Source organism: Castor canadensis, chromosome 6 (genome assembly GCF_047511655.1).
Source record: "Castor canadensis chromosome 6, mCasCan1.hap1v2, whole genome shotgun sequence".
NCBI classification, from domain to species: domain Eukaryota; kingdom Metazoa; phylum Chordata; class Mammalia; order Rodentia; family Castoridae; genus Castor; species Castor canadensis.
Genome location: NC_133391.1, coordinates 36,492,279 through 36,555,360, shown reverse-complemented (window position 1 = coordinate 36,555,360; position 63,082 = coordinate 36,492,279). Strand labels below are relative to the sequence as shown.

The 63,082-nt window shown below is 42.4% G+C and overlaps 1 protein-coding gene and 1 pseudogene across 8 annotated transcripts; one reads left to right on the top strand and one right to left on the bottom strand.

The window, feature by feature from the left end:
- Positions 1-18,060: 18,060 nt before the first annotated feature.
- On the top strand, positions 18,061-36,177 carry Pex5 (peroxisomal biogenesis factor 5). Of its 8 annotated transcripts, none has more exons than XM_074076148.1 (16): positions 18,061-18,138; positions 18,724-18,886; positions 19,196-19,231; positions 19,532-19,664; positions 19,852-19,983; positions 26,976-27,081; positions 27,595-27,685; positions 28,048-28,185; positions 28,440-28,535; positions 29,479-29,598; positions 32,643-32,786; positions 32,944-33,014; positions 33,412-33,624; positions 33,948-34,113; positions 34,429-34,586; positions 34,771-36,177. In XM_074076148.1, exons 2-16 carry the CDS (start codon positions 18,740-18,742, stop codon positions 34,970-34,972), a joined length of 1,953 nt encoding a protein of 650 aa, XP_073932249.1. In that variant the 5' UTR covers positions 18,061-18,138; positions 18,724-18,739; the 3' UTR covers positions 34,973-36,177. The 8 variants fall into 8 exon arrangements, with proteins under 8 accessions (XP_073932249.1, XP_073932254.1, XP_073932252.1 ...); XM_074076153.1 differs by having other exon boundaries at positions 18,103-18,208; positions 28,075-28,185; positions 29,503-29,598; XM_074076151.1 differs by having other exon boundaries at positions 18,103-18,208; positions 28,075-28,185.
- Positions 36,178-57,070: 20,893 nt separating this feature from the next.
- LOC141423868 (selenoprotein F pseudogene) lies at positions 57,071-57,562 on the bottom strand (annotated as a pseudogene).
- Between the last annotated feature and the right edge of the window lie 5,520 nt (positions 57,563-63,082).

Here is a 63,082-nt window from a genome sequence, read left to right as displayed (position 1 = left end):
TCCTTTCACCCTCCCTAACTTTTAATAAACCTCATTACACCCACAAGTCCCGCTGAAGGACAGACCGCAGGAGGTCAAGGAGACACTTCTCCTCCCTAGGAAATGTCTGTTTGCATCTGAAAGGCATCTCTGCCATCAGGCAAGGCAAATAGGCTATAAAACCCACTCCCCACCCTGGCCCACGGGATCACTGGTTTCCCGGTCCCCCTGCATTCTCCAATATGCTGTCTTTCTCTTCTCTTCTCTACAAATAAAATCTTTCCGGCCTCTGCTGTTGGAGTCCTCCTGTGCTTTCATCCTCAGCGGGCTCAAGAACCCTGAGCACCTGAAATTCCTGCGCCTGTCATTCGTGCATCCCTGCCACAGATTCTCCCATGTGGGATGCAAAGAGTTTGGAAATCTAATCATAGACTATACCATTGTCAATAACAACATGAAAATGTAGTAAAAGTAACAATAAGGTTTATTAAAAAGGGATACACTTCCAATATACTGAAAACAGTTTCCCTCTAGGGTGAGAACCAGGATGTCAGGTTTTGGAGTTGGAATATTTATTGGGAAACTCTAAGCCCCAGGGAAGGATTTCTGGATCTGGGCCTTTTTTTTTTTTTCCCCCCAATTTTTATTATATATTCATTGTACAGGGGGAGCGGGGGTTCATTGTAACAATTCTGAATAGACTTATGTTGTACATTGATTGGGTCGTCCTCACCATCTCCCCCCCTTGACTCCCTCCCAAGGCCACTTAAAACAATTGCAAGAGGTTTCATTGTTCTATTTCACACATGTATATGAAGCCCATTAACCATTCCCTCAACTTCATCTCTCCTCCATTCACCCTTCTCCCTCCCACTAGTACCTCCCCCAACATACTGGACCTATTTTACAGCCCTGTCTTTCATTATTAATTCCTAAGTCAATGTTCAAAGGGGTTTCTCAATGTATCCCCGTTCTTTGCCTTGTTAAATTAAAGCGATTACCTGTGTAAACTCCCAGTTTCTGCTTTATCTAATAGAGAATTCCTGTGTGAAATTATCAGTTTCTGCTCTATCAGATGACAAGAGTGTAGCTCTTGGGCCTGGGTCTTTGTCTTGTAAACTTCAAGCCACAGGCCTAGCTGATGTTTACGATGTGGATTACTTTTAAAGAAGGGATTAAGTTTTAGGTGTGTGGCTGACTTTTCAAAACATCCTGTGATATCCTCTGGCCTCTGGCTACTTGATCTTAACAAAGACTGGTTATCTGTGGAGTTGGGAAGTTTAATTACAATGATTTTTTTCTCTTTCTTCCTCTTGCTGCCTATCAGTTCAAGGTCACAGACATCCAGCATCGAGAAGGCTGAAGTCTCTGCTGTCATAGAGCTTACATTCTTTCAGGAAAATCTCAGGGAATTTTTACTAGGTGCCATTTTTAGTCAGATCACTTTCTATTATTACTGGAAAATTTAGCACTGTTGTATACCTTGTTGCTTATGTCTGGCAAAAGAAGAATTCAGGCAAGACTCAAAATTATAGCAAAAGTCATAGTAAAGTTTATTAGAAAAGGAATTTAGTATAACAGGATAAAAGTGGGGAGAAATAGGGAAAAAAGGAGACAAACATGTCCTGCTCCCCATGCAGGAAATGGAGTAAAGACCAAAATGATGGTCTTCATCTCTTAGTCTTACACTTTCTGAGCTAGAGAAATGTACATGGTCATACAATATTGGATCTGGTGGCTAAGATGGATGCTAAAACAGGGAGGTGTCATTCAGACCTCCTCAAATTACAGGGACAAAATGTGTGCCTTAGGGCTTCCATTTGCTAGACATGTCTTTTGTTCTTTTTGTCCCTTCACTCATGCAAGGAGTCTTAGAGCCCGCTAACATTTCAAAGAGAAAAGGGATGGAGATAGCCCTGGAATGGAGATAGCCCCATTCTTGTATTTTAAACATCTAAAAGGAGATGGGAGGAGGTGGCCAGTTGCTCTGGATTTTTAGTTTTTACTTCCTTCTACCAATGTCTGAGTCTGGCCCTTTTAAAATTAAATTAATATGACTTCCCTATCTCCTCATCTATCTATCTTGCCTCACTATGGGATAAAACTTGTAGGTGGAAGAGATAGCAGGTGAATGAGTCTCATCCCTGTTCCTATTGTTAGAAGTATTGTTCCCAAATGGTGAACATGTGGGAGTCACTCAACAAGGCAAAAAGAAAAGGTTTAATTCTGCAGAAGGGTGCAGACACAGACCATAGTCTGATAGGCAGAACACACTGAGCGGGAAGACAGCTCAGTTTTTATCTCTCTCTGCCCCTCACCCTGATGAACAGGTTTGGGTTCACAATCTTCCCAATTGGCTAGCTATTGTTTTGGGTAAGATTTTCCAGAATCAGTGACATTTTTATAGCTCAGTGAGAAAGTGATTTCTCAAGGTCCCTTGAAGATAGGACATGGGGGCTGACATTTTACTCATCAAGCAGTTTGAGATTAGGGAATCTAGTGGTAAACAGCTTTTTGACCTCAAGAACCTTGCAGTGTTGTGGAAATAGTGTCAGACAAGAAACCAAGCGATACTCATAGAAGTAGGAGAACTTTTTTATTTTATGCCTATAGTCCCAGATGAGCTCATACTCAAAATTCTGGGCCCCAAGCAGTAAAATCACAGGATTCTTAAAGGGCAACACAGGGGATCGGGTTACAGGGAACGTGCTGGTTGCTAATAGGTGGGCTCACACTGGGGTTAGGGACCTAACAGGGGGGCCTGTTTTGGAAAGTTTGTTGCAGACAAAGAAAGGTGGGAATGGGCAGCAGAGGTTCTATCGTGGGAAGTCTGTTTGTGGAAGGAGACAAAGAAAGGTGCGAATGGGTGGTTATCTTTGCATGGGGCCTTTTATCTTGGCCCTGGACTCATTTTATGCTTTAACTAGCAATTTCCTATGTCCTATAACCTTCTTCTTGTTCATTCCCTCCTTTCAATGCTTTTCCTACTTGTGGACAAGCATCAACTCTAGGTTCCCGGGATTCTATCAGGTTCCTTCTGTCCTAAGGGTCTATATTGGATCACCAGGAACTTTATTGCCTCCATTTGTGAGCTAATGAAATGAGTTATGGCATTGAGAATGCAAGGGCCAAATATGAGAGCCAATAGGAGCATGAAAAAAGGACCAGCCAGGGCTCAGGGTGTAGCTCAGTTGTAGAGTTGGTTGCCTAGCATGCTGGAAGCCTGGGTTCAATCCCCACCATTGCAAACAAAAGGACCAGCCAAGTGGAGAAGCCATGAGGCCCAATTCCAGATGCTGCTCCATCTGTTCCAGGAAGTTGCTAATTCCTGTTTCCTACGTGTGACCGGTCCTGTAATTACTGAGCCATGTCTCTGACTATTCCTGACTGAGTCACATAAAAGCAACATTCTTCATTTAGGAAAAGGCAGAGCCTCTCCCCTTGTTTGGCAGTGAGTAAGTCCAGCCCTCTCTGATTTTGGAGGACCCACAGATGCTAGGGAGTCCAGTTGGTCCTGCTTGGCCACTAAGGACCTAGCCACTTTTTCTATGTCATTTGTTAGGTCGCAGATAATTGATTATAGTAGGAGGATGATGAGGCAGTTCCTCCTATGCCTTTTCCTATTCCAGCTGTTATCCTTAATCCAATTAGTAAAGGTATGAATTATATAGCTCTCTTTGACCATGTGTGGGCCATCAAAGGTACAGGGAGGGTCTGATTGTTAGGCACTATGTTTATCTGGGGGGTGAGGAATGCTAATGGCAAATGCCCTTCCAGTTAGCTGGCAAGGACTGATAAGCAAGGATCCCACATACAAAGAAGGTTCCTGGGCCGCTGCACTGTGATCTGTCAAATGTACATCTAATGGTGGTGGCTGTACAGTTTTGGATTTGGGCACATTGGCTAGTAGCCAGGTCCCCCACTGGATAGCATCCTCTTGAGTTGTAGATACAATTAGGAGCCCTCTGAGATAGCTGTGTATTGCTTACATTGGGTTTTGTGCTGGTAGAGTTGAGAGTAGCATCATGTGTACTCTGGTTAAGGGGGCCCACCCGGGCCACTACATAGTGAGGGGACCTGAGGACAAGCAGAGCCAACAATCACCTGCCAATGGTGGGTTCATAAGATTAAGGAGGTGGTAAGTTGCATTTAATAGCTTGTACAATTGGGGTTCCAAGTTAAGGTTCTCTGTCCTAGAAGAAAGCCTTAATGGGGGTCGTAGTGGTGGCAGATCAATATCTTTGATAGGCTTATAGCTGTCTCGGTAAGCATCTCTGGATGGCCTCTCTGTATCTGTGGCTTTTCCCTTTGTAGACTGACATGGGGACTGGGTGGTCAGGGAGGATGCCCAGACATAACGAGGTTTATTTCCTCCCCCTGTCATTTTATCATTCCATGCCTTTAAGGGTCCCCATCTTTCTTCCAGCAAACCATCTGCCCAATAGTGCCTTTGTTCTTGCAGGACCCCATCAGGCCTGTCAGTTTTCCCTTATAGTAAATTGTCCCTCCTCTGGTACACTGAGAAATTGATGTCCTGAATGTGGGTGACACGTATTGGTAATAGGTGAAGGCATATTGTAGTTTTCCCTGGAAGGAGAGAGGTTCTATGCAAATTGAGCAGTTATTCCAGTCTCTAGATGGGACAACCTTAAAATGTAACAGAGTCAGAAGGCAAAAACACATCAGAGACCTCATGCCTGAGATTGGGGTCTGGGCTACAGATAGCACTGAACAGCAGTAAGCCTTCCTAATATGAGGAGATAACAGGAGGCCAGCTGTACACTTTGGCCTACATTCCAATCCTGGGGAGCAGTGACAGCCAGTCCTAGTGCAAATAGTATTGCAACAATGCTAATCAGCAGGATGGGGTAAGGGTGGCAGAAAGGGGAATACATTTATGTCCTGGTGGGCAAATCTCAGGCTTCTACTGTGCATTGACCAACCAGATTCTAGGATGTGGCTGGAGCAGGGCTGGAGATCTCTCGGGTGATGGCGTGCTGCTGTGATGTTCTCTGGTACCTCAACTTGAGGGGATTAGTTTGACCACGAACAGCCTGCCAGTTTTTAGGGTCTGCGGGGGCTGCTGCCTTCCTTATCTGGGAGTGATGAATCCAGGGAGTGATAACTCCAACTTCAACAGCCATGGGAGTAGCTAATATTACTAGATGGAAACCTGTCCAACTGGGTTGGAGTGGTTCCTTTTTCCAATCTTTTATCCATACCATATCCCTGGGTTGGTGGGGATGGGCCCAGTTACCCATGGGGATTGGGGTGCTTTCTAAGACTTCCCAGGAGATATGGCATAGGGTTTTTCTTAGGGCCTGGAGATTTCCAATTTGCCTGAGGCCCCCTCTGAGCCTCTTTATTATGGGAGGGGGCCTGCCATAGAGAATCTCAAAGGTTGAGTAGCTGGAGGGTCTAGGGGTACAGTGGGCCCTGAGCAGGGCCAATGGTAGCATGTCTATCCAGGGGGATTGTGTTTCTTGGCAGAGTTTGGCTAAGGTGATTTTGAGGGTCCAATTCATGTGCTCTACTTTTCCTGAATTCTAAGGCCTGTATGATGTGTGGAGCTTCCATTTTATTTTCAAAATTTTAGCCAGGCCCTGGACTATTTCCCCACAAAGGCTGGTCCATTATTTGATCTGATAGAAAAGGGGAGCCCATATCTGGGGATAATTTCTCTTAAAAGGGCCTTTATTACCTCTTGTGCCTTTTCTGTGTGTGGGGGTAAGCCTCAACCCACCCTGAGTAAGTGCAGACAAGGACCAAAAGGTATCATTATCCTAGACAGGGCTTGACCTCTTTGAAGTCCACTCCCAGGTCCTCAAAAGGCATGGTGCCCATTATTTGTATCCCAGGGCTTGGCTTAAGTCCTTGACTTGCATTGTTTTGTGCCCATGTAATGTACTTAGCACTTATTTGGGTGTACAGAGTGGGGGAGCTTGGGAATAAAATAGTATTTGTCCAGAAGTTTTTCCAGGGCCATTTTCCCCAAGTGTGTTAGCTCATGTTGTTTGTTTTACCAGAGGGGCTGCAACAGCACTGGGGACAAAGAGTCTCTGGTCAGGCAACTTCCACCAGCCCCCCACCCCTTTTCTTTTATTCCTTTTCCTCTTTTGCCCACTGTTCTTCTTCCTTGGTGTAATTCAGGGTGGGAGGTAGCTCTGGAGCCAGCAGAAGTTTGGCGGTTTGCTCTCACTCCAGGGGAACTTAGCTCTTTTACTGTCCTCTTTGCTGCTTGGTCAGCCAGGTTTCCTTTACTGACATAGTCTGTGCCCCTTTGGTAGCCTCTGCAGTGGATAAATAGCCACCTGAGAAGGTTCCCAGACTGCTTCCAGCAGTTGGAGGATTTCTTCTTTGTTCTTAATTTCTTTTCCTCCTGCCGTCAGCAGTCCTCTTTCCTTGTATATTGCTCCATGCATGTGCAGGGTGGCAAAGGCATACTTAGAATCAGTGTAGATGTTCACCCACTTTCCCTTTGTATATCACAATGCCTGGACTAGCACCCAAAGTTCAGCTCATTGTGTGGACCATCCTTGTGGTAGGGCTTCAGCCTGTATGATGTTGTTAGCAGTGGTGGTGTGAACCCAGCCTTTCGCTGTCCTCCCTGGACAAAGCTGCTTCCATCTGTGAAGAGTTTGAGCTCTGGATCTGAGAGGGGGATGTCTGCTAGTTCTGACCTTCTAGAGAACACTTCATCCATTACCTCTTTGCAATCATGATCTGGGGCCCTTCCTCTGTTGGCAGGAAGGTTGCAGGGTTTAAAGTTTGTACAATTTCAAGTTTGACTCGAGGATTCTCACATAGTAATTCTTGGTAATGGGCCGTTCTGGAACTGGTCAGCCATTTATGACCCTGCCCATTCATTAGGGCCAAGACTGCATGAGGGACCTTAATATTAATGTCCTGTACCAGGGTGAGCTTGTTGACCTCCCTCATTAGGATTACTATGGCAGCCAAGGCTCAAAGACATGGAGGCTACCCTGAGGCCACTGGGTCCAAGCACTTCAACAGGTATGCCACTGCCCATTGCCATGAACCCACTGTTTGGGTGAGGACCCCCAGAGCTGTGTGATTTTTCTCACAGAGGAAGAGATTAAATGGTCACACTACATCTGGCCGGCCTGATGCAGGGGTGCTGGTTAACAACAGTCTCTTTATGTCCTGGAAGGCCCTTTCTTGGTCTGGCCCCCAGTTTAGAGGGTCCTATCTGGAGCCTGCTGTGGCCTTGTAAAGTGGTTTGGCCAGGCTTGAATATCTGGGTATCCAGATGTGACAGAATTCTGCCACTCCCAATAATTCTTGGACTTCCCTTTTGGTCTTTGGCTGTTGAATGGAGCAGATGGCCTGTTTCCTTTCTGGACCTAAGGCGTATTTTCCTTCTGAAATGATGAACCCAAGGTATATCGGACCTCTTGCTGGCAAACTTGGTCCTTTTTCTAGGAAACTTTGTTGTCTGCCTCAGAGAGTCAGGCTAGCAATGCCTTTGTCCCCTCCCAGCATTTTTCCTGGCCATGGCTTGCCAGGAGCAGATCATCCATGTATTGGAGCAAGGTACAGCTTGGATTTTCTTCCAGGAAAGTTGACAAATCTACTGCTAGGGCTTCCCCAAACAAGGTCAGTGAATTTTTGAATCACTGAGGCAGTCTGGTCCAGGCCATTTGTGTATTTCTTCCAGTATGGGAGTCTTCCCATTCAAAGGTGAACAGAGGCTGGCTAACTGGGGTCAGGAGGAGGCAGAAGAAAGCATCCTTTAGGTCCAGGTAGGTGAACCAGCTTGCTTGTGGTGGTAGAAGGCTCAGGAGAGTGTAGGGGTTAGGAACCACCAGGTGTGGTGTTGGTGACTGCCTGTAGGTCCTGGACAGATCAGTGGTCATTTCCTCCTGCCTTCTTGACAGGTAACAGTGGGGTGTTCCATGGCAATAGGCATTTGATCAATATCCCTACATCCTTCAGCTGCTGTAGGTGGGCCTGACTTTCCAGGCATGCTTCCTGTGGCACTGGATATTTCCTCTGTCTAACAGGGAGAGCCCCAGTTTTGAGATCTACCATTATGAGTGCATGGTTGAGAGCCAGGCCAGGAGGCCTTTTTTCAGCCCAGACATCAGGAAACTCCTCCAGTAGGCAGATGGGCTTCGTCAGGTCCCCCTTTTCCTGGTGGTGGAGTTGCCATTCATCTTCTGTAGGCACAGTCACTGCCATGATGAGGGCATTTGGTTCTCTCACTGTAAGGCTTGTAGGCCCTCCCTGGGTGAAGGTGATTTGGGCTCCGAGCTTTATTAAGCCCCTTCCCAGCAGAGGAATTGGGCATTTTGGTAGGTACAGTAATTCATGAGTTATTCCTAGTTGGCATGTCTGGGGTTGGCAGAACTGCTGGGCAATTTGTGTGTGGTGGCTCTGACTATTGTGGCCCTATGCTGAGTGAGTAGACCACAGGTTTAGTGACCACAGAATGCTCAGCACCTGAGTCCACCATGAATATTGCTGGTTGGCCCCCTGCTTTCATTTTGCCTATGGGCTCTTGGGGGGCTAGTGGTGAGAAGCCTGGTCTTCCCTAGTCTGACTCAATTCCTGTTAGGCCAGTGAGGTCCTGGGCCTCTGGTTTGGGTTGCCATCCCGTCTTCTTTCCTGGAGCAATCTTGTTAGGCTCCAATGCTGGTCCTTCTCAGTGGGGGCATTCATTCTTCCAATAGCTAAACTTCTTGCAATAGGCTCACTGGTCTCATCAAAGTGGGGTTCTTCCAGTGGGTCTCTCCTTCCATGGCAGAGCTGACTGCTTGGTTGGGTCTGGCTTCCCCAGTGCTGCAGCCAACAAGGGCACCTTGGCTTTCATTCTTTTATCGGCTCTTGTTTTGCCTCATGGTCCTGGTTCATAAAGACTTTATTTGCCACTTCTAATAGCTGGGTGACATTCATTCCAGTGAAGCCTTAAAGTTTCTGAAGTGTCTGGTGAATATTGGCATATGACCAGACCACAAATGCTGTATTGACCATCTGCTGGTTTTCTGGTGCTTCTGGATCAAAGGAGGTGCACACCCAGAAGTATTTCATAAAAATCAGTTGGTGATTCCTCTGGCTTCTGGATAACTGCTGCAGTTTTGGATATGTTGGTTGGCTTCTTAGCTCCAGCCGTGAGCCCGTGTAGGAGGGCGGTGCAATACTGAGTGAGGACTCCTCATCCTTCTGCTGTATTGAAGTCCCAGGTAGGCCGAGCATCAGGGGCTGCCTCTCTTGCCTAAGCTTCTGCATCTAGGGTTCCTGCTGGGGCCTGCCCTTGGAGCCAGCAGTAAGCCTCCATCAGGATTCACCGTCTCTCTTCTGAGTTGAAAAATGTCAGGAGGATCTATTGGCAGTCATCCCAAGTAGGTTGATGAGTCTGAAATATGGATTCTAGGAGGTCAATCATGACCTGGGGCTTTTCTGAATAAGGCGGTGTGTGGTTCCTCCAATTTAAGAGGTTACTTGTACTGAAAGACTGGTAATAGAGGATAGAGCATCTGGGCTGGACTGTGCTGTCAGCATCAATCTGTTGGGGCCCTTGCGTCTCGTGGAGCAGCATTTGCAGGGCCCTGGCCTGAGGGGCTGGTGCTTGGGACAAGTGAAGGCAGCAGCTCAGGGGCTGTGGACTTGGACTCCAAGTCAGGGATAGAAGTGGGGCATCGCTGGGGCTGGGAAGCTGCTGACAGGGTTGAGGGGGACTCACTGAAGGTGGAGGACTGTCTGGGAGAGGTGGCACTGGCTGCTCTGATGGTGGTGGCACACTGGGAACATATGGCAGGGGCACAGATAGTTCATCTTCTGGGTCCCCTTGCAGAACAGGCTTGGTCAGCTTCTGGTCTTTGGGCTTCATTACCTGGGGCATAAAAACTCTGCTCTGTCCCTTTTTGTGGGTGCAGAATCAGACCCAAGGGGATATGTTCTGAGCCACCTGAAGCCAGGAGTTGATATAGGGGAACTGATCATGGCTTCTGGGGGTTTCTATTATGACCTGATAAATGGCCCTGACAGTGGGAAAATCTGGGGTACCTTCAGGGGGCCAGTTGGCCCAAAAGTGGGCCACTCCAACTCACACAGTGTGTGCAGCCTCCAGGAGACATTTTGACCCCTTAATCTCCTGAGAATCATTTTTTAAAATGTTTAAGTATGGGTCTTGGGAAACTTCCACCTATGGCAGTTAGAGGGGTTCTCTATACCCACTCTATGTATTTCTCCCCACCCCATGTCTGTGGCAAAGACAAACAAGGGTGGGTGCCCCTTCAAGAGAAGAGCCCAATCAGATGTCTTCCTGGCCATGTCCCACAGTGACTTAGGTGCCTCTTAGCATCAATGGCAGGGTCAGCCTTGTGACTCCAGATTGGGTCGCCCCGATGCCACCCTAAGCAGCATGAGGATCACCACAGAACCACAGGACAGACCCACTTTGACTCCATAGCCTTTCAGCTGTGGAGCCACAAACTTGAGCTGAAGTGAGGACGAATCAGGCTGCTCATTCACACACACATTCACACCAGAAGTTATTACAACTTTCCTTCCTCCTTTTTGGGGAAGTCCCTGACCTACAGAATTCCTCTTGGAGATTCCTGGGAGTTGATCAGACTTCCTTTCTTCCCAGTGGGACGGGACCTGAATTTCCCTGGGGGCTTACTGAATCTGGATGAAATTGCCAGGTGAGTTGGTCCACTTCTCCTTGGAGTCCAGCTGGGGCAAGACTACTCAGAGGGTTGCAACTCCAGGGTGAAGGAGGACCTGGAATAACGTCAGGTGGCATGCCACCTTGTTTGGTCCCTAGCTCCTCCCTACTCCAGTGCAGTCCAGCTACAGGTTGGTGGCTCAAGGGGCCAGAATGCTTGATACCTCACTGGGGCCTCCAGAAATGTTGTGGAAATATTGTCAGATGAGAAACCAACAGACATTTAGAGAAGTAGGAGAACTCAGATTTTTTAATTTTATTCTGGCAGTCCCAGATGAGCTTATACTCAAAATTCTGGGCCTCCAGCAGTGAAATCACAGGATTCTTAAAGGGCAGTGTAGGGAATCCAGTTACAGGGAGCATGCTTGTTGCTAATAAGTGGGATCACGTTGGGGTTAGGGACCTGGGGTTGTTTAGGTAGGATCGGCAGGGGGTCCTGTTTTGAAAAGTTTGTTTACAGAAGGAGACAAAGAAAGGTGGGAATGGGTGGTTGTCTCCGCATGGGGCCTTTTATCTTGGCCCCCCAGATTCATTTTATGACTTAATTAGCAATTTTTCATGTCCTATAACCTGCTTTGAGGTGATCTTCCTGTTCAGCAGGGTTAAGCAATGTTTCACAAAGCATGTAGGCAGCAATTCAGGGGGCTTAGCTGGCATCTATACTGTTGTGGGCTGGTGTAGAGAGTTCTTGTCTTCACAGGCCAAAGAATTGGCTCGTGAGGCAGTGGACTGACTTGTGGGACAACAAGGTTGGCATACAAAATAGGATTTATTAGAGAAGGAAAAGTCTACAGGTAGAGCAGGGCAGTGGAGCCTGGAAACCGGTGGCTCCCTGCTCAGGTGAAGCCTGGGGCTTTTTTATGGATGCTTTAACTCTGGGTTAGGGTAAGGGTTAGGTGGGTTTTTTCCATTGGTTGTGGATTCGTGCGCGTGGGCTGTCTTCGATGAGCTGGTCTGTTTGCCCTTATGGGGAGAAACAACCTTGAGATCATGCTTGTTTATCAGCTCTGTGGTAGATTTACGAGATCATGTAACTCCTTCTCAGGATGCAGGGTTCATAGTGCTCTCCATGGGGGATGGGAAACTCACTCATCTGTCCTTTAGGTCCCCAGACCCAACAATACATTAACTCCTTTGTCAGAAAAGACTTAACTTTAGTTGATCCTCACACTATTGATGGAGTGTCCTGGTATAGTCAGTGATTGAAGATGCTGGACCAGGAGTTAAGAGTAAAGCGGGCACAAAGTTTATTGAAAGGAGAATAAAACACCCCGATGGGTGGGACTTAGTGAAAGAGCTAAGTCTAAGAATAGCTGAAGTCTATGGGGTAATATAGGGCTCTGCCTGACTTAGGCATGCTCTCTACTTTACTCTGAAGTTACATTTGTAATTGAGTGTCTAATTAACTTCATAATGAACTCAATAATCTCATTGCCCCCCCATCCTTACCACACTGGACATTCCAGAATGGTCTTGGTAGTCCATCCTGTCCTGAGGCTTGTTGTATACATTTTATGACTACTGCTTTTTACCTTGGTGAGACCTCCATTTATGTTTATCACCCCCTTTTGCTATCTTGGGAAAGTTTACTGTGTTAACTTTCCTTTAGGGGTCTGTTTTTCTAATCTCTTTAGATGTTTGTCTTTAAAGATGTTTCTCTACCTCCCTTAGCTAGGAGAGAAGACCACTGTACTTTATTATCTGGGTGGGAAGCCTGCTTCTCACATCTCCTTAGATGTTTGCTTTTAAGGATGCTTCCTCTCTTTTATTTAAGACAAAGGTACTTTTGCCATCTGTTCCCTTTACATTCCCAGGGTCACTTCTGCTGTTTATTCCTGGAGCTACTCCTGCTGTTTTGCTGCCATTTGGTTCCCTGACTTTTATGAGCTAGGTCTGAGTTGCCCTGTGGGTCAAGTCATTGACAGGCAGTTTGGATGCTAATCATTTATAGCAATAGCTGGGAAATCAGGAAGCCCAGCATCAACAGACCTTGGGATATACTGAGATCAGGTATAACTCCCCATATTTGGAGGACAGGTTGAAAAGCCATTGATTGCTTGGGAAGTTGATTTCTGGAGTGGCCTGTTCTGCTGGGAGAAAGAGGGAGAACATCTTTCTGTCCTAAACCTAGAGTCACTCTACCAGCCCTTTTTTGTGATGGGTTTAGTCAGTGGAGTTATTCAAAATAGGGTCTCACGAACTATTTGCCTAGGCTGGCTTCGAACCAAAATTCTCATGATCTCTGCCTCCTTAGTAGCTAGGATTACAGGGATGAGCTATAGGTGTCAGGCTACATTATGAGTTTTGCATATACTTTCTCCAAGTCTGTCTTCTCATTGTCTTGAAGTAAAACTTTTTAGAATCAATGGATGTAGTCATGGTCTCACAGGAGGCCACACTGGGAAGTTGGGTAGGGGCAGCCTGTGTTAGAAGGCTCTTTTACGGGCAGGAAACATGTATGTGGTGGTGGTAGTTGAAGGATTACTAAGAATAAACCCAGGGAGGGATTTACAGATAATGTAAAATCAGGGTAAATGCTGAGTACCATTGTAAATAACAAGGAATTAGGAATTAGTATAAAGACTTGGGCTCAAGAGGTGTTTAACACACACACTTGCTGAATTATTGAATTAAAACAGACAATGAGACTGGCTTTTATTTAGGGCATCTGATGCTACCCACAACACAACATTCACAGTCCAACATTATAGATATTAAAGATGAAGACTTTTAGAAATCTGTTTGAACTCTATCCCCAGGTTGTAGATGAGAAAATGAGGTGGGTGTGAGGCTGAAGTTACTGCAACTCATAGATGGTGAATATCACTAACTAGTTGGAGAATTGTGATTCAAATTCAAGTTTCATGCATTTAGCCAAAGTTTGTTCCAAAAAACAATGGTTACAGTTTTGCTTCAATTATCAAGTATATTAAAAAAAACCCCTCAAGCCTATTATATTTATCCATGTTTTTGCTTACTGCATTCTTTCTTCTTTCATTATGTTCCATGTTTGAGAAACTGGGGGAAATTACTCTATAAACTAACTTTATAGGATGTGGTGAGAGTACACACTCTGGAACATACAACCTTTCTACACATGGTAGTTAGGTGTAAAAAGTCACTCAGTTTTCTCTTGGCTTGGAAAAGTGGTGTTCCAGACTTCAGTGTAAGTTATCAGCAAACTTTAACTCTTTTGCATGGAGGTATTTTGTTTTCACCTTCCAGTTCTTCCACCCCAGCTTGGATCTTGAGGTCACTGATGTTCTCCAGCTCATTAATGCCACTGCTCCTATCATCCATTCTCCCAATGATTTGGCCGTACATGGTCTGAAATTTATCTTGCATCTGCTGTAGAAATGTCTCTGTCACTGAGGTGAGGTCCTGCATGGTCTTGGGGTCAATCTTGGCTATCTCACTGGTTCCCAGTGTAGTGGTGACATCACCTACACTTCTATTTGTCCTTGCAGGTGCCCCCAGCCACTGCTTCATAAGGAGACAGGCCACTTACAGGACCTTAGGGTATTGTCTAGGTTACTCTTCAAGGATTTGAAGGCTGCAAAAGCAAAAGCTGAAAGCACTGACTTTTGACTTGGGTCTGTAGATGTCCTAGGTAGTTAAGACAGGATGAAAAAAGCTTGGCCTCTCTGCTTTCATATTGTATGTCTCCTTTGCTGCATTAACCTTTGGGTCAGATTTCTGCTTAACCCTGTATATAGACTTATTAATCATTTAAGCAATGCTTTAATCTGGGACTATAATACAAGGGTGATTTGACCTAAAATTACCTAATCTTTCTTCTCTCCTTCAAGGGTAAAGATGCCAAGGTAAGAATAATTAAGACAACAACCTGTTCCATGTCACTAGAGCAGAACCAGTGAGTCTCCAGTCATCAGTTCTTTCTTTAATTGCCCATTTCATTCTACTCCTCTTTCTCCTCCCTATAAAGCCATTGCACATACCTGAGCCATCTAGATTGTCTTTGTTGGTGAAAGTGTCCCTTCTTCTTCTTTTGCAGTATTGGGATTTGAACTCAGGATCTACACCTTGAGCCACTCCACCAGCCCATTTATGTGATTTTTTTTTTTTTTTTGAGAAAGGTTCTCACAAACTTTTTGCCCAGGCTGGCTTTGAACTGTGATCCTCCTGATCTCTGCCTCCTGACTAGCTAGGATTACAGGCGTGAGCCACCAGTGCCTGGCTTCCCATCTTTTTTGGTTTGCTGGGTTTTCAAATCTTTTTCCTTGCCTCAACAACTTGTCCTCAAGTCATTGGTCTTTTTTGAGTGCTAAGTAACTGGACTTGGTAGCTCACGCCTGTAATCCTAGCTACTTAGGAGGCAGAGATTAGGAGAATCTAGGTTTGAAGCCATTTGAAGCCAGCCTCAGCAAATAATTTGTCAGTCCCTATCTCGAAAACATCCATTACAAAAACAGGTGTGGTGGAGTGGCTCAAGGTGAAGGCCCTGAGTTCAAGCCTCAAGCCTAAGTACTGAAAAAAAAAAATCTGAAAGATCAACCTTCAATTTGGGAAGTAAAAATTTATGACTTCAGGAGTACTAAAAGAATTTGATAAACATTTATAAGTTTGATTTATCAGATTTACTGGTTGAATAAGAGTTTAGAAAGATTTTGCCTCTTAGCGTTGTTTTCCCCCAGAGGTACTTAAAATGCTTTAGAATATGTATATTAAATGTCACAGTTTAAACATATTAAAAAATTTAACTTTTATTTCCCCAAAAAGGGAAAGTACAGCTTAGTGTTCAAGAGCATGGACTCTGGAGCCAGACTAGCTAGGTCAGAAGTCAGCAAACCATGGCCTGCTGCCTGTTTTTTTTTTTTTTTTTTCCAGCAGTCTACAAGCTAAGAATGGTTTTGACATTTTCAAATGTTTAAAAGACCATTTGGGATGTGAAAATTATATAAAATTCCAGTTTCAGTGCCCATGAAAAGTTTTACTGGAACGCAGCCATGCTCATTCCATGGCTACTGTCATGATACAACAGCACGGCAGAAAAAAACAAAACAAAACAAAACAAAACAGCACAGCAGAGTACTACAGAATGCATGGAGCGAAAAGCCAAATGTATTCACTGTTAGCTTAATGATGCTGGCCTCAGTTCAAATCCCAGCTTTTCTAGTCATTAATGTATTCATAAATAAATTAATATATCCACAAATATATTAATAGGTATTAACATATTCATCAGTAAATTATATTCATTAATAGTACCCTAGTCTCTGTGTCTGTGTCAATTTCTTCATCTGTAAAATGGGATTACTAAGAGTTGTTATTAATAGTTATTATAAGGACTACATAAATCAACATTTGAAAAGCACTTAAAGCGATGCCTTGCCCATAGTGAATGTCAGTGTCTAAAAACTGGAGGAAATTAAACTTTTAAACTTGAATTTTAATCAAATATTAACGAATAAGTCAAATTATTTTATTAAAATTTTAGGGATAGAATAAGAATTTAAACCTGGATTAACAAAATCTAGGATTTCAAATCTAGAACTCCAATAAACTAAGTATTAAATATCCAAGTAGCTCTTTTAGTCTTTTTGCAGCACCTCTGGGACTGTGAGCCAGGTTCTTTGGTCTCAATCAAAGCTCCCTAGGGTCTATAACCAACACTTGTCCAAGACTGAGAGGTAGTGTTGCATAATGGGTAGGTATCTGCTGTTGTGCTTGGATTGAACTTTTACCTCCTTGATGTCTTATTTGTAAAATGGTGTTGGTAATACCTATTTCGAAGGGGTATTATGAAGATCATGAAGACTGAAAGTGCTAATAAAGTGTACACTGTAACACCTGGGTTTTAATAAGCATTTCATAAACATGTTATTATTACCATTCTCCCAACAGCTAGACACATCGTAAATTACTGTTGATCAGTTGCTAAACTCCTAGCAGAACAGAAGGTTGTGTTGTGTGGTGTGGTTTGAGTAATACTGGGAAATGCTCTGTGGTTGCCTCAATATTCTGAAATTCTACCACATCAGTTTCTTTCAGTTAAACATTGGTTTCTCCAGGAATCCTCCTTTTTAAAGTACGCACTGTCCAGACAGCATTCCTTCCTCCTCTTTGTGGTTTAGTTTATAGATACTAGGTATTTTCCTTATGATGGCAGGCTGGGAACAGTGGGCGCTCAGGGGCTGGGATTTGTGATTTCCAGAAGTGGGGCAGTGCGATCAGGGCCTCTGAAAGATTGTGAGAAGGTTAAAGAAAAGTAGAAATGCTGCACAATCTTCTGCTCTGCCCTGCCATACCATTGTTCTCCTGAGGTGAAAGCAGCTTCAGCCTTCTCACGGATAAATTACACAGCCAAGTCCCTGTGGTCCCCAGGGATTATCCACCTTTGAAATCTGTCGCACCGTAAGAAAACAAGCCTGCCCCAGGGCGCCACCTGCCGTCTGTCTGCCTCCTCTTCCGCACTCTGGGCTGGGATGGTTCTGCCTTTATGCCAGGATCCTATCCTAGCCCATCGATCAGCAACTTTGAACCCCTTCTGCCCTTCTCACGACACCAGGGCTCCTTTGTCTTGGACCCAGGTGAGATAGCAGAGTGGCTTCCCAGCGACCTTGAGGTTTGACACCCGAGCCAATTCTCTGGCAGATGGTGGAGCTTCAGGCTTAGGCTCATGTTCCATGTTTAAAAGTATTTCTTGCCTCTTGCTTTGCCTGGAGCGGTGGGAATAAGGCCATCATGACCTTGACTGGTGGCAAAAGCAGGCAGGAGGGGAGAGCAGTGACTCACGGTCACTCACCTTCCCTGCACGTTACCAGTTCGAGGTCTCAGGATGCATAGGACCCTATTTTAGTCTCCGGAATTTGTCATCATCCAGCGTTATTTTCCTCATTACGCAGAGGTGGCAGAGGAACTGGGGGCAGGCCTTGGTCTCCATGGAGACCGTGATGCTGCCACACAGTGGCAAATTGGGTGGAGGGCGGGCCTAGGATGCTGGAAAAGGCCACAAATTCCCTCGGAATTCCCTCGTGTTATGCTGTTTCTCTTACCTGGGAAGATCAGTCAGAAGGGGATTTAGTGGAGGAAACACTGACCCAGGTCACAATGCAACCCCAGAGAGAAGCCAAGGACGAACCGAGCCCAAAATTTTGCATCGTCAGCTTTCTCCAAAGCCCGAGATCCTCCTAGCTCCATTCTTCTTTGAGCTTTCTATTGAACAAGTCCTACCGTCCTAAGGCCCCTTTTGAGAGGTACCAGAGACGATTCTCCAAAACGTCCCCTTTAAGGCCTTCTGCCCCTTTAAGGCTCCTGGGTCCTCCCTGCACGCCGTCGCAGTGTTTAGGCTCCGCCCCTTTAGACAGCTTCCGCAGGGCCTGGGCCGCAGCGAGGCGGTCACGGCCCCTTTAAGCCCGAGCCCCGCCCCCTGGGTCCCCGCCCCCTTTTCTCCCCTCCCCCAGCCCGCACCAGGTGCCCCGGCGGGTTTTGCGGCGCGGCGCGCGGCGGTGAGCGCAGGACCCTGACGGGGCGCGAGGACGCGGCCGGGGTCTCCCCGCCCCTGTGGTGGCCTCACGGGTTCGGGGGCGGGGCTGGAATGGCAGGCTGGGCGGCGGTGACGGGGTGGTCCGGAGCGCGGGAGGAGTGGACCCGGAGCGGGCCGAGCGGGGGAGGGGCTCAGGTGGTTTTAGGGAAGCGGTGGTCCCCCCACCACCGTGCTTACCCGACTAAGCGGGGTGCCGGGCACCAGGTGTACGGTCACCCGGCTTTCCCAGTTCCCCTCGTCCAGCCAATGTCCCGTTGATGAAGCGTCTCCTGTATTCCCCTGGGGTCCAGGCCCCTTTGTGGGGACCCTGCTCCTCAGACGTGAAAGCTGCTGGAGAGACCCACTCTGAAAGCCGAGGCTTTGAGGGGGGCGGCTCTCTTCAGATTCCTGGCAGAGGTGGGGGCCACAGCAAAAGAGGAGGCAGCCAGTGGCGGGCAGCCTGGCCCCTGTGGCACAGACATCTGCCACCTGCTGCAGATACCTTCTGAGTTGAGGGTTGGGGAGGGGTCTGTCTTCCGGACCTCAGTTCCAATCTTCTGTCCATCAGAGAACTGGTGGTCACCATGGCAATGCGGGAGCTGGTGGAGGCCGAATGCGGGGGTGCCAACCCGCTCATGAAGCTGGCGGGCCACTTCACCCAGGACAAGGCCCTTCGACAGGAGGGATTGAGGCCCGGCCCCTGGCCCCCAGGAGCCCCAACTTCCGAGGCGGTGAGTGTTCATGAAGTGAAAGCCTAGTGGCCAGCTAGGATGGAGGATCCGTTTGTACGTTTTAGGATGACTACACTTTATTGTGTTGCAAGTAATAGCAGTTACCACTTAACAACATTATTCTAAATACTGTGTGTCTTTGTGTAGATGAAGGCACCCATTTCATAGATGAAGAAACTGAGGCTTAGGGAAGGTTTGTGACTTGCCTAAGGATCATATAAATGGTAGAGCTAGAGTTTGTGCTATGTATGAGTTGTGTATTTGTGGCCTTCATCACTGTACCATATTGCCTGCTCTTTTCTGTCTTAGGTCTCCAAGCCTTTGGGAGTAGCTTCTGAAGATGAGGTAAATATACCAGATGTTTTTGTCTCATTTTTCTCTTGTTCATTATTATTTGTTTTAAACCTTTAAACTTAGTTCAACCATATTTCAGTCTTTGGATGTTCCAGACCAAAGAGATTTGTCTGCTAGTATTTTATTTTTTTTTGTATTCTTTGTGTTTACAAATCTTTGAAAGTTTCTCTTTCTTTATGTGTCTCCAGTTTCTGTGTCTCTTTCATCTGACATCAGTATCCCCATCCAGTGGGCCCTGTCTCTTGCTGGGGCCTTCTGACTCCAAGAGTTTCACCATCTCTCTTGTGACAGTTGGTGGCCGAATTCCTGCAGGACCAGAATGCACCACTTGTATCCCGTGCCCCTCAGACCTTCAAGATGGATGATCTCCTGGCTGAGATGCAGGAAATTGAACAGTCAAACTTCCGCCAGGCTCCCCAAAGAGGTGGGTCCAGGGACTGGTGAGGGGGAGAGCACTATTTCTGTTCAGGCTGGGCAAAGGAGTTCCATATTTGGATGCTGAGATGCAGGGGGACAGTGTTTTCAAGTGCACTCAGAGTTCCTTAGGCATGGTGGAACGGAAAATATTTACTTTTGTTTTTTTAGTCCTCTTTCTCTGTCTCTTTTATAAGCCCCTGGTGTGGCAGACTTAGCCTTGTCTGAGAATTGGGCCCAGGAGTTTCTTGCAGCTGGAGATGCTGTGGATGTAACTCAGGATTATAATGAGACTGACTGGTCCCAAGAATTCATCGCTGAAGTTACAGGTGAGGCTTGTCATGGGAAACTCTACAATGGTTCTTATGGGGCAATTAACGTTCCATACTGTTTTCCTCATTTTTCTTAGGATATAAGGTGATTTTTACTGCTATGATTTTTCTGACTTCTTGCCTCATTTTTGAATGACTGTGGACCTGACTTCTCTTAGGTGATAGTAGGAATTAAATGCATATTTGACATAGGACCGGCTTTGAACTGAATAAGAGATTTTGGATAGAATAAGAGACTTTGGGTAGAATGTTAGGCCCTCCTCTTTGTTATCTGGAACTTTATTGCTGTAGTTCAGTAGAGAGGAGCCAGAGATTGGATGGATGGTGTGTTGCCCAGGAAGAGAGAAATATTTACCAAGTACCTGGGATTCTGGCATTAATTCATCTTGGACAGAATTGGGGCTTTAGAAAGTGTTATTGTGAAGTTCAAAGGCCCTGAAGTTCAGTAGGCCTCTGTGGGTTCCTCATCTGTCGATTCACCAAACTGCAGATTGAAAGTATTTGGAAAAAAATTGTGTCCCTGTTGAACATATGCAGACTTTTTTCTTTTCTTCTTCTTTTTTTTTTTTTTGCAGTACTGAACTCAGGGCTTGCTAAGTAGGTGCTCTACCACTTGAGCCACTCCATCAGCTCCAGACTTTTTTCTTGTCATTATTCCCTAAACAATGTAATACAAGCACTATTTCTGTAGTATTTGCACTGTGTTGGATATTATAAGTAACGAAGAGATGATTTAAACTACGTGGAAGAATGTGGACAGGTTATATACAAATGCTGTGTCGTATAAGGGATTGAGCATCTGCAGATTTTGGTGTCTGCAGGACTCACTTCCTCATGGACACTGAGGGTTGACTGTATGCGGTTTACTTATTGTGCTATAGGCTTTGCATTATGTGCTCTGAAAGCATTACCTATTTAATCCCCTTAAGTACCCTAAATTCTAGTTACTGTTTTTAGTTCTACTTTCTTGATAAGAAAACTGAGGTTTAAGCTGGGTGTGGTGTGGGAGGATGGTGAGTTTGAGATAAACCTAGACCATACAACAAGACGCTGTCTCCAAAACAAAACCAAAAAAACCAAATCAAAACCAAAAGTCACCCCAAAACAACACAAAATAGGTTTAGAGGTAAAGCAATTTGCTCAAGGTGAGACAGCTTTGTGAGTGATAAAGTTGGGATTTGACTCAGGGTTTGAATGATTCCAGATCCTGTAGGCTCAGCTATTATCTATCCTGCCCGGCCTTGCTTGGCTGCAGAATTCAGGGTCTCAGCCTAATTTTCTCTCTTTGGGTGCATACTTTGCTCACTGCATCTTCTCCCCTTAAGCCTGTCTGTTTAGGATTACGGGAGAAGGGCAGTATCTTCAGCCTTCCTCTTCCTGATAGCTCACAAAGAGAAGCATTGTTTGCCTTTTTCCACCTTAAGAAATCAAGAATAACAGGAGATACAAATGGAGAAAGTTACAAAGATTCTAGACTCCAGGAGGTCACAATATTATAATTCCTGAATTTTTCTGAATTGATTAATGGAGCCTGATTGGTTTCTCCTCCCACCATTTTTATTCTCCTGAAGTTAGGGCGTCTACAAAGGGGGAAACCTCCAAACCTAATAACTAAAATGCACCTTTAATAGAAGCTATTGGTCTGTTTTAGCAAGATTCCCCTTTCCAACCACAAGCTGAAGTTAAGGTGGAATAAATAGTGCTTTTGTTTTCATTAATAATGCTGAGCACTTTCTGTCAGTCAGACGTTTTGTTGCTGTGACAAAATACCTGGCATAAACAATTTGAAGGAGAAGGGCCTTGTTTTGGCCCATGGTTTCAGAGGTTTCAGTCCATAGTCCTTGGATGTGTTGATTCTGTCATGAATGTCTGTGCTAGCTGCCTTTCTTTTTCTCCCATTTTTTTCTGTCTGGGCCCCCAGCTTATTGGATGGTGCAGCCCACATTCAGGGTGTGCCTTCCTATCTTGAGTAATCCTCTCTGGAAACACACTCCCAGACACACCCAGAGGTGTGCTTTGCTAACCTCCTAGGCGCTTCCCAATCCAATGAAGTGGGCAATGAAGATTAATGGTCAGATACTTCATATTCTTAAACTGATTTGCCTTTCATATGACAGGTGTTTTTCACATTATTATTATTATTAATCCTTCTTCTTTGGTGTTGGAGATTAAACCCAGGGAATCATGCATGTTAAGCACACGCTCTACCTCTGAGCTATATCCTAAGCCCCTACATTTATAAAATATAAAAAAATCGTGTAATAAATGATGTTCAAACTCATGCATATTTGTCTCTAGGTGCCATGCTTTTTTTGGTGGGGGGGCGGGGTGGTACTGGGGTTTGAACTTAAGGCCTCATGCTTGCTAGGGAGACACTACTACTTGAGCCACTTTTTTTTTTTTTTTGCTCTAGTTAATTAGTTATTTTTGCCCAGGGCTGGTGTACTTATGCGTCCCAAATAGGTTGGATAACAGAGGCATGCTAACTTTCCCTGTCAACATGCCCTTGTTGGTTGAGATGGGATCTCAAAAAACATTTTGCCTGGGCTGGCCTCTAACTTCCTATCCTCCTGATCTCTGCCTCCTGAGTAGCTGGGATTACAGATGCATTTCACCATGCCCAGTGGCTCCATAATTTTAATAACTATTACTCTAAAATTGAGAATCTTCCCTGTGGAATTTCCTGAGTCAAAATCTGAGCTATAGTATGAACCCTCTGCCAGACAGATACTTTCAGGTTTCATACAAACCTGAGAGTTAAGTGCTGTTTCTTAGCTCAGAGAGATTTCTGTTGCAACGTGTGGACATGCAGTCATTTTCAATAACTTAGAAAAAAGTCATTGCTCTGATGAGGGTTGAGATGGATGAGAATTTTGTTACAATTAGATAAATGCTTGCAGCCAGTGAAATCTTAATGTGTAAGTGAAAATCAGCTTTAGAAAAACACGTTGGACCTGTCTAACTTGTTGCATCCTCTGGAAATTTCTTCTATCTTGTACATTCTTTTGGACCTGTGCCTGCTGCACAGAGGCAGGGACATAGGGACTGAGTGAAACTGAGCTATTTGAAATCAGCCTTCATAAGTGTGTTGCTGCAATACTACATTGCTTTGCATGTAGTAAGTGAATGAATGGTAATGATTGAATGAGTTGAGATCTGGGAGAAAAAAACTAAAGGAAGTTGATTTTCTAAGTAATTCATTTTTGTTACCTTTCTCATAGCATTTGTGGCTGATATTATTCTATTACTGATATAGGTTAACCATTGCTTTATGGATAAGTAGATTTTGAGACAAGAGAAAGTTAATTTACCACATAAATTATTTTATGTGGTATATATACACAATGGAGTATTAAACAGCCATAAAGAAGAATGAAATTATGTCATTTGCATGAAAATGGATGGAATTGGAGATAATCAGGTTAAGCTAAATAAGACAGACTTAGACAAGTATTGGGGCCATGCTGGTGGTGCATGCCTGTAATCCTAGCTATGTGGGAGGTAGAGATGAGAGGATTGTGGTTTGTGGCAACCCCAGGCAATAATTAGTGAAACCCTAGTGAGACACTCTTGTAATCTCATCTAGCAAGGGGCAGAGGTAGTATCATGTCTGAGGCTGGCCCCAGGCAAAAAAGTGTGAGACTAAAAAAAATGGCTGCAAGTATGGTGCAAGTGTTAGAGTGCTTATCTAGCGAAGGTAAGACCCTGAGTTCAAACCTCAGTACTATCCCCCCCCCCCAAAAAAAATACCAAACAAAACTAAAAAACAAGTACAGGGAAGTTCCGTGTACCCTTCACCCAATTTCCCGCGTAGTAACATTTTGTATAACATACAGTTATCAAAATAGAGAATTACCTTTGGGACACTCCACAGAGTTTATTAGAGTTTACCAGTTTTGCATGCCCTTGTTAGTGCATGTGTCTGAAAAGTTTCATGCAACTTTACCAGATGTGTAGATTTGTGCAGTACTACCACAAACTAGGTGCAAATTATTCTGTCTTGTCCCAAAACTCAGTTTTTAGTCTATCATATTTCCTGATGGAATCCTCCCCCCACAATCCTAAATCTTTTGGCCAAATAATTTTGCATCTTGTGCTTGCTGGAGATAGAACACATCTCTCAGGTCTTTTGAATTTAGACAGCATCAGTTGGCATGGTACGTAGGTTCATGGGTGTAATTGTGAGAAAGAAACCTGCACTTTCATAAGAAAAGCTATGGATAGCAGTAGCAGAAGATGATTGGCAACAAATCTGCTTTGAGTGGAGGAGGGAGAGGCTATGGAATAAAATGCATAACAGTCTCATTGTGGTGGTTTCTACTTCTTGTATGGTTTTTCTGAAAGCAAATAGTAAAGGTAATAGCTGTGTGTTGCTGTGTGCTTTGGTCTTCACAAGAAACCCCATGAGGTATCTGTTATCTGTTTTATAGATATGGAAATGGAAACTCAAAGGTTCAGTAACTTGTCTGAAGACACACAATGAGTAAGGGGTAGAGTTGGGATTTGAATATGGGTGACTATAGGCTGATTCTAGAACCTACATTCTTTTCCACAGAAACTTTCATTTATAAGGGTAGGAAGTTCTGGGTTTCTGAGTTTGGAGTCGACGTGTTTAGACAGAGTGAATGCACAATGAGACATACGAGGTGAGCATTATGAATTGGACCTGTAGGCTGTGGTTCTAACTCTACGCATGTAGTGATTTAGGAAGGCCCTTCCCATCCATGGCCTTAGTTGACTGAGTTTCAGACATGTCCAAATGGATCTGAATTTCTCAAAAATGATTGTGAAGGCCAAGTGTTATTTGTTTGGTTATTTTATTTGATTCTTTTTGGGAACAGGTTCCTGGTGCTAGAAAATGCTGGTCTTGTGGCTAACAAATATGACCAAATGCCAAATAATGGCAACTTTTTTCTTGTTGTATTGGGGATGGAACCCAAAGCCTCATACAATGCTAGGCAAATGCTCTACCACTGAACTACATCCCAGCCCTAAATTAGAGCAATTTCAGATTGACTTTTCTTATCTCTGGGATTTTTTTTTTTTTTTTAAAACGTGTCTTTGTGTCTGCTGTGAAGTTCAGGTGCTTAAATGTTTTCTGTTGCTGCTTGTCATTGAGAGGACAATGTCCTGTGAACTTGAGGAGCACTTGTGGCCAGAATATGCTTTTGTAAGACACTAGAGAGTAAAGAAGGACTGGAGAATAAGGAGGAGGGACTAGTTTTCAGCAGAATGGGGCTAAGGAACTGGGAGTTGTTATATAGTCTGTTTAGGTATTAGGCTTGTCTTTTTTGGTCTCTGCACTTGAGTCAATAGTCTAGTTAGGGCAAAAGAACTGGATATAGTTTTTGAGAGTCCTTGAAATGAAAAGATAGGGTCCATGTCCAAAACCAATTATCAGCCATATTTTTTATTATGTTGGTTATATATTATTTATTTGTAGTTAGGTGTATGTGTTGTGAGACCCTTGATCCTTTGTTTTTTCGGATTTTGACCTTGTTTTCTCAGATTTTGAGATCACTTTATTGAAATTATTCCAACAAAGTCTCAGATAAAGTGGAATGGGAAGTTTGCTGTGCAAAACTGAGGGGATAGTTATGCCCTTGCAGGCTTAAAAGTGGTGACGGTCTGATCTTCAAACTGGAAACTTTAAGACTGGGTGACGGTGTCAGTATCTGGCTTGCAAAGATGTGGGTGCAGAGTGGAAGATCTGTCTCATAGCTTTTTTTCTTGCTCCAGGATGGAAGGACAAAGTCCTGGAGGTTGATAAATAGCTCAGCACCCTCATTCAGTTTGTTGCCTTGATAATGTTTATTCTGATGTTGCACAGTGCCCTTTGTCTCTAGAGCTTCTAAGATAATTTTAGAATTAGACTGAAAAACATGGTGTCTTGAAGTGAATCAAAAGTCACAAAAGGCCAGGCTGGTGGTATATCCTGTGATGGCAGCACTTGGGAGGCTGAGGCAGGAACATCCAACTTTAAGCCAGTCTGGGCTATACAGCAAGACCCTCTCTCAAAGAAACCTCCCCTCCCCCTCAAAAACAAGTCAGAACAGCCTGTGTGAGGTAGCTGCAAGCATTTGAGACTTCTGGATAGTAGCTCAAGTTTAGCACATGCTCTATACTTGTATCTTTATATATTACATTTCCATTAAAAAAAAAATGGAAGAAAACCCACAAACATCCAGTAGGAAGAGCAGATCCTTGTGGGGATGGCATGATTCTGAATATAAGGAGAATGGGCCAAGGTAAAGGAACTATTCTATTCTTTAGCTCTTACTGGTCCCTGCAGTATCTGTGGAGAAGGCCAGGTTCCTGGTACTTGATATTTCTTACTGGGCTGTGTGTACTTAAAGAAAAAGAATTTGACCAGGCACTGATGGCTCATACCTGTATCTTAGCTACTCCAGAGGCAGAGAGCAGGAGGAATAAGATTGGAAGCCAGCTCTAGGATTTCAGTTTTTGAAATCCTATCTTGAAAATACTCTACACAAAAAGGTCTGGTAGAATGGCTCAAGTGGTAGAGCCCCTGTCTAGCAAGTATGAGGCCCAGAGTTCAAAAACTAGTACTGCAAAAAAAAAAAAGGACTTTTTTTTTTTTTTGAGACGGGGTCTCACTATGTACACCAGTCAGGCCTCAACCTCAAAATCTTCCTGCCTCAGCTCCCACGTGCTGGGATGAGAGGTTGAGATTATAGGTGTATGCCACTATGCCTGCTAAGTTAGGTTCTTAATACTTTTTCTGAACTTCCTTATTTGGTCTCCTGTTCCTACTTTTCCATAAACTTCCATGCCAGGCTCTGAGGTAATGGGTTAGCTATTGAAGAGGATGTTGAAGAATTAGTAGTGTTTTCTTTTGACCGGTTCTCTGAGGAGTCAATAGGGTTTTTTTTGGCTTTGGCTTGGTTAAGAGGATTAGTTGAGTCTGTTTTACTTTCCCTTTTCCCACATTGAAGCCTGGCTGAGTTTCCCAACTCTGCTTCTTGTAGACCCCTTGTCAGTGTCCCCTGCCCGCTGGGCTGAAGAATATCTGGAACAATCTGAGGAGAAGCTGTGGCTGGGAGAGCCAGAGGGAACAGCCACCTCTGATCGCTGGTGAGTCCCAGTGTCCTCTTTGTGGATCACTGTGGAAGGAGCATGTTACTGGACAGTTTCTCCAGCCTCTCCAATCTCCCTCCTCCATCCACATTCTCACCTGCTTGCACTCCCTCTTTTCTACCTTATTCATTAACGTGTCCTCTTGCGTTGTTACACCTGTGAATTTGTATTTCACTTATAGGCAAGAATCCTAACTATTCCACCGGGAGTTCATGACTTTCTTATGTCCTCCTTTGAACCTACTACTGTCTATTCCTTCCTTCTGCACAGCTGTGTTTGGGGAAGGGAGAAGTAGAAGGACATAGCTAGCACTTTCCCACTCCTGCCCAGATACCTTCTTTAACTTAAACTGGATTTTGTAGCTCCTCAACCAGAGTGGAAAAGCATTATCTTGTGGTTCCTCCCTCCCCCACTATAGTATCCATACTTGCGAAGAGATGGGGTTGGGGGACAGCATGGGGAGGGTGGTGGCTGAGTGGGTTATAAAATTAGTTTTCCTTACCTGTTCAGGTACGATGAATATCATCCTGAGGAGGATCTGCAGCACACGGCCAGTGACTTTGTGGCCAAGGTGGATGACCCCAAGTTGGCTAACTCTGAGGTGAGTCACATCCCCCAGTTGCTCTATTCTTGAAAGGCAAGAGTCTTGCTTTCTTTACCCCACTTTACTTTAAGGAAGGAGATGAGATCCTGAGTCTATTCCTTCCCCTTTGGAGAACAGAGACTTAGGATCTTGCTTTTTCCTTCCAATATTCTTTTCCTCATTTCCTTGCCTGCTAACCCATTCTCTTTTCTGGTGTTTTTTCATATCTTTAAAGGCAGAAATCCCTTTGTTTTTGCTCTCTGCTTTTTTCAGGGCCTTTAGCATATCTTGACTGCAGCCAGAAGTGGTCAGGGGGAGGGGTGAGCGCAGGGTCCTCCTGGGCGTGGTTGAGAGTGCACACCTGAAGGTCCTCTCCCAAGGTGCCTATGTGTGTCTCTGTGCCCCAGTTCCTGAAATTCGTGCGGCAGATTGGCGAGGGGCAGGTGTCCCTGGAGTCCGTTGCAGGGTCGGGCCGAGCTCAGGCAGAACAGTGGGCAGCAGAGTTTATACAGCAGCAGGTAGGACATTGTCACCTCCCAGTCCCACTTGAGAGCCAGCTGGTGTCCAGGCCTTGGATTTAGTATTTGGTGGCCCCAGATGGGGAAGGGATTTTATTGCTAGCTTGTCTTGGTATCATGCAGGTCCTGAGGGGTGGGAAGGATTCTCAGAATGTTCTCAGAATGTCCAGGTTGGTGGTATTTAGTGGGATTTAGTCTATGTTAGTAGGAAGAGAGTTGGTAAAAGTGGTACTGACCTTCCTTCTTTGTCACAGGACACATCAGATGCCTGGGTTGATCAGTTCACGAGACCAGTAAACAACACATCTGCCCTGGATATGGAGTTTGAACGAGCCAAGTCAGCTATAGAGGTGAGAGCATATAGTATAGGAGTGGGCAACCCAAAATTAAGGGTTCCCATGGAGAGAGTGGGTATATTAATATCAAAGGTGATGAATATGGTGTTTCATGGTGTGCTTGGATCATCTGTTCAGAATTGTACAGGCATAGGGTGGGTGCTTTTCAAAAATAGATTCCCAGACATCTCTTTAGATCACTGCATCAGAATCTGAGGGTAGGGTCCTGGAACCTGCAGTTTACAAAAGCCCTTCAGATGGTTCCTGAACATACTGAATTTAAGAATTAGCATCCAGGGAATGCATTGCAATGGAACTGAAGGCTGAGGGTGGTCATGAAGCTTCTCCGTTTTCTTTGCTTTTTGTTTTCTGTGTAGAGTGGTTTTTTTTTTTGTGTGCGTATTTATTGTACAAGTGAGGAGCTTCATTGTAGTGTTTCCATACATGCATATAATATACTTTGACCATATTTACCCTCTCAGTTATTCTTTCTTAATTCATCCCCCCACTTTTAACTTTGTTATAATTTTCTTTTATGGGTTTCATTATGACCTTTTCATATGTACTACATATAATGTACTTCAATCATATTCTCACCTCCCTCCTTGCCCCCTCCCGCTGATCTCACCTCTGCACAAATAGTTCCCCATTTATGCTCAAGTCCTTTTTTTTTTTAAATTGGATTTAGCATATGAGAGAAGAATTTGTCTTTCTGAGTCTGGCTTATTTTGCTTAACATGATGATCTCTGGTTCCATCTATTTTCCTGCAAATGATGTAATTTTGTTCTTCTTTATGGCTGAGCAAAACTTCATTGTTACATGTGGTATACATTTTATTTATCTGTTCATCTGGTGATGGGCACCTAGGCTGATTCCCTAACTTGGCTATTGTGACTAGTGCTGCTCCATCTGTTGTAGAAGCATCTCCTTTCTCTATCTGCCTTCCCTTCCTTACAGTCTGATGTCGATTTCTGGGACAAGTTGCAGGCAGAGTTGGAGGAGATGGCAAAACGGGATGCTGAGGCTCACCCCTGGCTTTCTGACTACGATGACCTCACATCTTCCTCTTATGATAAGGTAGGAACCCCTGTTTTCCAGGTTTCAGAATTTCCTTCTTTTATCCTTCTTCCTTTAAAAGTATTGAATTTGGATTATTTTCTGAGCCCCCTTCTGTGAAAAGAAATCTGAATCATACCTTTGCCCCTGCTCTCCTTCAGTAAAATGTACACTTCATTGAGATAAAAAGGTTGATAAGATTACTCTTGTCAAATAGTGATGATATGGGGACATAATTCTCATGAGAAGGTTTGTACATAATGTGTCAAGAGCACAGGTGAATCAGCAGTTTGTGTATGTGTGAGATATTGCTTCCTTCACTGCCTTCTTCTGCTTTTTGTTTTTAATTTGAGATGCTTCCTATGTGCTTTTATGTTAGAATTGTTGTTCTTCCTTCTTCCTATGCTTTGTCACCTTTGTTTTAAATAAACTGTCATTTAGACCAGAAAAAAAAAGCACAGGTGAAGTAGTTCTGCTTTGGAGGTTGGATGCTAACTGCTTTGGTAGGGAGCTGTGGTTGATAGACTATCCCTCTGACTCTACACTTTAATGTGTATTTGCTCACAAGTTCAGTCCCTGTCCCTCCTACGCCCACGGTTCTGGGGATCAAACTCAGGGACTTGTGCTTGCTAAGAAGGGTTCTTTTACTGAGCTGTATCTCTAGTCCTTAATTTACATTCTCATCTTCCTGTAGGAACCAACCACTTACTCCAATTGAGGGTTTCAAAGAATTATTTTAGTAATGGTAAAAGATGATTGAATTTTGCAGATAGCTTGTGCTCTTGACTTAGGTTTCTTCACAGGTCTCACTATAAGGAACAAATCTGCTAGTGGGTTATAGGGTATTTAGGAAATGTGGCAAATAATTGAGCTCCTTAGTTGAAGTATGAGGTGGTGAGAGAAAGAATTGTTCGGTTTTAAAAAACAGAAACTGAGAAATACCTTTTTCTCATTTCAGATGTGGTTGGGGAAAAGTTCTGGTGCTAGAACCAGCGCCTGCCATGCAAAGCAAGATGGTAGAGATAATAGGTCTTGACATAATAAGAGAGCTAGGCAAAGACAGGGAAGAATGAAGTTCAAGATAATTTTCAAAAGGTTAGGGTTTGAGGGCCAATGAAAGCTTAGTAACTAGGAAAAGTTTGATTGTGCTTATTGTTATACTCTGATCCCCTGGTTTTTCTGAGAGTTGTCCTGTGTGATATAATAAAGGAGAGTTTACTTCTTGGGACCTTGCCCTATATTTTGCCAAAATATGAGTTCCTTCTATAAAATTCTGATAAGGAAGAACAGAAAGAAGACATATTTATGGGTAATAGTTTTATTATTCTGTGTTAACAATTTGATAAGTTGCATGGGCCCCATTAACTTATAGTTGCGAATTACATATTTTAAACAAAAATTTTCATGCTTTTGATAACTGTAGATAGTACTAATTTCGTAGGAGCAACATTTCCTCTTGGTTTTTATTACTCCCATATTTGTGACATGCTGGGCAGAATACATCTTTATCATTTTTTCTTTTTTTTTTCCAGTATGGGGTTTGAATTTAGGGCCTTGTGCCTGTTAGGCAGGTGCTCTACCACTTGTGCCATGCATCCAGCCCTCAGAATACATTTTTAAATTAAAAGCTTAAAAATATAATTAAAGAGTTGGGATCCTCGCACTTTGGAGGCTGAGGCAGGAGGATTGCGAGTTTAGGGCTAGCCTGATTCATATCAAGACAAACAAGAAATATAGTTAGGTTTTTAGATTGTGAAGCATGTTTCATGTCATTGATACCTTGAGCTATTGCAACATTAAGATTAGAAGCACTTGCATTACTGTTCCACAAAAAGTTATATTTTATTATTCACTAATACAGAACTATTCAAGTTCTATCTGGCTTTTAGTTAAAATGAATTATATTTTGATAATACTTTACAAATGTATATATGACTCTTCATTGTCAATAAATTCATAGGTCTGTTTGTGTTACTGTTTTTTTATTGATAGCCTGTAGATTTTCAGAGTCAACTTAAACCTATAGCTCAAGCAAATGCTATATACTATTACCAAAAACAGAAGTTTCTATGATGGGATTGGCTCTTGGTAGTTAGCTTGTTTCTGTAGGGTGGTCTTGTGAGGTTTTAGAACAAAGCAGAAAGTGAATCAGACATGATGACTTGGTTTGACCTTTTAGGATACGACAGTGATGCCAAGCTTACTGTGTATGCTGTGTGTTGTTAAGGGTTCCTTCAGAGCACTTTCTTTCCCTCCATGCCAGTATTTAAATTTTGAAAATGTATTTTGGGTCAACAGTGATGAGACCTTAGGAAGATAAATATCAAGGCCTAGATGGTAACGATTTACTTCTCCAGAAAGTGTATTTTATTTGCTTGTCTCAAGTCAGACAGCTTACTAGATTTCCATCTTACTTTCTTACCTCCCTACTTAACATAAAATGCCAATTGATTCAGTTTTGTAAGTAGCATATAACTGTCTACTCAAATGAGAAATCCTCAGCTAGCAGAGAGCAGTGTCTTATAGAAATACACTTTGCCATCCAGATTTGGAGACCCAGCTTTCACCTATGATTTAGATACAGATTAATATTCATAATCATTGAGGGTGAAACTAGGGAATAAATTGACATTTTCAAGTGTTATTCAGTGAGTGCACACAATGACCCTGTGTGCTGGGTAAGAATTGCATTTTGAATGGCAGGACCTCTGACTTTAGACTGTATTTCCTTAAAGGATAGTAAGAACTATCAAAGGTATGGAGATGCAGGCCTATGAAGACTTCCTAAAATAAGTTCACTTCCAGCATGGATCAGAGTTTGTTGACCCACCTAACCTTCCAGTTATTGGAAACAGGAAATGGCAGCTTGAGTCTGATATTGAATGATTCTACTTAGGTGTAGATAGCCTTTAAAATGTGGAGAATTTGCCCTCATTTAATTCAGATATCCGCATGGAAAGTCTTCAACTTCTCCACCTCTCTCTTTGCTGTTGTCCTTCTGTCCCTGCTGCTCTGACTGATAGCTCCCTCTTAGATAGCTTCCCACTTGTTTCCCTTCTTTGTAGGGATACCAGTTTGAGGAGGAGAATCCTCTGCGTGATCATCCTCAGCCTTTTGAAGAAGGCCTGCAGCGACTTCAGGAGGGGGACCTGCCAAATGCTGTGCTGCTTTTTGAGGCGGCTGTGCAGCAGGATCCTAAGCACATGGAAGTAAGTGGCTCATTTTGATTGCTTCCTCTGTTGCAGAGGGAATAGGGCCTGAGTTGTGGTCTGGGCTGGGGTGGCGTGAGATGGTGAGTGGGGGAAGCCAGAGGACAGAGGATGGAAGGTGACCACGGGATGATGGAATCTGTGGCCTTCCCTCTAGGCTTGGCAGTATTTGGGCACGACCCAGGCTGAGAATGAGCAAGAGCTATTGGCCATCAGTGCGCTGCGGAGGTGAGTGTTCTGAGAGGTGAGGGCTGGTGGATCTAGGGCTCTGCACATAGCCTTTAGCCTGACGGGTCCAGAACCAGATCCTCGTCTTTTATAACGGATGTGTCTTCTCATGATGAGACTATGAGGTTTGAAGTGAGTTGAGAACTTGTTCTATTCCTTGATCAGCTTTTGATTTTATTTGTGGGATCCTGGTGGTTCCTTGGCTGCTAAAACTTTCCCCTTCTTGGATCTGAAACTTTGTTCCTAAGTCACATGCAAGGATTCTTCTCTGTCTTACTCTGGGAGGGTGGGAGAAGTGAGGCCATCATGATTGAACTTCAAAGCTTGGCTTGGGTCCTGGTGCTGATGGGTGCTGCATCGTTGCAGATACCAGTTGTGCTCCTCCTTGTCCAAACAGGTGCCTGGAGCTAAAGCCAGATAACCGGACAGCACTGATGGCGCTAGCTGTGAGCTTTACCAATGAGTCCCTGCAGCGACAGGCCTGTGAAACCCTGCGAGACTGGCTGCGCTACTCACCAGCTTATGCCCATCTGGTGGCACCTGGTGAAGAAGGGGCTGGTGGGGCAGGACTGGGCCCCAGCAAGCGAATCCTGGGATCTCTGTTGTCTGAGTGAGTATAAGGAGTTCCTGAGATGAGGAATGTTAACTTAAGTAGTAGGAGCATGACTTTGATTTTGGAAGTTGGATAGTTTGAGACCCAGAGCCTAAGAGTAGAGTGGGAAACACAGTTAACTTGAAGGTCTGTATTCTGCAGTGGAGCGCTGGGATGAAATAGAAAAAAATGTTTCTAAATGGGAATTTGTGTCAGGGGTGGCGGTGGGGAGATGACTGATACGAATCTTGGGGATATGATTTGGCTTTTTTTATTTTGGGGGAAGGAATATAGATACATTCATCTACCTACTTTTTGTGTGCTTTTTCCTCTTTACCTAGCTCTCTGTTTCTTGAAGTGAAAGAGCTTTTCCTGGAAGCTGTACGCCTGGACCCCACATCCATTGACCCTGATGTGCAGTGTGGCCTGGGAGTCCTCTTCAACCTGAGTGGGGAGTATGACAAGGCCGTGGACTGTTTCACTGCTGCCCTCAGTGTTCGTCCCAATGTGAGCCTCAGGGAAGGAATGGAAATGGGACGTGACCCTACCTTGTGGAAGAATTACTTGTGTATGGGATACTTTGTCCCATTGTTAAGGCACTGACTGCCTTAGGAGGGCTTGGGAGTACAAGGTCGTCTCGAAATAGGCAAATTTCATGGGGTGAGAGGGGTTATGTTGTGGTCACACCAGTTGCTGTAGAGGAGAATAGAATGGATTAGTAACACACAATAGCCACAGAGAGTAGTGAAGCTGAGGGAGGAACGAGCAGAGGTTGACCTGGGCCTAGTTCATGTTCGCAGTCCTTTTCCATCTATACCCCAGGACTATTTGCTGTGGAATAAGCTGGGGGCCACCCTGGCCAATGGGAACCAGAGTGAAGAAGCAGTGGCTGCGTACCGTAGGGCCCTTGAGCTGCAGCCTGGCTATATCCGGTCTCGCTATAACCTGGGCATCAGCTGCATCAACCTTGGTGCTCACCGGTGAGTGTCTGTTGTGTTGTGAGTGAATGAACTTTTTTCCTTGCCTTTGGTCCTAGCTCCTAATCCTCTGATCCTGTCATCTGGCAAATCCCCTCCCCACCACCACCTCCTTCCTCGTTCCAGCTGACCTGCCTCTCCTTATTGTTGTGCTTCTCACCAGCTCTCATTCTTCCTCTTCCAACAGGGAGGCTGTGGAACACTTTCTGGAGGCCCTGAACATGCAGAGGAAGAGCCGGGGCCCCCGGGGGGAGGGGGGCGCCATGTCAGAGAACATCTGGAGTACTCTGCGTTTGGCATTGTCTATGTTAGGGCAGAGTGATGCTTATGGGGCTGCTGATGCTCGGGATCTGTCTGCTCTTCTAGCTATGTTTGGCCTGCCCCAGTGACAATGGGATGGGCTGCCCTGTGAGTGTCTGCCTGGAGAGGTCCCTGCTTTGGGGGTGACTCCCTCTCTCCCAACGGGTCTGCCAAGGGGTTGGGCTGATGACCACAAGCGGTATGGCTTCTAAGGCGCTGCCTTGATCTAGGAGTGGATATTCTGTGTTCTAGTCCTACATAATTGTAGGGAATGAGCTGTTGCCTGTGTCCCTTGGTAATTCAAGGGCTGTACATCAACTACAGATCTCTCTGCTCATCATGCCCTTTCTTGGTGCTGCTTTTTAGGTAGACCCAATGGTATGGGGTAACTGTTGTCATCAGCTACCATTTCTGATAGGGTCTACCACATCTGTAATGTCTGTCCTTTCCCCCACTTTTACTGGGAATTGATTAGTCCAGCTTCATTGGACAGTTGTGTGTAGGAGGTTCTCCTGAGCATCTCTAACGAAGGCTCTTTCTCCTATGGATGTGTTAGCAGTTGGCCTGTTTGATTGAAATGTTGATTTGGCTCTGCAGAGCTGAGTTTGGTAGGGGTGCTTGTAGTTCTGTCACTCTTGGACTGCTCTTGGCAGTGAGCTCTGATTCCCTTTGAGTGTAACACTGAGGCAGGAATGTAGTGCCACTGTGGTGGGTTCTGCAAGGGCATCCAGGGAGTTTGGGCATGGGATAGGAGGGAACTCATTTGTGGAATGAACCTGGAGGGGCTAGATCAAAAACTCTGTCCTGGGGCCTTTGCTGGATGGACAGAGGGGTGTGGTGTGTGCAGTAGGCCCTCTTCCTCTCAGATTTGTGAGGGGCAATTGACCTAATTCTTATAGCAAGTTGTTCAGAAATTGCAATTTTGCCAAATTCCTAGCAAAGAGGGGGTTCAGTGTTACCTTAAGCCTTTGCTGTACTTCTTGAAATGTTTCTAGGGGAGAGTGTTGAGAAATCCCTTTCCCCTGTGTTACCAACACATGGTGAAGATTGAAGGAAGCCAAGGGAGCAACTGGATTCTTTTCCACTGTCCTCTGCATGGGGAAACACACTCGCTCCCAGAAATGACTGCTAAGCCTCTTGCCTTGTCTTCAGTAGCTAATGATCACAGAGATTTTTTTTTTTTAAACTACCATGGTCCTAAAGTTCCATCCTGAAATTTATTTTTCTTTGTATGAATATGTGTATATGATTTAAAAATAAAACTGTAAGATATTTGTATGAAGAATAAATGGAACTGATGTGGGTATGAGTTCCTACTGATGGTCATGAAGGAGGGGTAGCGGGAGGTGGGTTGGTGTTTGGAGGATTGGTGTCCAACAGTTTTTCTCTTCTCTGTCTTCCAAATCCTTACTGGGTACATTGCATATCCATCCATCTTTCCAGTATTCTTGAGCATTAGGTACTATGGAGAAGATGGACAATGCCACTGTGTTTACAGTGTCTGGTTTGCAAAAGAAATGAATGTTTCAAGTTTTACATTAGTGTTACCACTATAAAGGAAAACATGGTATGTATTATTATGAGGGAAGAATTTTTAGGGTCTAAATGTTTTCATCTGGCTCTGCCTGGTCTTATCAGGAGTTGTGTTAATAACTATATCAAGATGGGAATCTATTCTGAGGGAAGGAAAAAAATGAAATCTAGCTGGGCTCTGGTAGCTTACATCTCTAATCCTACCCACTCAGGAGGCAGAAATCAGGAGGATCATGTTCCAAAGCCAACCCAGGCAAATGGTTCATGAGACCTTATCTTGAAAGTATCCAACACAAAACAGGGCTGGTGGAGTGACTCAAGTGGCAGAGCAGCTGCCTAACAAGTGTGAGGCCCTGAATTCAAACCCCAGTACCACCAAAAAAAAAAATTATATTTGGAGATAGATGTCCTTGACTATGGTAGAATAAAAAAAGACGTATAAAAGAGAAATGTTTCAGTAAATTATCCAGACAGTGAAATATTTAGCTATCATATTTATAAGGACATGGCTCAAGTGGTAGAGTACCTACCTAGTGAAAGGGGAGGGGGGAGGAAAGGGGGGGTGAGAGAGAGAGCAGAGAGAGAGAGAGAGAGAGACTGTGCTATCAAGGAAGCACTGTTGCAGGCACAGGATAATGTCCCTTGTCTCAAGACTTACATTCTAGTTAGAGAAGGGAATACACAATAAGAAGATTCAGCTGTAGGTGCTGTGAAGAAATCAAAATGGCAGGATGGTAGGTGGAGGCAGCATTGGGGTGGTCAGGAAAGGCCTTTCTCATGAGGTGACCTGTGGGACCAGCCAGCTGTGAGGAGTTCTGGTGGAAGAGCTGCCCAGGTCCTGGGGAGTAAATGCAGAGGCCCGCACCTGAGATTCAAAGTTCTGTGTACTCCAGCAGTAAAAAAGGCTGGTGTGGATACACAGTATAGGGAATGATGGCATTCCAGGACCATAGTCTCTCTGTCTCTCACAGGTAAGCTTCTATAGGGAGTGGGCAGCTCACGGCCTTTGCTCAACTGGTTGAGTGACATTCAGCCGTTGACTTCTGCACTCACCATACTACTCAGAGTGCTTTGCTAAGCTCACCAGTGACTTCACATACTGCCAATGAGCAGGTACATTTCTTTCTTTATAGACTTTTTTTATTAGCATGAATTAGTTATACAGGGGAGTTTCACTGTGACATTTTGATATGTGCTTACAATATACCTGGATTAGATTTAACCCCCCTCCCATCACTCTCCCTTTTCCTCCCTCTCCTTAAAACAATTTCAGGCAGTCTTATTTTCATAGAAGTTTACAAAATACATCAATCATATTCATCCTCCTTCTTCCTCTCCATTTACTCTACCTGCCCCCCGCCACTGGTACCCAGTGCCAAACCTGTGTTACATTCCTGTCCTTCACTTTTTAAAGAGTATATTAATTGTTCAAAGGGGTTTTGCCATGGTGTCTCACACCTGCATATATTGTACTTTAATTAGATTTCTCTGTTTTTCTCTATACCCGTACTCCCTTATTCGACAACATTCTATGCATTTCTTTATGCCATCTTTACACACAGATGCAACGTGTTTTGATATTACTCACTATCATTCTCTTTTCCTCTTCCACCTCCCGCAGTCCCCTTGAACAGTTCCACTGTTACAAACATGTTCTCTATGTATGTAGGATCACGTGTGTATTATGTATATATTTATCTTTTAGGTTTGCTTCTACGTATGAGGGAAAACGAGACGTTTCTCCTACGAACCTAGCTTACTTTGCTCAACATGGTGATGATTTCCAGTTCCATGCATTTACCTGAAAGCAGTATAACTGAATACTTTTTCATAAATGGGTAATGCTCCATTGTGTGTGTATATGTGTGTGTGTATACATTTTCTTAATCCATCATTTGTAGGGCATCTGGGCTGTTTCCGTAGCTTGGCTATTGTATAAATAGTGCTTCAGTAAACATGGGTGTGCAAGTGTCTCTATTGTATCCTGACATACATTCCTTTGGCTATATGCCCAGGAGTGGTATAGCTGGATCCTGTGGCAGTTCTATTTTAGTTTTTTAAGGAGACTCCATGTTGCTTTCCATAGTGGTTGCACTAATTTACATCCCCCTCAATAAGGTATAAGGGTTTCTTTCCCCCACATTCTTGCCAACATTTGTTGTCTGTGTTCTTGATGACTGATGTTGATCTTGTTGTTCTTGATGTTCTATTCTGACTGGAGTGAGGTGAAATCACGTGTTGTTTTGATTTGCATTTTATTTATGGCTGTGGATGTTGAACATCTCTTCATGTATTTATTGGCTATTTATACTTCTTTTGAGAATTTTCTGTTCAGTTCATTTGCCCATTCATTAGGTTGTTAGTTCTTTGGGAATTTAGATTTTTGAACTTCCTATAAATTTTGGCTTTTAATCCATTGTCAGATTGTAGCTGGCAAAGATTTTCTCCCATTCTGTGGGCTGTCTCTTCAGTCTAGTGACTGCTTCCTTTGCTGTGCAGAAGCCTTTTAGTTTGATGCAGTCTCATTTGTCAATCCTTTCTCTTAATCGCTGAGCTATTGAAGTTCTATTCATGAAGTTAGTGCTTATGCTCATAAATTCCAGTGTTTTTCCTATTTTTTTCTGCAGTAGTTTCATGTCTTAGATTAAGATCTTGATCCACTTTGAATTTTTATTAGTGCAGGGTGAGAGACAGGGACCTGGTTTCAGTCTTCTACATATGGATATCCAGTTTTCGTTTTTTTTATCCATGTGGATATCCAGTTTTTTGAGCACCATTTATTGAAGAGGCTGGTCTTTCTTCAACATATATTTTGGACTTCTTTGTCAAAGATCAAATGGCTGTACCTTCATGAATTTGTGTCTGAGTCTTCTGTTCCATTGGTCTTTGTGTTCATTTTGAGGTACTTTAATTTCTGATCTTGACTTAACTGGCGTTTGATCCAGGAGCAGTTGTGCCACATCTGGTTGTGCAGGTTGTGCACTGTGTACTTCTGTGATTGTGGGAGTCCATTAGCATAGGTCTTGTGAGTGATGCTCCGCAATTTTGTGCAGTGAAAAAATAGGTACAGCTATATTCACTGGCCCTGCATCAATGACCACTTCTGTGCTCTTCCTCCTTGCTGGTATTTCTTTTCTCCTAAGGTCTCTTCTCTGAGTATGTATCTGCTCCTTGGATGTTGAGGTTCCTTAGGGCTCAGTTCTTATTCTGGTTTCCAGAATTTCTTGGATGCCTCATCCATATCTGTGGCTATAATTACACCACCCGTGGTGGTAATGGGGTTTGAATTCCAAGCCTCATGCTTGCTAGGCAGGCATTTTACCACTTGAGCCATTCTGCCAGACCTTTTTATGTTGGGTATTTTTGAGATAGGGTCTCATGGACAGTTTGCCAGGGCTGGCTTCAAACCATGATCATCCTGATCTTTGCCTCCCAAGTAGCTAGGATTACAGGTGTGAGCCACCGGCACCTGACTATAGTTACCATATAAATGCTGGTGACAGTACAACCTAGATGTTTCCCCAGGTCTGAGGTAAATGGTACTTACTATGTTCTGTTCCCTTCATATGCATGTCCCCAGGCACCTCAAAAATAAGGAATTTCCTTCCAAAAATCAGCTCCTCATTGGCAGCATTCTTGGACACAGAAGAAAACTGAATGGATCTGGACCCTGCTTTTTCTGCGGTAGACTGTGGCCACCTAATTCTGCAGGATCTACTTGATATAGCTCATGGAGGTCTTCTGATCTGTGCCTTTAAAAAAATTACTGTTTAGATCTAATCATTTTTCTTGAATTACTATGAAAGCTTATTTTTTTCTCACCTCATTCATCCCCCAAGTTATCATTGAGCTAATGTTCCTCTTAGACATGACACGCTGTCTCTTACCTCTGACTTCTTACAGTGGTACATAGCATACAGAATTTTAATCAATGTCTACTGAATGAATTAAGTACATACTGGGGTTGAAGAAATGCCAAAGGAGCCAATGTCTTGATTCTTCCCTAGTCAGAGAAAATGCATCAAAATATATAGTCACTGGATCTTGCTCTCCCAAGGGAATGTGCCCAGAGACAAAAGTACTTTGGGTATTAATCCTTTGTCAAGTGAATGGCCTGCAAAATTTTTTCTTCCATTCTGTATGCTGTCTCATCACTCATAATTGCTTGTTTTGATGTGCGGAAGCTTTTAAATTTGATGCAATCCCATTTGTCAGTCCTTGCTCTTATTTTCAGAGCTATTTGAATCCTATTCAGGAAATAGTTGCCTGTATCTTGAAGTGGTCCCTACTTTTTTCTCTAGTAGTTTCACTTTCAGATCTTATATTAAGGTCTTTGATCCATTTTGAATTGATTTTGTAAAGCTCACAGAAAATTAAACACAGAAAGAGTAAATAACCCAATAAATAAATGGCAAATCAGTTAAACACAATTTTGAAAAGAAATACAAATGGCCAAAAGCACATGAAGAAATGTTCCATATCCTTATCTGTAAAGGAAATGCAAATCAAGACAACATTAAGATTCCTTTTCACCTTAGTCAGAATGGCTTCACAAAGAAACAGCAGATGCTGCCGAGGATGCTGGGTAGTGGTGGTAGGGGAAGGAACCCATATAGAGGTTCCTCAAAAAACTAAAAATAGAGCTACTATATGATCCTGCTATACCATTCTGGGCATTTACCCAAAGGAATCAAAGTCAGCATACAATAGAGTGTGTGCTGCATATCCATGTTTATTTACAGCACTATTCACCATAGCTAAGTTATAGCTGCTAGGTGCCCATCAACCAATGAATGGATCAAGAAAGTGTGGTATATATACACAACAGAGTACTATTAAGCCATAAAGAAGAATGAAATTATGTTGTTTGTAGGAAAATGGATAGAACCGGAGATCATCATATTAAGCAAAATAAGCCATACTCAGACAAATATTTCATGTTTTCTCATGTACAGAATCTAGATACATAAATACAAACAAGAAAAAAGTCATGAATATAGATGGAGGACTATTTGGGTCGAGGGACAAGATGGGAGTGAGTAAGATCAAAGCATATGCATGTGTGGAAATGTCATAATGAAGCCCATTATTTTGTATAACAGAAAAACAAAAATTGAGCACTTTGGGCAGGCTGTACCACAGGAGAGCACAGTTAAGGGCACATTGTCCTTCAGAACGAAGCTTTGGAATGAGCCAGAACACCTGCCCAACCACTCCTACAGTGGAAAGGAGAATACTGCTCCAGAGAGGGACTTCTGCAGAGGGTGAGACATGTCCTCATGTCTCAGAGGCTCTTCAGTGCCCTGGGCTCACGTGTCAGTGTGGAATTGAGTTGCTCTGTGCAAGGGAGCTGGGTTTGAGGAGAAAGACCCTGCAGTCTGACCACAGAGCTCATGTGTAGGTAGTGAAGGCACCCTGATGGTGAGTGCCAGAAGACAGCTGTGTGATGAGAGTGACAGTAGGGACACCTTGGGCGTGACTGCCTTGACCACCAATGGCACTACAGAGGCCACCAATATCCAGATGGTGCTGGACGTTTCTTGGTCCTGCTTCATTTTCACAAGGCTGAGCAGAACTCAGCCATGGCCTATGGCCAACTGATAAGGAGAATCAGAGAGAACTTCAGCAAACAACAACACAAATGCACACATGCCTGCACATTTGTGTGCTTGTGCCAAAGGGAATTCTATAAAACACACACACACGAAGCAAAGGACTTCCTGGAATGAGGAAACAGCATTCCTAATTAATGTAAGATGTAAACAAAAAAGAATAATGACAGCTGAGAACCAGTTAATGTCCTGAAAAGCCAACCAAAAATATAGACTAAAAGAAATAAAAACTATGAGGGAAGAACCAAGGGATTAGGAGTACGTATCTGGAAAACCCAATGCATAAAATAATAGAAGTAGCTGGGTGTGGTTGGTGCACACCTGCATTCCTGGCACTTGGGATGCTGAGGCAGGAGGACCTCGAGTTCAAGGCCAATCTGGGCTACAGGTGAGACCCTGCCTCAAAACCAACCAATCAACAAACACAATATAAATTGTAAAATAGGAACAAACCAGGTAGTAAAAGGAGTACAGTCCTTTTCTATGTGGTTATTTCTTTCAACCTCTAGTCTGTCTGGACTAAAACAATTAGTTATTATTAATATCATTCCCTTTCAGTTTCTCAGACTAAAAGCCTTAATTCTCAATTTTCTCTTACTCCCACATCCTATCTAAATAAATTATAGCAGAATCTTTTGTAGTCATCGTTTAGAATGATGTAACATTTGATATGTACCAAGAATACATCTAATCTGACGTAAAGCACAGTAATGAGATTGATTCAAGAGCGTTATCAAATAACATTGAAGCTCTGGGCTGCCCTTGTTTTATCTCTGCCATTTCCTTAGAAGTAACCACTATCCTGCTTTTTACAAACTTCTTATCACAAATGACTGCTCCCCCAAAGCAATAATGTGCTTATTTTTGAGTTTTCTAAAATATCATTCTGTTGTTTTTGGATTTTGCTTGTATTCATTTAACATATTTAAAAGATGCATCCATATTTGAGTGTACAGCTGTGGTTCAAAAATACACCACAAGTTATCTGTTCATTCTTCGGTTGATTAACATTGAGGTTGATTCTACTTTTGGGTGTAATGAGCAAGTCATTGCTGCGAATATTCTTGTGACTGTTTCCTATCGCACATGGGCAAGAAATTTTTGGCATCTCTACGATTCTCTCTCATGAAACTTGTATAAATTTTTCTGTATACTTAGATCTTTGTTATTTTTATTTTTTGGTGGCACTGGGGTTTGAACTCAGAGTCTTGTGCTGGCTAGGCAGGCACACTTACAGCTTGAGTCACTCTGGCAGCCCTTTTTTGTGATGTTTTTTTTTGAGATAGGGTCTCTTGAACTATTTGCCTAGGCTGGTTTCAAATCACAATCCTCCTGATCTCTGCCTCCTGAGTAGCTAGGATGGCATGCATGAGCCACCAGCACCTGGCTTTGTTATTGTTTTAATGTGAAGTTTTATAATTGCTAAATGTATTTTTAGGCACTTACAGGCTATTATAAATGTGTTTATTAGATTATGATGTTAAAATTATTTATTTTTGGTTTATGAAAATGAAATTGATTTTTTGATTATGAAATTATATCCAATTGCCAAATTGTTTTACAGATTCAGGTTTAATTAATCTAAGAGATTCTTTGGGATTTTTTACAGTCATAGACAGTTATATCACATAAAAACAATAGCCGTTGGTCACCCTGTCTTGGGACCCCTCAGCTTACTTTTTGCTCCTTTTTTATCTCAGTGAACTCTGCCACACACCCACACACCCACACACCTCCCTAATCCTTATACCTATTGTATTCTTTTCTTTTCATATTGTACTATCTAGAATCCAGCACAAGATGGAGTAAAAGAGTTTTTGGTCTTTCTTGTACATGTAGTACTTCTAATTCTTCATTTTTTTTTGGTAAAAACTATATTGGCTTACATAAGTTATTGTCTTCTTTATTTGATGAGTTTTTCTTTAAAAATGTGAGTGTTACATTTAAAACATGAATAGGTGTAGAATTTATTTTCTTTAGAAGTTTTCAGATAGAGAATATTTTTCTTTTTTCTCTTTTTTTGGTGGATCTGGGGTTTGAACTCAGGGCCTTACACTTGCTAGGCATGCACTCTACCACTTAAGCCATTCTGCCAGCTTTTTTTCATGCTGACTGTTTTTGAGACACAATGTTGTGAACTATTTGCCCAGGCTGGCTTCAAATCATGATCCTTTTGATTTCTGCCTCCTAAGTAGCTAGGATTACAGGTGTGAGCCACTGGTGCTGGGCTTTTTATTTTCATGGCTATTAGCATACATTCATTGACGGGGGATTCATTGTTCCAGTTCCCAATAGCCTTATATTGTACATTGGTCAGATTTCCCCCCTGCATCCCCTCCACACACCACTTAAAGCAACTGCAAGAGGTTTCATTGTTCTATTTCATGTATATATATGAAGCCCATCAGCCATTCCCTCACCTTCATCTCCTCCATTCCCCTCCATTCTCCAATAAGTACCCCCATGCTGTACCTATTTTCCCGTCTTTCACTTTTAATTCCAAAGTCAGAGTTCAAAGGAGTGTCTCGATATTTCCCAGCTGTGAATATACTGTACTTTGGTCAATTTCCCTTACCTCTTCTCTCCCACCCCCCATTATTCAACAGCCTCTAGTACAAATCATTCTGTTCTCTATCTGCTGACACTCTTTCATTCTCTTTTCCTTTACCTCCTCCCCACAGAGACTATTAACTCATTATTTCAGTATTACATTAGTCCAGAAAGTAATTTAGAAGTAGAGTTTAGAAATTATAGATTTTAGAAATTATGTTGAAATTAACATCAATAAGCAATACAATTGCTGTTGATAAGTTTATCAGAAACATGTGCATCTTTTTTTGTTTTTATTTATTTATTTAAAAAATTTCTTTTATTCATACATGCATAAAATGTTTGGGTAATTTCTCCCCCCTTCCCCCCGACCCTCCCTTATCCCCTGCCCCCTTCCTCTCCCCCACTACCCCCTCGCTACCAGGCAGAAACTATTTTGCCCTTATCTCTAATTTTGTTGAAGAGGGAGTGTAAGCAATAATAGGAAGGACCAAGGGTTTTTGCTAGTTGAGATAAGGATAGCTACACAGGGAGTTGACTTGCATTGCTTTCCTGTGTATGTGTTACATTAAAAAAAATTTATTTTATTCATATTTGTATACAATGTTTGGGTCATTTTTCCCCCCTTACCCCTGCCCCTCCCCTATCCGCTGCCCTCCCCTTACTCCCCCTTACCCCTCGCTACCTGGCAGAAACTATTTTGCCCTTATCTCTAATTTTGTTGAAGAGAGAGTATAAGCAATAATAGGAAGGAACAAGGGTTTTTTCTAGTTGAGATAAGGATAGTTGTACAGGGAGTTGACTCACATTGATTTCCTGTACATGTGTGTTACCTTCTAAGTTAATTCTTCTTGAACTAAACTTTTCTCTAGTTCCTGGTCCCCTTCTCCTGTTGGCCTCAGTTGCTTAAAAGTATCTGCTTTAGTTTCACTGCGTTGTGGGCAACAAATGCTAGCTAGTTTTTTAGGTGTCTTACCTATCCTCATTCCTCCCTCGTGTGCTCTCGGTTTATCATGTGATCAAAGTCCAATCCCCTTGTTGTGTTTGCCCTTGATCTAATGTCTGCATATGAGGGAGAACATACGATTTTTGGTCTTTTGGGCCAGGCTAACCTCACTGAGAATGATGTTCTCCAGTTCCATCCATTTACTTGCGGATGATAACATTTCGTTCTTCTTCATGGCTGCATAAAATTCCATTGTATATAAATACCACATTTTCTTAATCCATTCGTCAGTGGTGGGGCATCTTGGCTGTTTCCATAACTTGGCTATTGTGAATAGTGCTGCAATAAACATGGGTGTGCAGGTGCCTCTGGAGTAACCTGTGTCACAGTCTTTTGGGTATATCCCCAAGAGTGGTATTGCTGGATCATGTGGTAGATCAATGTTTAGATTTTTAAGTAGCCTCCAAATTTTTTTCCAGAGTGGTTGTACTAGTTTGCATCCCCACCATCAGAAGATTTTTAGTTTTATGAAGTCCCATTTATCTATGCTATCTCTTAGTTGCTGTGCTGCTGGGGTTCCATTGAGAAAGTTCTTACCTGTACCTATTAAATCCAGAGTATTTCCTACTCTTTCCTGTAACAACTTTAGAGATTGGGGTCTGATATTAAGGTCCTTGATCCATTTTGAGTTAATACTGGTATAGGGTGATAAACATGGATCTAGTTTCAGATTTTTGCAGACTACTAGCCAGTTTTCCCAGCATTTTTTGTTGAAGAGTCTGTCTTTTCTCCATGGTATATTTTTAGCGCCTTTATCAAAGACAAGTTGGTTATAGTTGTGTGGCTTCATATCTGGGTCCTCTATTCTGTTCCACTGGTCTTCATGTCTGTTTTTGTGCCAGTACCATGCTATTTTTATTGTTATTGCTTTGTAATATAGTTTGAAGTTGGGTATCGTGATACTGCCAGCATTGTTCTTTTGACTGAGTATTGCCTTAGCTATTTGTGACCTATCTCAAAAATAACCAAATGCAAAAAGGGCTGTCAATGTGGCTCAAATGGTAGAGCATCTGCATAAGGCCCTGAGCCTGGGGTTCCTTTGAGATCCTGAAATCATCTTAGATTCTCCACAAAACAAACCCTCACTTTTCAGATAATAGGTGAAAATTATTAAGCCTTGGACACGTCAGGAATTACAAGGGATACTATATTTCAAAGAAAAAAAAGTTGAGTTAGGGCTCAAAATACAACACTTAAAACAGCTTCTCCCAGGATTTCTAGCAAAGTGTGCATTTATTCTACCTGGTGAGACCAAGGGTCACTTATCCTGAGGAAGAGCTACCAGTTAGGGCTATAATGTTTGTTCTATTCTAAGCTCTACTCTAGTTGAAGTTTTCTAATTATATGGGAATTCTTATCCTGTGGAGAGTGGATTATGAGAAGCCTATGAGAACTGGACATAATCAAGGTGAGATGCAGCTTAACTGTTTTTCCTAAGATTATTTGTAGGCCAAGATAGGCACAGCTCTGGTCACAAAAGAGGAAATGCAGAGCAGCTGCTTCTAAGTTGTTTATATTCAGAGAGGCAGGAACACAGGTTTCACCTGTTACAATGTCACACCCCTCCCTGAGAACTACTGCTCCACCCTGTTTACTACTGGGTATAAAAGACTCACTGAAGGAGGATGACAGGTTTTTGCTCTGGGCTTTTGTTTTGGGGATTTTTACCTTTGCTTTGAGACTTTTGCTTTTGGCTTCTGATGGGGAAGGCTTTTTTGGTGTGGGAGGCTTTTGGAAGGGAAAAGAATTGCTGAAGGGAAAAGATTGCTGAAGGGGGAAAAAGAATTGCTAAATGGGAATTGCTAGCAAGCCTGAGGGCCAAGACTTTGAGAAAGCTAAAAAGAAAACATGGGACAGAGCAAGTCTAAGGAAAGAGGTTTTAAGCAAGGTTTTAAAGAAGACTTTAGAAGCAAGGTTTTAAAGAACTGTAAAGGAGTAAGGACTTAAAGAATAAAGATAGAGAAAAGAAGTAATGCGGGTTGTGTATCTCCACCTGAGTGCCCAACACATGTGATCCCACTTTCTGTCTGTCTATCCTGTGTCTTTTCTGAATCTCCAGTCACCCCCAGTTAGGTCCAGTTAGGTTCAGTAATAACCAGGAGTGAGAAGAAGCTTGCTCCAACAAGGGAGGGAGAAAAAACTGGCTCCATTATCTCCTGATACCTGCCAAATGGCTTAATCTACAATGCTATACAGAAAGAAACATCTTGACATATTTAACTTGATAACATTTTCATCCTGTGGAGAATAAGAAGCACTTATTCAAAGAGGAAGAGCTTTAACCACTTTCCTCTAAGTAGTTAAAAAATTTTCTGTTAAAAAATTCAGTTAACTAAAAATATACGATGGAGAAATAGCAGCCTCTTCAACAAAAACTGCTGGGAAAACTGGTTAGCAGTCTGCAAAAAACTGAAACTAGATCCATGTATATCACCCTATACCAAGATTAACTCAAAATGGATCAAGGATCTTAATATCAGACCCCAAACTCTTAAGTTGATACAAGAAAGAGTAGGAAATACTCTGGAGTTAGTAGGTATAGGTAAGAACTTTCTCAATGAAACCCCAGCAGCACAGCAACTAAGAGATAGCATAGATAAATGGGACCTCATAAAACTAAAAAGCTTCTGTTCATCAAAAGAAATGGTCTCTAAACTGAAGAGAACACCCACAGAGTGGGAGAAAATATTTGCCAACTATACATCAGACAAAGGACTGATAACCAGAATATACAGGGAACTTAAAAAACTAAATTCTCCCAAAACTAATGAACCAATAAAGAAATGGGCACGTGAACTAAACAGAACTTTCTCAAAAGAAGAAATACAAATGGCCAGAAAACACATGAAAAAATGCTCACCATCTCTAGCAATAAAGGAAATGCAAATTAAAACCACGCTAAGATTCCACCTCATCCCTGATAGAATAGCCATCATCAGCAACACCACCAACAACAGGTGTTGGCGAGGATGCAGGGAAAAAGGAACCCTCTTACACTGCTGGTGGGAATGTAAACTAGTACAACCACTCTGGAAAAAAATTTGGAGGCTACTTAAAAAGCTAAATTGATCTACCACATGATCCAGCAATACCACTCTTGGGGATATACGCAAAAGACTTACTCCAGAGGCACCTGCACATCCATGTTTATTGTGGCACTATTCACAATAGCCAAGTTATGGAAACAGCCAAGATGCCCCAGCACTGATGAATGGATTAAGAAAATGTGGTATCTATACACAATGGAATTTTATGCAGCCATGAAGAAGAACGAAATGTTATCATTCGCTGGTAAATGGATGGAATTGGAGAACATCATTCTGAGTGAGGTTAGCCTGGCCCAAAAGACCAAAAATCATATGTTCTTCCTCATATGTGGACATTAGATCAAGGGTAAACACAACAAGGGGATTGGACTATGAGCACATGATAAAAGCGAGAGCACACAAGGGAGGAGTGAGGATAGGTAAGACGCCTAAAAAACTAGCTAGCATTTGTTGCCCTTAACGCAGAGAAACTAAAGCAGATACCTTAAAGCAACTGAGGCCAATAGGAAAAGGGGAACAGGTACTAGAGAAAAGGTTAGATCAAAAAGAATTAACCTAGAAGGTAACACCCACGCACAGGAAATCAATGTGAGTCAATTCCCTGTATAGTTATCCTTATCTCAACCAGCAAAAACCCTTGTTCCTTTCTATTATTGCTTATACTCTCTCTACAACAAGATTAGAAATAAGGGCAAAATAGTTTCTGCTGGGTATTGGGGGGGGGAGAGGGAGGGGGTGGAGTGGGTGGTAAGGGAGGGGGTGGGGGCAGTGGGGAGAAATGAACCAATCCTTGTATGCACATATGAATAATAAAAGAAAAATGAAAAAAAAAAAAAAGCAAAGGAAGCAAATAGAGGCCAAAAAAAAATGCATTTTCTTGGACATATATGCTTATAATATATTGTTGTCATGGTAATTCTACTCAGTTAAAACAAAAGACATTGTTTAGATAAAAAAAAAATCCACCCTTAAAACCCCATTGGAGTGGCCCTTTTGTTTTTATCTTGTCTACTACTCTTACCACAGTTAAAGTAGCAGAGATTGCTCCTTGGATCCACCACAGTTGAGTCAAACCAGCTTCTCTCAAATGGGTGTGCATCCCTGATCCAGCTTCACCATGTAGGATCACCCTCCAGAACCTGAGCACCCTCCCTCGGCAGGACTCCACTTCCCAGGAAACAACAGGGGACCAAGAACAGCAGGACGACAGCTGTGCTCTAGTCACTGTCCGGAAGCTGACTAGTCTACGCACAGCAGAAGCTTGAGGAGTTGACTCTCCAATGGGACAACTGGACTATTTTTACACCAGTTGTCTCACTGTGATGCATTGTCACCCCTTGTTTGTATCTGTTGCTGTAATTCTCACCATAATCTTTGCCATAGGTTTGGCAGAAACTGCCCTTGCTGATTGAACTCACAGTGAAAGGTTTTTATATGCTCTTTTCTATCTCTTTTGGAAAGGATGCATAATTACTGTTTATTGTTACTGATGTGGTTTCCCTTCATGGCTCAGAGCCCTCCTCATGTGAGCTATATATGCACACCGCTTGGGCAGGAAATGATGTCACTAGGACTTTGCTATTCCACTTTCATCGGGTCATGCACTCACAACCACACCATCTACTCATTGTGTTCCCATAGTAATCAGCATATCTGCTTCAACCCCACTTACCACCCTAGGGAACAATGGTTAGAGATCAGGAGCATCCACAATCCTGAGAACCTTGTCAGCCGCACCCAAGTGTTTAGCCCTGATAAACCAGAGTCAATGCTCTTTCATCCATGTGCAGCCATAGACAAGGATGGATATGGAGATATAGGCTGTGGCTGTGGGTGATTTAACTTGTTTAGGACAGAAGTTTTACAATGACACTGCCCAAAAAAGCCAATGGTGGGGAGCTCCAAACCACACAGAACCCTAGCCCCACCCACTGGCCAACTTTTCTGATCTTCAGAGAGCATGGAACAATCTTACCACAAACATAGATTGTCAGGTGTCCAGGGATCTGTATTGGATCTGTGGGAAGCAAGCTTATACAGTGTTACCTAGCAGCTGGTTTGGATCTTGTGTGCTATGCTTAATCAGGCCATCTTTCTTTCTTTTTTTTTTTATTATTCATATGTGCATACAATGCTTGGGTCATTTCTCCCCTCTGCCCCCACCCCCTCCCTTACCACCCACTCCGCCCCCTCTCTCTCCCCCCCACCCCCTCGATACCCAGCAGAAACTATTTTGCCCTTATCTCTAATTTTGTTGAAGAGAGAGTATAAGCAATAATAGGAAGGAACAAGGATTTTTGCTAGTTGAGATAAGGATAGCCGTACAGGGAGCTGACTCACATTAATTTCCTGTGCATGTGTGTTACCTTCTAGGTTAATTCTTTTTGATCTAACCTTTTCTCTAGTTCCTGGTCCCCTTCTCCTATTGGCCTCAGTTGCTTTTAAGGTATCTGCTTTAGTTTCTCTGCGTTAAGGGCAACAAATGCTAGCTAATTTTTTAGGTGTCTTACCTATCCTCACCCCTCCCTGTGTGCTCTCGCTTTTATCATGTGCTCAAAGTCCAGTCCCCTTGTTGTGTTTTCCCTTGATCTAATGTCTGCATATGAGGGAGAACATATGATTTTTGGTCTTTTGGGCCAGGCTAACCTCACTCAGAATGATGTTCTCCAATTCCATCCATTTACCAGCGAATGATAACATTTCGTTCTTCTTCATGGCTGCATAGAATTCCATTGTGTATAGATACCACATTTTCTTGATCCATTCATCAGTGCTGGGGCATCTTGGCTGTTTCCATAACTTGGCTATTGTGAATAGTGCTGCAATAAACATGGGTGTGCAGGTTCAGGCAATCTTTCTTCTTGCTTCCCCTCAGACAAGGTGAAAAACTGGGAGTCCCCAAATATGAAGAAAGATTAAGTAGACAAAAATGGGGTGCTTTATAAATTGGCAATTGGAAAGATAACAAATGGCCTCCTGAGCGAATCATGCCACCTGGGCAGAAGATGGGTCCTGGGGCTATCACACCCTTATATATATACTTAACCAGATCATCAGGCTGCAGGCTATTGTTAAAATTATAACTAATAAAACTGCAAGAGCTCTCAATTTACTGGCAAAACAAAGCACTTAGATGCAGAATGCCGTCTATCAGAACTGCTTGGCTTTAGACTATTTGTTGGCCTCTGAGGTAGGAGCTTGTGGAAAAATTTAACCTGAGCAACTGCTGCTTACAGATTGATGATAAAGAAAAGGTCATAGAAGAGATTACAGACAAAATGAAAAAGCTTGCTCATGTCCCCATCCAGATTTGGAGAGGATGGGATCCCAATGACCTGTTTGGAGGATGGTTTTCTGCCTTAGGTGGATTCAGAACTCTGACAGGGGTAATAGGCCTAATCCTAGGGGTATGCTTAATATTGCCCTGTCTGGCTCCCCTGCTGCTATGGTCTATTAAGACTATTATGGAGGCCATTATAGAAAGAGAAACAGCCACACATGTAATGATGCTATGGAAATACAACCCCCTAGATCAATGTGATGCTCTTTGACCCTGGGTGGGTCTGAGCATCAAAAGGGGGAATAATGTAGCAAGAAAGTGGAGGCCAGAAAAGAAACAGACAGGTTGTGTTCTCATGATGAGACAGGGGAGGGGATGGCAAAGCAGAGATAAAACTTAAAGAATTGAAACATGAAGGTCACATAGCACTGGGGAAATGAAATAGCCAATGAAGTCACATGCAGCCATATGTGGGTTGAGCTTTGTTTTTTTGCTTCTGTAACCTGCTTGCAAGGGTATATAAGGTGAGACCCCTTTGTTCTTGGAACTCAGCCTTTGGACATGAGTCTGCTGGGTCTGTGCCAGCACAATAAACATTGCTTCCTGCTAATCTGCCTCAGAATCTCAGCTCGTAATTTCCTGCAACACTACCAACCCTGGCCTAACAGCAGATGGCACCAAAGGACCTCAGTAGCAGCAAAGAGCTTTGTGGCTATCTTTTCTATTTGCAGTGGTCTTTCTTCTCTATCTCCCCAAGGTATGGAGTGATGGTTAAGAGCAGAGGTTCAGGAGTTGGACTGCCCAACTTCACAATACCACATTTTCTAGTTGGGTGACCTAAGATGAATAACTTAACTTGTTTTTTCTCTCTGTAGAATAGAAGCATTAATAAAAAGCCCATATCTCCTAGGGTTGTTGTGGAGATTAGATAAAGAAAGTTTCTGGCACATAATATTTTTTTCAAAGTGTCAGCCATTGCACATATGCCACCTGCATATTTTAATATCTCCAATGGCATCTGATCCTGTTTCACTGTCACCTCTCCTCTAATCCATACCTGAGCTCCATGGAAAGCTTCCTATGACCAATTGATAAGGGAAAAATAATTCAGGTGTGATTTACAGATGGCTCTGATGATATGCTGGTTCCACCTGAGAGTGGATGACATCAGTATTATAGAATCTCTCAAGGAGGAGTATCTTTTTAGTGGACAGAACTTTGAGGAGCACATTTAGTTGTCTGTTTTGCCTGGAAGGAGAGAAGACCAGAAGTTATGATTCTATGCTGATTCATAGGAAGTGGCTAATGGTTAAGCTGGATGGTCAGGGGATTTAGAAAAAAAGAGATAGAAAGATTGATAACAGTGAGTTGCAAACTTGGTATGTGGATCAACCTTTGTAAGGGCCCAGGTGTGGAGATGCTTGTGGCATACCTGATTGCTTATCAAGTGCCATCTATTATAGAGGTGGTGCTCAAAATCATCATGACAAGAGGACCTTTCCTGTGTCAATCTACTCTGCTTCCCAAGCTACTTCGGTACTCTCACTGGACTCATAGTGTCAATAACATAAGTTATCAGTGGGTTTTGGAGTTGGACTTTTTCTCATCAAGGCTAATCTGGACACACTTTTGATAAGTACCAAACCTGGCAACTGCAGAGCCCGGAGCCTCATTTATAATATTACACTCTGCCCTCCAGAACTATCTGGCTATCTTATAACAAGGTGACTATGTATTAGATTTTTTCTATTCCTCCTTGGAATAGGTACTTACTCTGGATACAGATTTATCTTCCTTGCATAAAATACTTTTGCTGATACCATCATTCATAGACTTACTGAATTATTCACTACGATAGTATCTGTACTGGTTACTTTTCTTGTCACTTTGACAAAATACCTGAGAGAGCAACTTAAGGGATGAAAGATTTATTTTAACTCATGGATTCAGAGCATTTGGTTCATGGTTGCTTGGCCCCAGGCACTTGGGAAAAATGTCATGGTGGAAGTGTATGATGGAGGAGCTGATTTACCTCATGATGGACAGGAAGCAGAGAGTGACTCAGGAATGGGCCAAGGACAAGATACTCCAAGGACCAACTCCCTAATCACCTACTTCTTCCAGCTTGGCCCCATTTCTTTCTTTTTTTTTTTTTTTGAGATTTTAAAAAGTATTTTATTTTACTTATTTATTTTTTAAATTTTATTGTTCATATGTGCATACAAGGCTTGGGTCATTTCTCCCCCCTGCCCCCACCCCCTCCCTTACCACCCACTCCGCCCCCTCCCTCTCCTCCCACCCCCTCAATACCCAGCAGAAACTATTTTGCTCTTATTTCTAATTTTGTTGTAGAGAGAGTATAAGCAATAATAGGAAGGAACAAGGGGTTTTGCTGGTTGAGATAAGGATAGCTATACAGGGAGTTGACTCACATTAATTTCCTGTGTGTGTGTGTGTTACCTTCTAGGTTAATTCTTTTTGATCTCACCTTTTCTCTAGTTCCTGGTCCCCTTTTCCTATTGGCTTCAGTTGCTTTTAAGGTATCTGCTTTAGTTTCTCTGCGTTAAGGGCAACAAATGCTAGCTAGTTTTTTAGGTGTCTTACCTATCCTCACCCCTCCCTTGTGTGCTCTCACTTTTATCATGTTTGGCCCCATTTCTTAAAGTTTCCAGAACCTCCAAAAATAGTACCACTAGCTGGGCACCTAGACTGTAACATATGAGTCTATGAGGGAACTTTCCATATTCAAACCATAACATTATCATACATGATAGTGATTCTGTACTAGGAACTCATTGTGCAGCCAAAAAAAATCACATCCACAGTACCATCTGCCAGTCTTATTCCATCATTCAGAAGTAGCTGACTAGATGGAAATATGAAATGGTTTGTTGAAAATTCAATTATTCCATTAGCTGAGTGATAACTCTTTAAAAGGTTAGCATTCTATCATAGAAGATATGGTATATAGTCAGAATCAATGACCAATGTATGGTGATTTACATCCCACAGGCAGAACACACAGGCCTAGGAACAGTGCCATTATTATCTGATATCCCCATACAAAATTTGTGCTTCTTTTTAAGTTTTTTTGGATGGGATCTTGTTATGTTTCTCAGGCTGTCCTCAAATTCCTGGGCTCAAGCAATCCTTCTGCCTAGGCCTCTTGAGTAGTTGGGGCGACAGGTGCGTGACACTGTGCCTGGCTCAAATTTGTGCTTCTTGTTCCTGCAACTTAGGAATCTTTGATTTAGAGATTTTAGTTCTCAGGGGAAAGAATAGTATCTGAGTACACAGTTATAGTTCTTTTAAGCTTGGAAGTTGAGATGATCACCTGGTCATTTTGGGTTCCTCATGCTCCTGAATGAAAGGCACTTTGGTGGTAGAATACTGTCCATATACCCAACCCCAATATTCACATTCACATTCCCAGAACCTGTGAATATGTTACTTTCCATGGTAAAAGGGATAAAAAATATGATTAAGTTAAAGATTTTAAGATGACATTATCTTTTATTATTTGAAGACAGGGATTTGGGAGAGTCAAAGAAGGAGTGTGACAATGGAGGTAGAGGGTGGGGTGATATGATTATTGCCTGGGTAACCACAAGAGGAATGCACCAGTCTCCAGAAGGTGGAAAAGGCAAGAAAGTAGATTCTATCCTAGAGCCTCCAGGAGGAACCAGCTCTGGACCACCTTGGTTTTAACTTTGTAAGACATATTTTGGACTACTGGTCTCTAGTACTGTAGGCTAATAAATTTGTATTATTTTAAACCAGTAAATTTGTGGTTATTTGTTATAGCAGCAATAGGAAACTCATAGGCAAAGAGGGGGCTTTATTGAATTGGCTGAAGTAATTGCTCCTGATTATCATAGGGGAGATATGGTCATTGTTAGACAATGGGGAAAAGGGGACTATGTCTTTTTTTATTCATATTTTTGAATGTTTTAATTTATATTTTGGCCTTACAAGTGACCATTTTTATTTTATTTTATTTTTTTTTCATGTTTGATACATTTTTTACTAAACTGAATAATATTCACAAACATCACAACAGGAAAAACAAAACTAGAGGCTGACTATAATCCAAACAATTTTGAAAAGCCTAAAATAAAAATGTCATGAGAGAACACTTTTTTACATAATAAACTTATCATGAATTGGCCCCATGGTATTAAAACATCTAGATATATTACTGTTCATAATTATCAATGGGATATTTAAAAGACCTGCTGATTTTCTGTTATATTCATTATTGTCATTCCTGTGCAGTTTAAGGTATTACAGTGTGCAGTATGGAGCACTTTAGAATAGTCCCAACAGTAACCAAACCAGAACTCTGGTATACTCTACATGTGGTCTTCAGACCATTCATTAGCAGGGACATTCCTGGAAGCTTGTTAACAGGGCAGGGGATGCAGCTCCATGCTAGAGCACTTGATTCCTAGCACTGCAAAACAGTAACAGTAAGAATTCAAGTGACCATTTTTAAATGAGACTTTTCTGTAAGAATATAAAGCTCAAAAATTTGCCAAATATTAGCTCTAAGAAATCCTTAAGAAAGGTTTTCTTTGTAGTCTTCATTAATGCAAACCTTTGTGAATATTTCATTCTTACTGAAGATCTTGAATTTGTTTCATAACAATGAATCTACAAAGTTTTTATGCAGTGCCTTCATTATAAACTATAAATAATATTTCTACTCAACAGAAATATGGGAATTACACAATGAGAAGCTCTGAGGTGCAGGTAATCTGTTGAGGCTTGGTATATCTTGCTTTGTAGTTTTCTGTCATTACTTTAGAAAGAGCACACAGCACTCCCTTATTAATCCCTCTAACTTAAAAATCTGTTGTAAATAAAACTGGGCCAATTATCACCAACTATCATTTGCATAACTAACCACAAGCCTGTTTCAAAAACAATTCATTAATAGCACCAACAAATGCGAAGGATAGAATTGTATAAAAAATGGGTTTTGTTAAACTTGCCAACTCCTTACATATCACCGGCTGTGTGCCATCTCAACTTCTAATTAGATGCTTAATGCTTCACAGTAAAGACTTATTAGTGGCGGCAAGCAAAACTAAAGTACTTTCTTGGTGCTGTAATATTTCATTTGATAAGGCAACAAAAGGACAAAATTTAAGCAAGATTTATATGTGTTCCAATTTTTCACTCAGAAATTCTTCCACACTATCTGTGTCCCATTTGAGGATGCTCAGTTCTTCAGCAATGCTCCTGTTGTCATCCAAAAGCTTTCATACAGGGTCTGAACCATAAACATATTTGATTTGTAGTCCTCTGAGCAGTTTGGGTTTATCATTACTGATGAAAGCTTGGACTTGAAGGAACCCCCTTAATTTTCATCCACAGACTTCAAGAATAGCTCCTGCATACAGATTCTTGGTTTCAAAATGTGCTTCTTCCTGACAGCACCCTCTGCAATCAGGATCCAGATAAAGTAGGTTGAACTGTTCAAGACAATCACAAGAGCTGCAGAGCAAGTTGCTAGAGAAGCCTAACTCTCTGCATGCTTCTGATGAAAACTCTGCCCCCAAAGTAGACACCGCTTGAAGCATAGTCACCAACAGTAACCACAACCTGGATGCCAGCCCCAGCCAACCACCCTCCCCAGCCACCATCACTACCACCTCGGGACTATGTCTTGAACCAGAAGTTTCTTTGAAGCATGTCTCAGTACTCCCACAGTACTAAGGATTAGTAAAAGAGTACTACAACATAATATAGATAAGACCTCAGGGACTTCAGAAATAAAGATTGGCCCCCCTCTCCCAAATCTAGACTGTCAGCTAAGCTAATGGATGAGAGCAAAAGAATCATGAATGTGTAGTAGAAGAAGGCTAAAACATGTCTTTTTAAAAAGATAGTGTTTTGCTATGTAGCTCATGCTTTTCTGGAACTTGCAATCCTCCTGCTTTAACCTCCCCAGTGTTGAGAGTACAATGTGCACCATCATGCCCAGCTAAAAAATATCTTTAACCATGAAAACCAGTTATGAAAATGAGGATGATAGCAGCTAAGCATATTTTCCTCTTTTATTTGTTATGTAACCATATGTTTACATTAACCACTTTTCATCTCTCCTTTCACTATACTTTCATACATAAAGCAGTGCTGATGGTCAATACTGAGGTGGAAATTTGACTCTAGTAAAAGAGTAAATAACACCCCCTGGGATGGATACAGTGATTGTATATAGACTTAATGTGATTGTATATCAACTTAATGTTGATCCATATTATCACATTTGCTCTTGTCAGACCTGTTATGTCCTAAAGAGAGTCTTTATTTGAGGGAGGATATCTCTTGTATTGGTAGAAGCATGATGTTCTTGTTATAGTTTGGAGTGTCTGGATGCTGACTTTCCAAAGGAATGCCCTATACTGAATATTGTCTATTGGTATTTTACATAATCTCGGACCTCATAAACACTTCTCTGTTCTACAGAAGCTAGAAGCCAGGAAGACACATTTCACAGACTCTCATACCAGTGAGATTCTAGTTTAGATTTCACTAGTGGGAGGCACATATTATATTTGGAAGATGTAAGAGAATCTCAAGTCATTATTCCTTTCTGAGAGTTATACATAGATGCATGGCATGTGGCAGTCTTAGAGTTTGCAATGGTTTCTAGGCGAGTTCCAAGTAGCTGAGATTGTTGTTGCGGGCTTCCTAGTAATTCCTGCATTAGTACTGGACAGGTATGGAGATCAGGACTACCTTATGGTTATTTGTCAAAAATTCTTTTTTCTCTCTTTATTCATATATTCATATGTGCACACATTGTTTGGGTCATTTCTCCCCTTTCCCTCCTCCCCCCTTCCACTCCCGCCCATCCCCCTAGCTTCTAGACAGAACCTGTTCTGCCCTTTTCTTCAATTTTGTTGGAGAGAAGACATAAGCAATAATAAGGAAGACAAAGCGTTCTTGCTAGTTGAGATAAGGATAGCTATATAGAGAGATTCCTAGCATTGCTTCCATGCACAAGTGTATTACAACCCAAATTGATTCATCTCTATCTCACCTCTTCACTACTTCCTGGTCACCTTGCCATATTGACCTCTGTCGCTTTAAGGTTACTATATTAGCTCCTCTGCAGTGGGGACATCAGACACTTTCAAGTTTTGGGTTTCCTACCTATCTGCATTCCTCCTGTATGTGCTCTCCCCTTAGTGTGTGACCCAAGTCCAACAACATTACTGTCTTTGCCCTAGATCTAAAGTCCGCATATGAGAGAGAACATATGATTTTTGGTCTTCTGAGCCTGGCTAACCTCGCTCAGGATGATGTTCTCGAGTTCCATCCATTTACTTGTGAATGATAAGATTTCATTCTTCTTCATGGCTGAGTAAAATTCCATTGTGTATAAATACCACATTTTCTTAATCCATTTGTCAGTAGTGGGGCATCTTGGCTGTTTCCATAATTTGGCTGTTGTGAATAGTGTTGCAATAAACATGGGTGTGCAGGTGCCTCTGGAGTAACCTGAGTTGTATTCCTTTGGGTATATCCCTAGAAGTGGTATTGCTGGATCATATGGCAAATCGATGTTTAGTTTTTAAAGAAGCCTCCATATTTTTTTCCCAGAGTGGTTGCACTAGCTTGCATTCCCACCAGCAGTGTATGAGTGTTCTTTTTTTCCCACATCCTTACCAATGCTTGTTGTTGGTGGTGTTTTTGTTGATAGCTATCCTAACAGGGGTGAGGTGGAATCTTAGTGTGGTTTTGATTTGCATTTCCTTTATGGCCAGGGATGGTGAGCATTTTTTCATGTGTTTTTTTTTGCCATTTGAATTTCTTCTTTTGAAAAAGTTCTGTTTAGTTCAGTTGTCCATTTCTTTATTGGTTCATTGATTTTGGGAGAGTTTAGTTTTTTGAGCTCCCTGTCTATTCAGTCCTTTGTTATCAGTCCTTTGTCTGATGTCTAGCTGGCAAATGTTTTCTCCCACTCTGTGGGTGGTCTGTTTGGTTTAGATACCATTTCTTTCATTGAGCAGAAGCTTTTTAGTTTTATGAAGTCCCATTTATCTATGCTATCTCTTACTGAGCTGCTGGGGTTCCATTGAGAAAGTTCTTGCCTATACCTATTAATTCCAGAGGATTTCCTACTCTTTTCTGTACTAACTTCAGATTTTTGGGTCTGATATTAAGGTCCTTGATCCATTTTGAGTTGATACTAGTACAGGGTAATAAACATGTATCTAATTTCAGTTTTTTGCAGGCAGATAACCACTTTTCCCAGAAACATTTTTTGAAGAAGCTGTCTTTTCTCCATTGTATATCTTTGGCACCTTTTCAAAAATAAGGTGGGCATAGCTATGTGGATTTATATCTGGGTCCTCTATTCTGTTCCATTGGTCTTCATATCTGTTTTTGTGCCAGTACCATGCTGTTTTTATTGCTATTGCTTTGTTATATAGTTTTAAATTGGGTATTGTGATACCTCCAGCATTGTTCTTTTTGCTGAGTATTGCCTTGGCTGTTCACCATCTCTTGTGTTTCCAAATGAACTTTCAGGTAGATTTTCCAATCTCTGTGATGAAATTCATTGGGATTTTGATGGGAATTGCATTAAACATTGCTTTTGGTAGTATAGCCATTTTTACTATGTTGATTTTACCAATCCACGAGCATTGGAGATCTTTCCACCTTCTGTAGTCTTCCTCGATCTCTTTCTTCAGGGGGTTGTTGTTCTCCTTTAGAGATCATTCACGTACTTTGTTAAGTTTACTCTTAGGTATTTGATTTTTTTGAGGCTATTGTGAATGGAATTGTTTCCATATATTCTTTCTCAATGTATTCCTTTTTGGTGTATAGAAAAGCTAATGATTTTTGTAAGTTGATTTTGTATCCTGCCACCTTCTGTAGATGTTTATGGTGTCTAGGAGTTTTTGGGTAGAGTTTTTTGGGTCTTTAAGATATCAGATCATGTCGTCTGTAAATAGGGATATTTTGACAGTTTCTTTACCTATTTGTATTCCTTTTATTTCTTCTTCTTGCCTAATTGCTCTGTTATTTGCCAAAAATTCTAAAAACTTAGTGTTGGTTTATGTTATAGCATTTATTCTTAATGAACTGCTATATCCAAGCACATGGCCACATCATGTACACCACTTTTTATTATCTTGCAACCTTGTTTGGAAATTTCAGCATCATCACAATTTATTCCAGGAGAGGTAATCTTTATCATTCTGAGTATGGAGTTTTAATACCAAAGATGACTATAAAAATGAATTACTTGAGACCTTTTGAACAGTCTTGCATTGTCTTTCCTACCTGTTTGGGAAACTCTGCCTGTGGACCACTGTACTTGACATGTCTAAAGCATGTCTTCCATAGGAACTACTAAGGAAGCAACACCAAATTCTTGACCACTGATAAGGAGTTAGAGGAATTTTCCTTTTGTGATAGGCTAGGGAAATGCTGTACTGGAAGGTGGAGGAGCTGCTGGTGAATGAGAACCTCACTCAGACTTCATAACAGAGCTGATGACAGCATGGATCCTCTCTGTGGTCATAATTATTTTGTATATAGAAAAGGAGAAAACCAAAGCCAAAAAGAATCAAGGAATAAAGATTGACATAGCACTCTAGGATCTGACACCCTATCTTCATGGGAGAGACAAGAAGTAAGTGAAGAACTGTAAAGTGAGGTTTGGGCCTCCTCAGTAAGGTTGTTTAAAGCTGTAAATCTTTTTTTTTTCCATTTTTCTTTTATTATTCATATGTGCATACATGGATTGGTTCATTTCTCCCCACTGCCCCCACCCCCTCCCTTACCACCCACTCCACCCCCTCCCTCCCCCTCCCCCAATACCCAGCAGAAACTATTTTGCCCTTATTTCTAATTTTGTTGTAGAGAGAGTATAAGCAATAATAGGAAGGAACAAGAGTTTTTGCTGGTTGAGATAAGGATAGCTATACAGGGCATTGACTCACATTGATTTCCTGTGCGTGGGTGTTACCTTCTAGGTTAATTCTTTTTGATCTAACCTTTTCTCTAGTACCTGTTCCCCTTTTCCTATTGGCCTCAGTTGCTTTAAGGTATCTGCTTTAGTTTCTCTGTGTTAAGGGCAACAAATGCTAGCTAGTTTTTTAGGTGTCTTACCTATCCTCATCCCTCCCTTGTGTGCTCTCGTAAAGCTGTAAATCTTCATAGTGTGGGGGCCAGGGTGGGGTACTGTCTGGTGATCTCACTACCAAAAATTTGAGATGTCCTGGGAACATCAGGAAATCAATTGTGTTCAAAGACACAAAAGTTCCACAAAACTACAAGTAAAATTCCTTACCATAGCCACTCCCACTCCTCACCTTCATTCAATTAACTGTTCTTATGGTAGAGCTGTTTAAAGTCTTCACAGTCAATGTGTACTCCAGGGACTGAAACACTTCGTTTCTGTAACACACAATTTAAATTCTTCTTACTCTTACCTCTCTCTTGGTATTTTTCTACCTGCTGGTGCCATTTTGGTATAGGTGTATCACTTCTTATGCTGTTTATTCAGATGGTCAGACTATCATCTTATGTTAGGAAAACACAGATTCATTGTTAGCCACATGCTTTCCATGATGTCAGTCATTCCTTTCATGGACCAACTTTTCTACAACTTTCCTTTAAAAATATGTGTGGGATGATGTGGGAATTTTTGTGTACTTCCTCCTTCATGATTTCTTTCTTTCTTTTTTTTTTTGTGATGGCTTCTATAGTCTTTACAAATAACACTGCCCTGAGAGTTCTATCCAACACAATAGGTAAAAAAAGATAAAAGACAGAAAGGAAACCATGACTTTCATAATTTTTTATGGGGAAAATTCCTACAGGAATCATTCTGATAACTTCGTGTAATAAAGAGTAATTCTGGGAGCTGAGTGGCACATGAATGCAATTTCAGCACGCAGGAAGCTGGGGCAGGAGAATCTTGAGTTTGAGACCAACATGGGCTACATAGAAAGACTTTGTTTAAAAAAATAGTTCTGGATTTCTGGTAATTATTTCCTTTATTGTACAGAACTATATTTTATTTATTTATTTATTTAGCAGCACTGGGGTTTGAACTCCAGGCTTTATGCTTTCTAGGCTGGTGCTCTACAACTTAAGCCACTCAACTAGCACCTCCCCTTTTATTTATTTATTTATTTATTTAT

Excerpts from the sequence above, each read along its gene's own strand:
- Pex5 (XM_074076148.1), top strand. The coding sequence starts at position 18,740 with ATGGCAATGCGGGAGCTGGTGGAGGCCGAATGCGGGGGTGCCAACCCG. Across the intron at positions 19,232-19,531 it reads GAGTAGCTTCTGAAGATGAG|TTGGTGGCCGAATTCCTGCA; the intron begins GTAAATATACCA and ends CTCTTGTGACAG. Across the intron at positions 34,587-34,770 it reads ATCAACCTTGGTGCTCACCG|GGAGGCTGTGGAACACTTTC; the intron begins GTGAGTGTCTGT and ends CTCTTCCAACAG.